At 44.3% G+C, this 72,089-nt stretch overlaps 1 protein-coding gene across 4 annotated transcripts; it reads left to right on the top strand.

Annotated features, from left to right (window-relative positions):
- The first annotated feature begins 15,000 nt into the window (after positions 1-15,000).
- On the top strand, positions 15,001-62,744 carry LOC124880704 (disks large homolog 4-like). Of its 4 annotated transcripts, XM_047385987.1 has the most exons (20): positions 15,001-15,034; positions 18,411-18,530; positions 20,516-20,586; positions 28,479-28,604; positions 42,753-42,803; positions 50,463-50,587; positions 51,516-51,685; positions 52,718-52,854; positions 54,832-54,982; positions 55,066-55,334; positions 58,774-58,876; positions 58,954-59,050; positions 59,150-59,326; positions 59,400-59,437; positions 60,715-60,762; positions 61,050-61,151; positions 61,235-61,407; positions 61,848-61,957; positions 62,055-62,146; positions 62,219-62,744. In XM_047385987.1, exons 1-20 carry the CDS (start codon positions 15,016-15,018, stop codon positions 62,323-62,325), a joined length of 2,286 nt encoding a protein of 761 aa, XP_047241943.1. In that variant the 5' UTR covers positions 15,001-15,015; the 3' UTR covers positions 62,326-62,744. The 4 variants fall into 4 exon arrangements, with proteins under 4 accessions (XP_047241943.1, XP_047241944.1, XP_047241945.1 ...); XM_047385988.1 differs by lacking the exons at positions 15,001-15,034; positions 18,411-18,530; positions 20,516-20,586 and adding an exon at positions 20,881-21,054; XM_047385989.1 differs by lacking the exons at positions 15,001-15,034; positions 18,411-18,530; positions 20,516-20,586; positions 28,479-28,604 and adding an exon at positions 31,107-31,481.
- The last annotated feature ends 9,345 nt before the right edge of the window (positions 62,745-72,089 follow it).

Below are 72,089 nucleotides of genomic sequence, written 5' to 3'. Positions count from 1 at the left end.
TGTGATTAATAAACGCATCACTGAGGTCAGTGAACACATCACTGTGATTAATAAACGCATCGCTGAGGTCAGTGAACACATCACTGTGATTAATAAACGCATCACTGAGGTCAGTGAACACATCACTGTGATTAATAAACGCATCGCTGAGGTCAGTGAACACATCACTGTGATTAATAAACGCATCGCTGAGGTCAGTGAACACATCACTGTGATTAGTTAACGCATCGCTGAGGTCAGTGAACACATCACTGTGATTAGTTAACGCATCGCTGAGGTCAGTGAACACATCACTGTGATTAATAAACGCATCGCTGAGGTCAGTGAACACATCACTGTGATTAATAAACGCATCACTGAGGTCAGTGAACACATCACTGTGATTAGTTAACGCATCGCTGAGGTCAGTGAACACATCACTTATCAATAAACGCATCACTGAGGTCAGTAAACACATCACTGTGATTAATAAACGCATCACTGAGGTCAGTGAACACATCACTGTGATTAATAAACGCATCGCTGAGGTCAGTGAACACATCACTGTGATTAATAAACGCATCACTGAGGTCAGTGAACACATCACTGTGATTAATAAACGCATCGCTGAGGTCAGTGAACACATCACTGTGATTAATAAACGCATCACTGAGGTCAGTGAACACATCACTGTGATTAATAAACGCATCGCTGAGGTCAGTGAACACATCACTGTGATTAATAAACGCATCACTGAGGTCAGTGAACACATCACTGTGATTAATAAACGCATCGCTGAGGTCAGTGAACACATCACTGTGATTAATAAACGCATCACTGAGGTCAGTGAACACATCACTGTGATTAGTTAACGCATCGCTGAGGTCAGTGAACACATCACTTATCAATAAACGCATCACTGAGGTCAGTAAACACATCACTGTGATTAATAAACGCATCACTGAGGTCAGTAAACACATCACTGTGATTAGTTAACGCATCGCTGAGGTCAGTGAACACATCACTGTGATTAATAAACGCATCACTGAGGTCAGTGAACACATCACTGTGATTAGTTAACGCATCGCTGAGGTCAGTGAACACATCACTGTGATTAATAAACGCATCACTGAGGTCAGTGAACACATCACTGTGATTAATAAACGCATCGCTGAGGTCAGTGAACACATCACTGTGATTAATAAACGCATCACTGAGGTCAGTGAACACATCACTGTGATTAATAAACGCATCGCTGAGGTCAGTGAACACATCACTGTGATTAATAAACGCATCACTGAGGTCAGTGAACACATCACTGTGATTAATAAACGCATCGCTGAGGTCAGTGAACACATCACTGTGATTAATAAACGCATCACTGAGGTCAGTGAACACATCACTGTGATTAATAAACGCATCGCTGAGGTCAGTGAACACATCACTGTGATTAATAAACGCATCGCTGAGGTCAGTGAACACATCACTGTGATTAGTTAACGCATCGCTGAGGTCAGTGAACACATCACTGTGATTAGTTAACGCATCGCTGAGGTCAGTGAACACATCACTGTGATTAATAAACGCATCGCTGAGGTCAGTGAACACATCACTGTGATTAATAAACGCATCACTGAGGTCAGTGAACACATCACTGTGATTAGTTAACGCATCGCTGAGGTCAGTGAACACATCACTTATCAATAAACGCATCACTGAGGTCAGTAAACACATCACTGTGATTAATAAACGCATCACTGAGGTCAGTAAACACATCACTGTGATTAATAAACGCATCACTGAGGTCAGTAAACACATCACTGTGATTAGTTAACGCATCGCTGAGGTCAGTGAACGCACCACATAATACTCTGCTGGTATGATCCATGTTCTGCTCTGTTCTATCAGTCTACCAGGTGATAAAGGTCTCTGTAGAGGAGGGGAAAAGGTCGGTTGTTCTTCCCTTCAAGGTAACACGTCGCCTGCTGAGGACATTACTGTGGAGTGGAGACTCTCAGACTTAGAAGATAGGCTGCTCTACATTTATCACAGAGGCCATCAAGGACCGACTCTGGACCAGGTTTATGGAGGCCACACAGAGATGACTGAAGATCCATTAACAACTGGAGACTTCAGTCTGGCAATCAGTGACCTCCGTCTGACTGACAGCGTTTATACGTGCACCATCTATGATGAGCATGGAGAGATCTTGCATCAGAAGGTGGTGGTGCTTATAGTCAGAGGTCAGTGAAAACAGCTGCTCCATAGTCAACCTTTGGTTTCTCTGGACTAATATGTTCTGGTCTGATCCTCAGGTTTACAGATGGAGATGATGGAGGTCACAAAGGGGGAACCATCTGTGTCACTTCCTTTCAAGATCCCAGGTCCTGTGGATGAGGACATCAGGGTAGAGTGGACACACCCTGACTCCAAACACACCGAGGTCATGACCTTTGAGAATGGAGAAATTCAGCTGTCCAAACAGAACAAGGTGTATCGCCGTCGCACAGAGATGGATAAAGACCTGCTGACATCTGGAGACCTCAGTCTGACCCTGAAGAACCCTGGTGTTCATGACAACGGCCTGTATAAATGCACCATCTACAGCGGTGAGGAGGTCCAGCAGTGGAAGACAGTGACGCTCAGCGTTAGAGGTCAGTGAACGATGAAAAGCAATGGTTGACAACATGAACCAGAACCTGTTCTAGAACCTGTTCTGGAACTTGTTCTGGAACTGTCTGCTTTGGATGGAGAACCTATTTAACTGAAGCAACCTCAACACACCCAGACTTGATTCTGTCTGCTGATAGGCCTCCATGAAGGAGGTTCTGTAGCTGTAGCTCCACTCTGAGGCGTGAGGAGCAGAGGTCTAATGGTCGGAGTAATTCTGAACAGAACCAGAACCTGATAAATGATTTTCAGTTATTCGGCTGCAGTGGATTCCAGAAAGCGGTCATTGAGACACATCTACTGAGATCCCAAATAAGGAGCGCTACACTGCGTGTGCAAACAAATCGCTGCAGGGGATCCACTAGGACTGGTTAAAGCGGGTTGGACCGGCCTGGTTAAATGAGGTGCCGCTGGCTGCTTCATGGACAGTTAGGGAGAGCAGAGCAGAGCTCCAAGCCATGGAGTTGGAGCTAATAATAATAATACATTTTATCTATAAAATACTTTATATAAGTATCTGTCAGGTTTAAACAACCTAAAATACTTATAATCATCACAGAAAGAAGAGAAAGACAAAGAATTAGTTATTTTACTCGCTGCGAAGAGAACGGACAGAGATGTGCTTCAGTTACAAATCTCCTACCGCTCTGAAAACCATCTGTCCGACCCTCTCTTTTTATTATCTTTAGGGGTCCCTAATTATAAAGAACGTTGCTCTCTGAAGGATGGAATAAACAGCTGCATCGTAACCAGGTCATAAACACCATTATCTTGTAACAACACACTTCCACAGTCTCCACCATCTTAAGATCAGTGTGTCTTCTGTTCAACACAATCAGCCTTCATCTTTATGACCTCCTCAACTGGGACTGCTTCCTTCTCAGCTCCACCTCTGATCCTTGCCTGCAGACAAACTCACACATACATCATGAAAGGTTATAAAGATCAAATAGTCAAGTTAATGAAAAAGGAAAAAATATAAGATAAAACTATATACAATTATTCCAACAGTATCTCAAAGTGCTACAAAAAAACACCGAAAACATTTAAAAACATGAAAATAATAAAAGCTACAGTTAAAGGATAAAATATCAGTTGTAAAACCTGGAAAACAGAAATGTTTTCAGACCTTTTTCAAAACCAATAACCTGTGGCTCCCTGAAATGATCAAGAAGCTCTTTCCACAAACAAGAGGAAAACTGAGGAGACCCTCCTGTCCCCCATCGAGGCCGGTTTAGTTCTGGGAGTGTGGAGACGAACGGAGCCAGTGGACCGAAGGGAGCGTCCTGTGGTGTTCATGGGCAGCAGGTAACCAGGAGAACTCCCATGGACGTAGTGATGAGTAAGGAGGCAGATCCTGGACTGAATTTGGGCAGAGATAGGAAGCTAGTGGAGAGAGTGTAGACCTGGAGTCATGAAGTCATGAAAAGAAGATGGCAAAATATCTACAACAACGGATAAAATTCCAGACGCATATGTTCTGCCGGTCCCCCGGCTCCAATCACAGCAGGACCAGGTAAGGTTCTGCGATGAGCAGATTGCTGGAATAGAGAAATATGAGTGGCTTGACCCAAACACTGCAAACCAAGGTGGCCCATAATAACACAACGATTTAATACGACATGAATGTGTTTGTACGTAAAGAGACGCTGAAGGAGAAGATATTAAACTGTCTCTAACGCATCAGATACCTGCAGGATCTCCCAGGACAGTTTTTATTAGTTTCTCCTTCAGTGTTCCTGGACCGGTTCCATGATGGTGTCCTGATCTCTGGTGGCTGTAGATGTTCAGATGTGTTTCTTTAGAAACATGCTACCACAGGTTCAGTCATGATGTTTTCCCTGCTGTTTTAGTTGCATAAAGATTGTCTGCAGTCCCGCAGCAAACATGCAGCCAGAATCTGCTCCACCTTTTCTGGGCTGTAGAAGCGCTCCTCAGTTCATCCAGACGTATCGGTGTCGTCCCATAAAGCGCTGGGATTATGATCCTGCAGCTCCAACATGGCACTGCTGGATAGATGATATTTCTTCTATTTATAAAACTTTTAAAACTGAATTGAACTGAATTGAATTGAATTTAATTTCTGACTGTCCAAATATGAAGACATGCGTACGGTAGATTCTCCGTCCGTCGTCTGTCACTGTACCCAAGCCTCCTTTTCACCACAGCGTCCGCAGATGTGTTCGTAACGCAATTCAATTCAATTCAATTCAATTCAGTTTATTTCTATAACTTCAATTCACAACACATGTCGTCTCAAGGTTCTTCACAACAGTCAGGTTCATACATTCCAATTAATCGTAACCATTGAACAGTTCAGTCAGATTCAGTTATTTATTCAAATTGGATAAAAAGTTTTTCTATCTAAGGAAACCCAGCAGATTGCATCCAGTCAGTGACTTGCAGCATTCACTCCTCCTGGATGAGCATGTAGAGACAGTGGACAGTCACTGGTGTTGACTTTGCAGCAATCCCTCATACTGAGCATGCATGTAGCGACAGTGGAGAGGAAAAACTCCCTTTTAACAGGAAGAAACCTCCAGCAGAACCAGAACCAGGCTCAGTGTGAGCGGCCATCTGCCACGACCCACTGGGGGTTTGAGAGAACAGAGCAGAGACACAAAGAGAACAAAGAAGCACTGATCCAGGAGTACTTTCTATGGGAAGGAAAAGTAAATGTTAATGGATGTAGCTCCTTTAGTCATTTCATCTAGAAAGAAAGAACAGATAAACTCTGAGCCAGTTTTCAAGGTTAGAGTCTGAAAGAGAGAACATAGAGTTAGTTACAGTAGAAGCTCAGTCAGTAGCCATGTCTAGGAGAGAGAAAGGGTTAAACACTAAAAGACAGGGCCATGTGGATCATCGGTAGAGGGTGAACATTAAGTTGTTGCCAGCAGAAGCTCGGACGATTCCCCTCTCCAGAAAGGTGTCACAGGTAGACACAGAGTCAGGCCAGGTGTAGCTTCTAGGAAGAGAAAAGAGAGAACAAAGTTAAAAGCTGAAATAACAGCAAATAATGCAAAATTGGAGAGTAGTGTGAGAATGTAGCGAAGACGGTGAAAGTGGTCATTATGTCCTCCAGCAGCCTAAGCCTATAGCAGCATAACTACAGAGATAGCTCAGGATAACCTAAGCCACTCTAACTATAAGCTTTATCAAAAAGGAAAGTTTTAAGCCTAGCCTTAAAAGTAGACAGGGTGTCTGCCTCACGGACTAAAACTGGGAGCTGGTTCCACAGGAGAGGAGCCTGATAACTAAAGGATCTGCCTCCCATTCTACTTCTAGAGACTCTAGGAACCACCAGTAAACCTGCAGTCTGAGAACAAAGTGCTCTGTTAGGAACATATGGACCAATCAGATCTCTGATGTATGATGGAGCTAGATCATTAAGGGCTTTATATGTGAGGAGGAGAATTTTAAATTCTATTCTGGATTTAACAGGGAGCCAATGAAGGGAAGCTAAAATAGGAGAAATATGATCTCTCTTTTTAATTTTCATCAGAACTCTTGCTGCAGCATTTTGAATCAGCTGAAGGCTTTTAACTGCATTTTGTGGACATCCTGATAGTAAAGAATTACAATAGTCCAGCCTTGAAGTAACAAATGCATGGACTAGTTTTTCAGCGTCACTCCTGGACAGGATATTTCTAATTTTGGCAATGTTCCGGAGAAGGTTTTTTACTTTATTACTGGAGGTCAATTTAATGCCATCCAGGTTAAGTGATTGACTAAGCAGTTTCTTTTTTAAAGACTCCGGTCCAAAGATGACAACTTCTGTCTTGTCTGAATTTAGAAGCAAAACATTTAAAATCATCCAAGTTTTTATATCTTCAAGACATGCTTGTAGTCTATCTAACTGGTTGGGCTCATCAGGATTTATGGATAAGTAAAGCTGAGTATCATCAGCGTAACAGTTAAAATTTATCCTACGCTGCCTGATAATTTGACCTATTGGAAGCATATATATAGTAAAGAGAATTGCTCCAAGTACTGAACCCTGTGGTACTCCACAATTAACCCTGGAGTTTAAAGATGATTTATCATTTACATGAACAAACTGGAATCTGTCAGACAGATAAGATTTAAACCAGCCTAGTGCTGTTCCCCTGATCCCTACAGCATATTCCAGCCTTTCTAAGAGAATATTATGGTCGACTGGATCAAATGCAGCACTGAGATCTAACAGAACCAGCACAGAAACAAGTCCATTATCTGAGGCCATAAGAATATCATCAGTAACTTTCAGCAGAGCTGTTTCAGTGCTATGATGAGCTCTGAAACCTGACTGAAACTCTTCAAACAGGTCATTGCTGTATAAATGTTCACACATTTGATTAGCAACTATTTTCTCAAGAATTTTAGATAAGAATGGAAGATTGGATATAGGTCTGTAATTTTTTTAATCATCTCGATCAAGCAAAGGTTTCTTAAGTAAAGGTTTAATTACAGCTAACTTAAAAGCCTGTGGTTCTGATCCATTTACTAAAGATAGGTTAATCATATCTAAAATGGGGCTGGTAATCAGAGGGAACACTTCCTTAAATAATTTGGTTGGGATTGGGTCTAACATACAAGTTGAAGGTTTAGATGAAGCTAATATTTCTGATAACTCAGGAAGCTTCACAGGATCAGAACAGTCCAAACACAAATCAGGTTCTGCAGTTACCTTGCTTCCTTGTTCCTGACCTTCACAGTTCACCAGCCTGTCTTTCCTTATTCATGTCCCAAGGACCTGTCCCCAGGAGACAGGTCCTTGGGACATGAATCCTGTCTGGATCTGGATCCATTTGGATCTGTTACCCTGCTGGAACCAGACATGGACAGATGAGAGGTTGTTGGACTCACCGAGCAGCAGACCGAGATAAGAAGACTTCATGTTGTCTGGATGAAGACAGAATGTCCCTCAGAGAGCAGAGAGTCTCACCACTTCCTGTCAGAGCTTGAACACACCTCAGATCTACGAAGCTTTCACTTCCTGTCGTCTCAGGACTTTATTTAAACCCTGACGGTGTCAAGGCTTTGCAGCAGAAATCATCTCTGCAGACGAGGGAGGGAGGGATGGATGGATGGGTGAATGGATGGATGGATGGATATATTAAACATATATGATGTAAAGGGCGTAAATGTCAGTCAGTCATTTTCTACTGATTATTCCATAGTGGGTCACGGGGGAGCTGGTGCCTATCTCCAGCAGTCTATGGGCAAGAGGCAGGTACACCCTGGACAGGTCACCAGTCCATCACAGGGCAACACACAAACAACCACACACACACTCATTCATACACCTAAGGGCAATTTAGAGTTACCAATTAACCTAACAGGCATGTCTTTGGACTGTGGGAGGAAGCCGGAGTACCCGGTGAGAACCCACGCAAGCACAGGGAGAACATGCAAACTCCATGCAGAAAGACCCCAGGTTGGGAATCGAACCCAGGACCTTCTTGCTGCAAGGCAACAGTGCTACCAACTGCGCCACCGTGCAGCCCTGGGTGTAAATGTATATATTAATATATTTTAAGGAGTCCTGTTCAGCAGAGTAGCTCTGAATTGTTGTCTGAGGTGCCGAGAAGAAGCCCAATAGATTTACTTTCACTAGTGGAGCATTACAGCGTTAGCCTAACGCTGTAATGCTCCACTTGATGTATTTATAGAAAATTTAATCAGGAAGTGCTTTGGGATGATTTGAAATGCAACGGACACTGAGACGGAAACGAAAGGGAAAAAAGGAAGGCAGAAAGAAAGGGAGAGAGGTGGAGCAGAAAGTTGAAAGGGATGTATTTAGTGGCAACCGCAGCTCAATATAGACAATATCTGGAAACACTTGAATCCAAAACCTGAGGGTGTCAGTGTGAGCTTGCTGGTGTTTAGAAGGTTTCTCCATAAGAATATTCAATTCAACAGAACAATCTTCACCCCTCTCTAATCTCAAACGAGAACATCACAGTTCCAGAGCCTGTAGAGCCCAGAGAACTTTAGGGTGGAAGTTGGACTCAAGTTTACAGATGAACTTCTACTCACATCCAAGTTATCGTCAGGCTTCACTGTCATAATCAGAACATCTCAGAGGGGCTGACAAACAGGAGAAACCCATCAGAACCATCTACTCACTGGTTGTTCTGGACCTTTCATTTTATACAGAAGTTACTTTAGAAGATACATTAAGGTCCTACTGGAAGTATTCACAGCTCTCCCAGAAAGCTCCAAGTTGAGCTCAGGTGTCTCCTGTTTCCACAGAGCGTCCTTCAGACGTTTCTGCAGCTTTACTGGAGTCCACCTACAGTAACTTCAGCTGATTGGACAGGAGTTGGAAAGGAACCCAGCTGTCTCCATAAGGTAGGAACATTTCTGCTGCTTTGAAGGTCCTGGTGAGGACAGTGGCCTCCATCATCTCTCAGTGGAAGAAGTTTGGAACCATCACAATGTTTCTCTATTGCTTGGTTTAGAGGACCTGGTCGCCCTTCTAAACAGAGCTATAAGGAGAGAAAGACCAAGAACCAAAGCTTTGCTCTGCGGACAGAGGAGAACCTTCTAGAAGGTCAACCATCTCTGCATCAATACCACCAGTCAGGCCGGCATGGTGGTGTGGGCCGACAGAATCTGGTCCTTAGTAGAAGGCTACTGGCAGAGGTTGCCTGAAGGCTCCTGAAGGACTCTCAGAGCATGAGAAATAAAATGAGACAAAGATTGAACTCTTTGGTATTAATGCCCAACGTCATGTTGGTAGGAAACCATCACATGGCTGACACCTAGAGTGAAGCATGGTGGTGGCGGCATCATGCTGTGGAGAACTGGGAGTCCAGTCAGGACAGATGGAAAGATAAAGCAGAGATGTGGAGACCTCCTGGATGGAAACCTACTCCAGGGTGATGGTTCATCTTTCAGCAGGACGACTCCAAGCCTCCAGCAAACAAATCAAAGGGGAACCTTCAGGAGAACCCTGTGAAGGTCCTTCAGTGGTCCAGTGAGAGACGGAACATCTCTGCAAAGATCTGAAAATGGCTGTAGACAGACATGTCCCGTCCAACCTGAAGGTGCTGGAGGGGTTCTGATTAAAGGGATGACCCTTGATGCCGTTTCAGTCGCTAACCTCTGCTCTCCACTTACAATGTTTCCTGTTTGCTCCTGCAGAGATCTCCTGACTCCCACCAGCTTATTTAGCAAAATAAATCTTTTAAAAGCTCTGTGTTTGGCTGGAACATTCTGGTACATTACATGTTCTTCATCTTCCTCTGCATCAGTCCCTCTTTTATCAACGCCATCGTCTTTATTGAGCTTTTTGAAGAAACTCTGGACGCTCTGCTGCTGTGACATTTTTTGGAGTGAACAAGCCCAACAAGCTCCACACAGCAATACTGCAGAACACTGATCACACTGATCCAGTGCTCGGATACGATGATGATCGCTGACAAAGACTATAAAGCAACTATCTATAACAGATAGAAAAAGATCGTTTGTCGATTGTTTTTGCAACGCAGCAGTTTGAACACTAGATCGTGGGAAAGGATAAAGTGAGGATTGAAAATGATCACAAGCTGCTGATGATCATCTTTAAGAACAATCCTCGGCAGTCCCAAACACTTACAAAGGAAGGATTGAAACTGCAAAGTCAACACCAGTGACTGTCCACTGTCTCTACATGCTCATCCAGGAGGAGTGAATGCTGCAAGTCACTGACTGAATGCAATCTGCTGGGTTTCCTTAGATAGAAAAACTTTTTATTCAATTTGAATAAAAATCTAACTCCGAATGAACTGTTCAATAGTTAGGATTAATTGGAATGTATGAACCTGACTGTTGTGAAGAACCTTGAGACGACATGTCTCAGAAGGTCTCTGCCAACCCCAAAGGCAGAATCAAACAAGTCCCAGCATGCATCAGGGACTACTGGCCATACTGGGATGAAAACGGAGTTTATGGTGGACTAGTAATTCATAGGACAGGAATAATAATACCAGTGACCATGAGAAAAGAAATGATTACCAGGGCACACGCTACACCCAGCCAGAGACATCATGTTCTGGCCTAAAATGCATCACGACCAGCTGGCAGCTGCAGAAGTGTGCAATAATTTTAAAAGAGAACCAGCCGGCTCAAGTCAAGGAGCCACTGATGACTTATCCAGTGCCACAGTTCCCCTGGCAGATCATTTCAACAGATGTTTGTGGTGAATTGCAAGCAGTATGTGGTGTTTGTGGACATATGTTCTGATTTTATTGAAGTGTGCCCCTTGGAAGATCAAACATCCCTATCTTGATCAACCACATAACAAGTCTTTGCAGCTCATGGAGTTCCTGTCATACCAACATCACATAACGGAACAAATGATGGATCTGGATAATTCAAGCAGTTTGGTGATGAGGGGAGTTTTCAGCATGTTACCTCCAGTCCACATCATCACAAATCCAGAGGCAAAGCTGAATCTGCAGTGAAGATAATCAAGAAGATCTTCCAGAGAGCCTGGTGCAGTAATGCAGATCAATGGGCTGCTTGAATGGAGAAATACCATCACTCCAACATGACTAGGTCCCCAGCCCAGAGACTGATGTCAAGGAGAACAAGATCACTGCTGCCTTGTGAACCTACAAAGTACTTTCCAGACGTGCAGCAGGATGTACAGCAACAAGTAACAGTAAAACAGACAAGGAGTAAGCAATATTATGATCTATCTGCAAAAGAGCTACCAAACCTTGTGATTGGCCATCTGGTGAGAGTCAAATCACAACCAGAGAATGGACAACAACTGGATACCTGGTCGAGTTGTTGATGTAGCGGCACCTAGAAGCTACATTGTGGATGAAAATGGGAAATATTAATACAGAAACAGAATGCATCTTCATGACAGCTGAGCAACTAAAACTGAGACTGAAACAAGCACTTAGAAAATAAATAAATTGTGTTAAATAAGCTATGATAATACGAGATATAAGGATATAAGCTTTCAACCGATTACTTGTTTTCTATGCCTGATAATAAGTTGTGTTTCAATTCATATGAGGCAGTTATCTCTGTTGCATAAGAGCTAAAACTTTTCAACTTACCACAAGAAGATAGAAGTGTTAGGTGGAACTGTGCTCCCCCTGGTGGAGAGTGGAGGCAGTTGAAATAAAGATGGCTGAGCTGCAGCATTCTCCTTCACAAACAGAGCCTAAAACAACCGTCTGAAAATATTCGGTTAATGCGACCTCTGTTCTACGGCACTTTAAAAGACATAGATCCTAAACTGCTGGACAGAAAAACACCAAGAACATCAGAACATCCAAATAGTTCCTCCAAAGCAACTATAAAAAGATGAATTTCTAGTTGCTTTTGAAAAAACTCAACAGTCTGCAGAACTCAAACTAAAGGGGGGAGGTCCAAAGTCCTGGTGCTGCTGCTGAGAAGGTTCTGTCATATTTTCAGCCTCTATGTGGCAAAACCAGCTGGCTTCTTCTTAAAAGTTCTGAGATGTATTTGTGGTGTTCTCTGGACTGGATGGAGAGCCAACAGAACCAGATGAGGTGCAGAACAACCTGAGAAAACTTTGGTCAGAAGTTTGGAGGCAGCGTCCTGTAGAACCTGCAGACGGGTCCAATGATGCTTTGTTCAGGCAACTAAATAATAAGAGTAAGAGTTTCCAATTCTGTTGGTGAGATGATATGACTTAGCTGCGCTAGATCTCATACTGTAAGCGGTAAAAACTTGAGCGGACCAGAGACAACATGACCATCTACAGTAAAACCAGAGTCAGGATTTACACCAAGGTTCTGATGGAAGACTTGGCATAAGACTCTAGAGCACCAAGAGTTTCTATCTCTAGAGCTGTTTGTTTTCTGGAGCACAAACAAGGATCTTATTTTTTCTTCATTAAGTTGGAGAACTCCAGATGTGCTGAAGATGGAGGCGTGAAAGCAGAACTACTAAGGGCCCCAACACAGAACCCTGAGGAACAATATGGTTGTGAAAAATAAAGAATCTCTTCCACCAATGTGTCATTATGGGGTGTTGTGTGGTCAGTGTTTATGGAGGAAATGGATTTGATCTATTTTGGAATAAGGCTATAAAAAAGTGAAGCGCTGTGAAAACGTTCTGGATGCACCGTAAAGTTAGTGAACCCTTGTTTGAACCTGTAAATCCCAGAAAAACACTCACTGGTTAGACTGGGTCAGAAGGTGGTAAAGGTACAGGGGTTTGAATACTTCTGGAAGCTTTATCAGACCTCAGCTGGTTCATCCTCTAACTAGTAACCAACATACCTGCTGTCAACTTCTTTTTACATCTGTGGTACCAAACAGCAGCTGCAACGACCAGAAGAGCCACCAGAACCAACAGAGCCAACAGAACCCAGGGCCAGACTGGAGGAGGAGCTTTTGCAAACATCATAATCACAGACAGGAGCTGAACATCTCCCAACATGTTTAAATAGCTTCAGAACATACAGAGAACCAGCAGCACTGACCTCTGACCTGCAGCTCCACAGGTGCTTGGTGTAGATCTTCTCCAAACCTGCGGACGGTGCAGGTGAAGGTTCCGGTGTCAGTGAAGGTAGGTTTCCTCAGGGTCAGACTGAGTTCTCCAGTCTGCAGAGCGTCCTCCATCATTGAGGTCCAACCTTGAACCTTCTGGTCCTTCAGATAATCACCATCTGGCTGATAAACATGGTTAAAAGGTTTTCTATCTAAGGAAACCCAGCAGATTGCATCCAGTCAGTGACTTGCAGCATTCACTCCTCCTGGATGAGCATGTAGAGACAGTGGACAGTCACTGGCGTTGACTTTGCAGCAATCCCTCATACTGAGCATGCATGTAGCGACAGTGGAGAGGAAAAACTCCCTTTTAACAGGAAGAAACCTCCAGCAGAACCAGAACCAGGCTCAGTGTGAGCGGCCATCTGCCACGACCCACTGGGGGTTTGAGAGAACAGAACAGAGACACAAAGAGAACAAAGAAGCACTGATCCAGGAGTACTTTCTATGGGAAGGAAAAGTAAATGTTAATGGTTGTAGCTCCTTTAGTCGTTTCATCTAGAAAGAAAGAACAGATAAACTCTGATCCAGTTTTCAAGGTTAGAGTCTGAAAGAGAGCACATACATTGGGGAGAACAAATATTTGATACGCTGCTGATTCTGCAGGTTTTCATGCCTCCAAAGTTTGTAGAAGTCTTTAATTTGTATCAGAGCTTCTCTTCAACTGTGACTGATGGAATCTAAAACAAAAATCCAGAAAATCACATTGAGTGATTTTTAAGTAATTAATCAGCATTTTATTTCATGACATCATTATTTGATCCCCTACCAACCAGTAAGAATCCCGGCTTTCTCAGACCTGTTGGTTCTTCTTTAAGAAGTCCTCCTGGTCTCCACTCATTACCTGGATTAACTGCACCTGTTTGAACTCACCTGTCCACACACTCAATCAGACAATCTCCAACCTCTCCACCATGACCAAGACCAGAGAGCTGTGTGAGGACATCAGGGATAAAATAGTAGATCTGCACCAGGCTGGGATGGACTACAGGAAAACAGCCCAGCAGCTTGGTGAGAAGGTAACAACTGTTGGAGCAATGATAAGAAAATGGAAGAAGTTCAAGATGACGGTCAATCTTCCTCTGGGGCTCCATGCAAGATCTCACCTCGTGGGGCACCAATGATCATGAGGAAGGTGAGGGATCAGCCCAGAACTACACGGCAGGACCTAGTCCATGACCTGAAAAGAGCTGGAACCACAGTCTCAAAGAAGACCATCATTATCACACTACGCCGCCATGGATTAAAATCCTGCAGTGCTGCAAGGTCTCCCTGCTCAAGGCAGCGCATGTCCAGGCCTGTCTGAAGTTAGCCAAGGACCATCTGGATAATCCAGAGGAGGAATGGGAGAAGGTCATGTGGTCTGATGAGACAAAAATAGAGCTTTTTGGTCTAAACTCCACTCGCCATGTTTGGGACAAGAAGAAGGATGAGGACAACCCCAAGAACACCAGTTCAGCTCTTACACCTTTAATCTTTGTTTAGCCTGGTGTTGGCCACTAGAGGGCGGTGTTGGCAGTGCTTCAGCAGGAGGAGGAAGATGATGGTCCACAGTGACTGTAACCAGGTAAACTGACAGCTGCTCAGGTGGAAACAGAAGCAGAGCTCTTTAGATGTTCCTTCTCATCAGTTTATCTTCATGCTGGGTGATGATTCTGGGTTTATGTTCACAATTCTAGGATCTGGTTCTGATTCAATGTTGATGAAGATGATACAGTAACTGACGGGACTTTCAGAGCTCTGTGGGTGGGTGGGGCGTCTGCGTGGGCTGACAGGGGCTCAGGATTAGGACTTCATTACCCAGCATGCAGCGCAGGAGTCGGTAAAATCCCTAAAGAGGATTTGTGTGGATCAGAGAGACAACATGCCGCTGAAGAAGGAAGGTGAGACGCTGCTCCGTGTTTCTGTCTGTTTGTCTCTTCCATGTCTCTGTCTGTCAATGACCTCATTCAATCGGTTGGTTCTCTACATCTTCTTCTTTAGCTAGATTTCCTGCTATCATCATATTGTGACCTCTGACCTCTGACAGTCTCCATGATGAAACTGGGAGGTCTGGGTGTTACTGGATAAAACCGTTAAACTGGGCCAAGCAGGGAAACTCTGCTGGCTGTACTGGTGTGACCTCTCAGAAGGTTTGTAGGAGACTGCATGACTCGAGTCTCATGACCCGAGTCACATGACCTGAGCACAGAGTGCTGATAGCTCACAGGAACAGAGTCTAAGTCTGAGGTTTCAGTCATCCAACTCATTCAGTTTATTTATGTAGCGCCAATACACCCACGTCGTCTCAAGGCTCTTTACAAAGTCAGTTCAGTCCAATCATCCAGGTTCCCAGTCAGGTTCATACATTCCAGTTAATCCTAACCATTGAACAATCAGATTTAGTTATTTATTCAAATTAGATAAAACGTTTTTCTATCTAAGGAAACCCAGCAGATTGCATCCAGTCAGTGACTTGCAGCATTCACTCCTCCTGGATGAGCTTGTAGAGACAGTGGACAGTCACTGGGGTTGACTTTGCAGCAATCCCTCATACTGAGCATGCATGTAGCGACAGTGGAGAGGAAAAACTCCCTTTTAACAGGAAGAAACCTCCAGCAGAACCAGAACCAGGCTCAGTGTGAGCGGCCATCTGCCACGACCGACTGGAGGTTAGAGAGAACAGAGCAGAGACACAAAGAGAACAAAGAAGCACTGATCCAGGAGTACTTTCTATGGGAAGGAAAAGTAAATGTTAATGGATGTAGCTCCTTTAGTCGTTTCATCTAGAAAGAAAGAACAGATAAACTCTGATCCAGTTTTCAAGGTTAGAGTCTGAAAGAGAGAACATAGTTAGTTACAGTAGAAGCTCAGTCAGTAGCCATGTCTAGGAGAGAGAAAGGGTTAAACACTGAAAGACAGGGCCATGTGGATCATCTGTAGAAGGTGAGCATTAAGTTGTTGCCAGCAGAAGATCAGACGATGCCCCTCTCCAGAAAGGTGTCACAGGTAGACAGAGTCAGGCCAGGTGTAGCTTCTAGGAAGAGAAAAGAGAGAACAAAGTTAAAAGCTGAAATAACAGCAAATAATGCAAAATTGGAGAGTAGTATGAGAATGTAGCAAAGAGGGTGAAAGAGGTCATTATGTCCTCCAGCAGTCTAAGCCTATAGCAGCATAACTACAGAGAAAGTTTCAGTTCAGATTATTTAGTTAAACGGCGCTTATTTACAACAATGTCGTCTCAAGGAACCTCATAAAGGGTCCCACTGATGGTCATTGTTATACTAAAAACCACAAGGATTGGGATACCTCTCTCTGTCAGACTGATTATAACCATTGGAAAAGAGAAGGGGTCATACAGGTAGCAGAAATGGAGGGTGTGTTTGGACCTCAACCATAACTGAGCCGGTTTAGGCTAAACCTGACTCCCCCTTACTCCATACAACAGGGAGGGAGGAAGACGGAGGTAAAAATAAGGAAGATAGCTCAGGATAACCTAAGCCACTCTAACTATAAGCTTTATCAAAAAGGAAAGTTTTAAACCTAGTCTTAAAAGTAGACAGGGTGTCTGCCTCACGGACTAAAACTGGGAGCTGGTTCCACAGGAGAGGAGCCTGATAACTAAAGGATCTGCCTTTCACTGGACTGTTCAATAGCAAAGACAAATAAAGATCATTATTCATATTAAAAAGAGGAAAATAGATATTTCTCCTATTTTAGCTTCACTTCAGTGTCAGACTGAGCCTGGTTCTGGTTCTGCAGGAGGTTTCTTCCTGTTAAAAGGGAGTTTTTCCTCTCCACTGTCGCTACATGCATGCTCAGTATGAGGGATTGCTGCAAAGTCAACACCAGTGACTGTCCACTGTCTCTACATGCTCATCCAGGAGGAGTGAATGCTGCAAGTCACTGACTGGATGCAATCTGCTGGGTTTCCTTAGATAGAAAAACTTTTTATCCAATTTGAATAAATAACTGAATCTGACTGAACTGTTCAATGATTAGGATTAATTGGAATGTATGAACCTGACTGTTGTGAAGAGCCTTGAGACGACATGTTTTGTGAATTGGCGCTATATAAATAAAACTGAATTGAATTGAATTGAAATGTGTCCTCCAAATTGAAGCCATCCCATAGGGAGCAGTGGATTGCTGTGCAGCGCTCAGGGAGCCAGAGTGGCACTCTGTGTGATTCAAATCAAGCAAACCTCTCTAACCGCTGGGTCGCCACTCACCCTAACCCAAATTTTCATCAGAACTCTTGCTGCAGCATTTTGAATCAGCTGAAGGCTTTTAACTGCATTTTATGGACATCCTGATAGTAAAGAATTACAATAGTCCAGCCTTGAAGTAACAAATGCATGGACTAGTTTTTCAGCATCACTCCTGGACAGGATATTTCTAATGTTGGCAATGTTCTGAGCAGGAAAGATTGCAGCTGACCCCTCCCACCCTGGACACAAACTGTTTCAGACTCTCCTCTCTGGCAGGATGCTGCGGTCCATCAGGACCAGAACCTCTCGCCACAAAAACAGCTTCTTCCCATTTGCAGCTAGCCTCATTATCAAGGCCCTGGTCCACTGGCACTTTCTCCTTGCAAATAGTACAAATATCTCAGGGCATGTAAATACTATTTCAGTTAATTCCATATTGTTGTTATTGTATTTTTTAATATTTGCCGCTGTGCTCTATTTTTCTCATAACATTCCTACACTACTTGTTTTTGTTTTTAACGGCATATTTTCAAATTTAATTTAGTTGGCTGTATGTTTGTCTCTGTGTAGCACCGTACTTCCAAACCAAATTCCTCATACGTATGATTTCACACGTACGAGGAATTTGTTTTGGCATTGAAGGTTTTTCTGATTCCTATTCTGATTCCGATTCCAGAAATGAAAGAAGGAAATCCTAGAAACCTGTTTAATATGGGATTTAAATGACATGTCCTAGTCAAAAATAACACCAAGGTTTTTTACTTTATTATCAGAGATCAATTTAATGCCATCCAGGTTAAGTGATTGACTAAGCAGTTTCTTTTTTAAAGACTCCGGTCCAAAGACGACAACTTCTGTCTTGTCTAAATTTAGAAGCAGAAAATTTAAAGTCATCCAAGTTTTTATATCTTCAAGACATCCATGAAAACCATAAACTTTGCAACAAATGTTTCTCACTCTGCTGGACTCGTAATGTCTTGAGGTCTGAGAGACTGAACCAACCTTTACAGACAGTCTGGGTATGAACTCACCATTAGAACCAATAGAACTGATGGCTGTGTCCCCTCAGATACTGAGCGAGCTCTGCAGGCGATGGAGGCTTGCCAGGCCGACACTGCTGATGGGGTCAAAGGTCGAGCTGAGAAGCTGCTAAACATCTTCCAGAGCGACCTGTTCCAGGCTCTACTGGGTAACACCACACTCAGACACACCCCAGTTTACCTAGTTCAACTCAGTTATCACATTTGAGGGTGGTTGTTGAATACTGGAAACAGGAAAAAGGTCAATTCATAGTGGATGATGAGGATGAAGAACCAGGAACAAACTGATACAGGAGGACCAATAGAGCCCAGGAACCAGGGAGGCAGAACAGCAGAATCCAGCAAAGAATGTGAAATAACTAAGGGATAAAATCGAGAACAACAAGGCGGCCAGGTTAATTAGAAGAATATTAAACATCTCTGCAGAAAACATCACCAAGGAAACGAGGAATGTGGACTAATGAGATACGGGGTAGCTAGAATAACAACCAGAACTATGGCTGGAACTATAACTAGACCCATAACTAAAAGAATAACTAGATCTAGAACTAGAAAAACTAGAACTACAACTTGAATTACAGCTAGAACTAGAACAACTAGAACTACAACCAAAGCTAGAACTAAAACTAGAACAACTTGAACTACAACTAGAGCTAGAAGAACAAATAGAACTAGAACAACTAGAACTAGGACAACAACTTGAACTACAACTCGAACTACAACAACTAGAACTAGAACAACAACCAGAAATAGAACTACAACTAGAACTAGAACCATGACTAGAACTACAACTAGAACTAGAACAAGAACAACTAGAACTATGAGTAGAACTACAAATACAACTAGAACAACTTGAACTCCAGCTAGAGCCAGAATAACAAATAGAACTAGAACAACTAGAACAACAACTTGAACTTCAACTCAAACTACAACAACTAGAACTAGAACAACAACCAGAAATAGAACTACAACTAGAACCATGACTAGAACTACAACTAGAAACATAACTACAACTAGAACTAGAACTAGAACAAGAACAACTAGAACTATGAGTAGAACTACAACTACAACTAGAACAACTAGAACTAAAACTAGAATCATAACTAGAACTAGAACTAGAACCATAATTAGAACTACAGCTAGAAACATAACTAGAACTACAACTATTAGTAGAACTACAACTAGAACAACTAGAACTAGAACAACTGGAACTAGAGCTAACTAGAACGACTAGAACTAAAAATAGATCCATAACTAGAACTACAACTACTGTTAGTATAAATCACTGAACAGACCACAATGCAGATCTTAAACAGATAAAGAACAGCAGGGAGATCCCTAAAACAGGATTTAGATGAGATGTTCTAAGTTTCTCTGTGTTTCTTTGAATTTCCATCAGATGTGGAGACAGAATCTTCTCAGACTCAGCAGACACGCTACAGCTAACTGGCTGAGAGTCGTTATGGTTCATTCCATAACTGGGTGAGATTGAATTACAGAACAAATGAGAGACCCTGTACTGGATCCAGAACCATCATCCATCAGCGGTTGGTAGAACCACAGTGGGCAGGGAATACTTTAGAGAACTTTTTTCCAGCTCTACCATCAGAGTTAAATGTATGGATCTTACTGAGCAGTCAGAGGAAAATAAACCTGGCAGTCATCTGCGTAATAATGAAAGCAAATATGTGTTTAGGAGACAGAATCAAGTGGACGCAGGAACAAGAAGAAAAAGGACCAAGGTTAGAACCTTGTGGTACTCCCCAAGGGGAGGTCAGCAGAGGTGGAGATCCAATCCCTGACGCTGATAGAAAAAACTTTCATCACTGGGGAGCTGAAAGACCTTACTAGAAGAAAAGGACAAAATAACCCCTGAAGCTCCTCATGGACTGAGATCCTCAAAGCATCTTTAGATGTTTGAATGTTCTTCTTCAATGATGTTTTAGGAAATGGAGCCTTTAAATGGTGCCAGAAATCCTTCTAAACTGGTCCTGTACTCATTCTCACCTGCTGAAGTGGGTTCACCAGGTATCTCACCAGGTGCTCCAGTCAGGACATTTTTCCCTACCTGAAGCAACATGTGACAGAGGAGCAGCCGCGTGATTGGTCCAAACCGAATGTGTGTGTGTTACAGACATCCAGGAGTTTTACGAGCTGACGGTGTGTGAGAGCCAGACGTCAAGCCGTCCACACACACCTGGACAGGTAAGAACACCCACTCACTCTGTAATCCACATGGCAACACCTCTCTCTGTTACCTAGCAACAGCTGCAACAGCATCAGCAGCCGAACAGCTGCATAACACCATGGCAACAGGAGCCCAGCCCCCACCTTCCCCTCTCTCTTTCTCATTCTGAGTGGATGTCTCTCAACCTTCCTCCACCTCGGCTCAATGAGGTGCTCCCCCCCAACACACTGGTTCTCCTCTTCATCACTCCCTCCTCCTCCTCCTTTGCTTACAGCTGACAGACAGAGGGACAGAAGGGGCGAGAGAGCGGGCGAGCAAGCATTTACTCACAGAGAGAGAGAGCCTGAGTGTGTGTGTGTGTGTGTGTGTGTGTGGAGATGAGTGTGTGTGTGTGTGTGTTTGTGTGGAAATGAGTGTGTGTGAGAGTGTGTGAGTGTGTGTGTGTGGGGGGGGGTATGGACTGCCTCTGCATTTTCACCACCAAGGTAAGAGCTGAGCACCGCATGCAGCCGACACACACACACACACACACACACACACACACACACACACACACACACACAAACACACACACGGAGAACACACGCGTGTCCTGGTCCAACATGTGTCTCAGTCCTCTTAAAGAGACAAAGCCTGGTTTAATGTCTGGCGTGTGTGTGTGTGTGTGTGTGTGTGTGTGCTGCCTCCGTAATTCAGCATCCCGCCTCCCGCCTCCTGCTGCCTTCACTTGTGTGTGTGTGTGTGTGTGTGTGTGTGTGTGTGTGTGTGTGTGTTGTAGCTTGTCACGTTCACATGTGTTAGCTGAAGCTAGCTGTTAGCAGGGCTGGAACCAGATGTTATAAAAGGTCCAATGAACCGTTACTGCAGATTGTGGTTCTCATCTTAAAGGCAGCGTGTTCTGATAAAGCTTGGTGTCGAAACCTACCAGAACCTACCAGGATCACAAAACGTTCACTGTGTCTGACCTGGACCCAACTGGTCCTTGTCTTTTTTGCTCTGAATCCTGCATCTTTCAAGCAGGACCCAGTCTGATGTGGTCCTGGTGCCAAACCGTGTGTCCTGCTGGTGTTTTACCAAGTCCAGTTTCCAGGTCCAGTTTTCGCTGCTCTGCTTTGGCTGCCGGTTTGTTTTCATATGGATTTTTCATTATTTCATTCAATTCAATCCTAAACAGTTTATTTAACTAAAGTAGTTGAGTCGTGGTTTCAAGCAGAGCACTGAGATCATTCAGCCAGATGCTTTTAGTCCAGCCTTGGTCCGAACTGAAGTACAGGGTAGGCCGGGCTTTTGCAGTGGTAGCCTCTAGACTCAGGACCAACCTGTAGGGTCCAGCAGTCTTTTAATTCCAACCTGAAACTTTTCTTTACTGTGGCTTTAAATTCAAGTTCAGTTTCAGACCCATTAGGGTTAGACCCTCTTCTACTCTGGAGTGGCTCGCGGGTAGAGGCGACGGGCTGGGGTGAGTTTGCTTGTCGCCTCACAGCTCAGTCATCTTGTGTTGGGGTTTATCCCAGTGAATTACTGTTGTTTCAGCCTACGGGGCAAGCAGTAGTGTGGGTTACCAGGTCTTCTTGGTGTCCTTGTCGGGGGTGCTGGACAGTGCCCGTCTCGGGGACTCCGTCATTCTGCTGGGGGACTTCAATAACACCCTTCAATGGAGGGTTGTTATTGGGAGGAATGGCTTCCTCACAATCACAGGAGGAAATCCAGACTGGAGTAATGGATACCCCTCCTTGAACCGCCATCTTAACGTTGTGGAGGGGATTGAGTGCTCGAATTATCCTAGAGGTTATGTTGTCTGGGGCTTAAATGCCCCTGGTAGGGTCTCCCATGGTAAACAGGCCCTGGGTGACAGGTCAGACAAAGAGCGGTTCAAAATACCTTCATGAGGACCACACAAACGGGGCACATGACGTTGCCCGGTAAGGCGGAGCCGGGGTCCCACCCTGGAGCCAGGCCTGGGGTCGGGAATTGTCGGAGAGCACCTGGTGGCCAGGTTGCTCTTCGCGGGACCCAGCTGGGTCAAGCACAAACGAGAGACGCAAGGCCATCCCCCAGTGGGCCCACCACCTGCAGGGGGAACCATGAGGGACTGGTGCAAAGAAGATCGGGCAGAGACGAAGGTGGAGACCTCGGCGGCCCAATCTCCAGATGCTTAGGCTGGCTCTAGGGACGTGGAATGTCACTTTGCTGGGGGGGAAGGAGCCTGACCTTGTGCAGGAGGTCCAGAGATATCGAATAGAAATATGTGTGGGCTCACCTCCATGCACAGCATTGGCTCTGCAACCCATCTCCTTGAGAGAGGCTAGACTCTCTTGTACTCTGGAGTGGCCTATGCAGAGAAGCGGCGAGCTAGGGTGGGTTTGTTTGTTGCCCTCCAGCTCAGCTGTCTCGTGTTGGGGTTTACCCCAGTGGATGAGAGGGTCGCATCCCCGCGCCTTTGGGTTGGGGACAGGTCTGTGACTGTTGTTTCGGCCTATGGGCCAAGCGGTAGTAAGGAGTACCCAGCCTTCTTGGTGTCCCTGTCTGGGGTGCTGCATAGTGCCCCTCCCGGGGCATATATATATATATAAGTATATATATATATATATATATATATATATATATATATATCAGAGTAATTGCTCAATTATTGAATTAATCTCTTTTTATTATTTACTGTTATTTTATGGCACACTAATTTATATTTCTAGCCACTTTTTGTGCCAGTATTTATTTTATTGAGTCATTAATTTATTTCTGTATTTATTCTTACTTATGGCAGGATTGGTCGTCCATAGTAGGGAGTTTTTCCTCTCCACTGTCGCTACATGCATGCTCAGTATGAGGGATTGCTGCAAAGTCAACACCAGTGACTGTCCACTGTCTCTACATGCTCATCCAGGAGGAGTGAATGCTGCAAGTCACTGACTGGATGCAATCTGCTGGGTTTCCTTAGATAGAAAAACATTTTATCCAATTTGAATAAATAACTGAATCTGACTGAACTGTTCAATGGTTACGATTAATTGGAATGTATGAACCTAACTGTTGTGAAGAACCTTGAGACGACATGTGTTGTGAATTGGCGCTATATAAATAAACTGAATTGAATAGTATAGCCTGGTTAAGGACTGGTTCTGTATATCCTGACTATGAGTCCAAACCACTATGTGACATTTTAGACGTTAAGATCAGTTTATCCGGTGATTTATTCATTATGCTGTTAGCAGGAAAAGAACCAGATCAGCTGCTCCACGATCCTGGTGATGGAGAGACCAGATCAGAACTCCGACCTGAACCCCAACCGGGTTTCTCTGATACTGCTGTTCAGGCAGAGGAACTGATGTCCTCCTTGCTGCTGCTGGTCTCAGGTCAGAACTTGGGTCTCCTCATCATTCTCCTTAATCAAGTTCTGATCTCAGACCAAAGCTCTGGCCAAATCTCAGTTCAGGATCTAAAAAGTGAGCAGGCAGATCGTTACAAACTCAGAACCGGGTCAGAACGTGACACACAGGGGAAGTGAGCCTGACTGGGCATAAACTTAAACGTCTCTTTGTCTTTATGAATTGACTCTGGCTCCGCCACCTCTCAGCGATGTCAGTTACCAAGCAACCAAGCCTCTCAGGCTGGGATGGGGGGGGCTGTAACCATGGCAACTACTTCACCATTCTTATCTCTTTTAACCTCCTTCACTCCTCTCCACCTCCTCTAACCTCCTTCCTTCTTCTCCTCCTCTCCTCTCCATCTCTCCCTTCATCAGATGCCTGAGCAGTGGAGGAAGTGTTGGGTGGGAATGAATGTGTGGGTGTCTGTGCCCAGTTAAAGTTCTGACAGAACAGAACCAACTCTGAGGTTCAGTTTAACTCTGGGTTTTTAGTTCAGAGAAGTTGGGAACATTTCCAGGCTGAATCAGTGACCTTCTCAGGAGGTCCTGATGTTCACTATGATCCTTCAACTGAACCTGTTCCTCAGGCCTCCAGCTGGATCAGCCCTGGATGACATACAGGTCCTTCTCAAAATATTAGCATATTGTGATAAAGTTAATTATTTTCCATAATGTCATGATGAAAATTTAACATTCATATATTTTAGATTCATTGCCCACTAATTGAAATATTTCAGGTCTTTTATTGTCTTAATACAGATGATTTTGGCATACAGCTCATGAAAACCCAAAATTCCTATCTCACAAAATTAGCATATTTCATCCGACCAATAAAAGAAAAGTGTTTTTAATACAAAAAACGTCAACCTTCAAATAATCATGTACAGTTATGCACTCAATACTTGGTCGGGAATCCTTTTGCAGAAATGACTGCTTCAATGCGGCGTGGCATGGAGGCAATCAGCCTGTGGCACTGCTGAGGTCTTATGGAGGCCCAGGATGCTTCGATAGCGGCCTTTAGCTCATCCAGAGTGTTGGGTCTTGAGTCTCTCAACGTTCTCTTCACAATATCCCACAGATTCTCTATGGGGTTCAGGTCAGGAGAGTTGGCAGGCCAATTGAGCACAGTGATACCATGGTCAGTAAACCATTTACCAGTGGTTTTGGCACTGTGAGCAGGTGCCAGGTCGTGCTGAAAAATGAAATCTTCATCTCCATAAAGCTTTTCAGCAGATGGAAGAATGAAGTGCTCCAAAATCTCCTGATAGCTAGCTGCATTGACCCTGCCCTTGATAAAACACAGTGGACCAACACCAGCAGCTGACACGGCACCCCAGACCATCACTGACTGTGGGTACTTGATACTGGACTTCTGGCATTTTGGCATTTCCTTCTCCCCAGTCTTCCTCCAGACTCTGGCACCTTGATTTCCGAATGACATGCAGAATTTGCTTTCATCCGAAAAAAGTACTTTGGACCACTGAGCAACAGTCCAGTGCTGCTTCTCTGTAGCCCAGGTCAGGCGCTTCGGCCGCTGTTTCTGGTTCAAAAGTGGCACCTGTAGCCCATTTCCTGCACACGCCTGTGCACGGTGGCTCTGGATGTTTCTACTCCAGACTCAGTCCACTGCTTCCGCAGGTCCCCAAAGGTCTGGAATCGGCCCTTCTCCACAATCTTCCTCAGGGTCCGGTCACCTCTTCTCGTTGTGCACCGTTTTCTGCCACACTTTTTCCTTCCCACAGACTTCCCACTGAGGTGCCTTGATACAGCACTGTGGGAACAGCCTATTCGTTCAGAAATTTCTTTCTGTGTCTTACCCTCTTGCTTGAGGGTGTCAATAGTGGCCTTCTGGACAGCAGTCAGGTCGGCAGTCTTACCCATGATTGGGGTTTTGAGTGATGAACCAGGCTGGGAGTTTTAAAGGCCTCAGGAATCTTTTTCAGGTGTTTAGAGTTAACTCGTTGATTCAGATGATTAGGTTCATAGCTCGTTTAGAGACCCTTTTAATGATATGCTAATTTTGTGAGATAGGAATTTTGGGTTTTCATGAGCTGTATGCCACAATCAGCCGTATTAAGACAATAAAAGACCTGAAATATTTCAGTTAGTGTGCAATGAATCTAAAATATATGAATGTTAAATTTTCATCATGACATTATGGAAAATAATTAACTTTATCACAATATGCTAATATTTTGAGAAGGACCTGTATTACTCTAATAGATGACCTGAAGAATTCAGTTCAGCTTCAGTTGAATTCAGTTTATTTCTATAGCGCCGTTTCACTTTACATTTCAGTCAAGTCACACATTCCAGTTGAACCCAGTCAGTCAGATTCAGTGTAATATTAAAATTGGTTAAAAAGAACTTGTGGAGTTTCTGAATCAGTCCCCAGACAGAACACAAAGTTCTGGCTTTGTGTTAATGGGATCTTTGTGGACCTGAAGGTTGTTCAAGAAGCTTTCTGAAAGTCCTTGAAGCAGATGTTCTACAACACCAAAAGACCACCAGGTACCACTTCTGTCATCTAAGAACAGGAAACTGAGCCTAGAATCCCCAGAGACTAATCAGAACTGGACCGGGAAATGGTTGGACAATGTTTCTTCGTCCAACGAGTCTGGATTTAAGCTACAAAATTCAGATGGTCGGTTCAGAGCTTGGTGGAAACATCATGAAAATATGGATCTATTCTGCCTTAGATCAACAGTTCAGACTGGTGGTGGACCCCTCAGAACCAAGTCAGCATCATTTAACCAACCTATCTGAGTATTGTTGCTGACTGTATCCACAGTGGACCCATGTTCTGATGGTTCCTTCCAGCAGGATGATGGGCCGTGTCACAAAGCTGAGATCATATCTAGGGGATGATACTGGGTTCAGCAGACTGAGATGATAGGAGTTCAGACATTTTATTAGGAGTATATAATGTTCAACATGATTGTATCCATATACTGGTTTATTTATGTTTGTCTATTTCTTCTGGGCTCTTCAATACCAAACTGTTTTCTACAGAATCTCTGGTCAGTCCAGTTTTATCCAGTTCACTTTGGATCAGAACGTAACCACCAGGTTAACTACAAGGATAACTACCAGGTTAACCAGGATCAGATCCTGCTTAAAATCTGTGAAATGTTCCTTTAGTTCAGCTCCAGCAGGAAGCTCTGAAGCTCCTGCTAACAGTAGCATTGTTAGCTGCTACAACTTAGCATTGTTAGCTGCTAACGGAAGCATTGTTAGCTGCTAACAGTAGCTTTGTTAGCTGCTAACGGAAGCATTGCTAGCGGCTAACAGTAGCATTGTTAGCTGCTAACAGAAGCATTGCTAGCTGCTAACAGTAGCATTGTTAGCTACTACAACTTAGCATTGTTAGCTGCTAACGGAAGCATTGTTAGCTGCTACAAGTTAGCATAACAACTAATATGATGGTACAAATAAAAATAAATAATACATTTATTGAAAGAGTACAGCAATTTGTGTTTTTGGATGTAAAATAGAGTTTAAAAAACGTAATAAATAAGTACTTGAAGGAAAGTGGTTAAAGTCCTTATAGACATTAAATGCATCACTAAACAGGTGCATGCACATCGTGTGTGAGAGTGCTTGGGTATGGGTGATGCACAGCTTCATAATTCATAATTTATAAAACATATTAGCATATAAATATCTCTGGAAATACAGGTTTCTGGTCATTTGTATGGGAAGTGCATATTGTGGTGTATTTCATATATAAATTGTCAATGCATAGTATGTAAATGAGGGGAGAGATGTAGGATTAGAGTGTGTCTAGGCCTGTTTTTGTTTGTGATAGTGTTGATTGTCAGTGTGAATACCTGTATTGGTGTTGTGTTTTGTTTATTTGGTGATTTGTGTGGAGTTGGGGGTTGGAACCGTTTAAGCATAGCTTCTTCTCCATCCCCTTTTCAAATCAGATAAATGTATAATTACAGAGAACTACTGCAAAAATGGTTCGAAATAAAGAATGTGAATGAACCGTTAGCTGCTAACGGTAGCACTGAATTGTGAAATTATGAACTGTGCTACACTGATGATCTAACACTGTAATGAGATCCGATTACAGATTAGAACCTGGGGGTTAGAACCAGGTGTGTTGGAACAGGAACCTCTGTGGAGGTGTGAGAGACACCATGCCCCTGACAACCAAGGTCAGGAGCCACTGCTGGTTCGGAAGTTTTATTTGAGAAGACCCAGACTTTGTTAGGAACAAAGAGTGACCCCTGACCAATCAGACATGTCATGCTGAAAACTATGTACACCCTGGTTAAGGTTTACCATGTTCTGCAGGTATCTGTGGGTTTGGGCTGTGGATGTACAGAATCAGACTTTCTGTTGATGACTAAAAGACTAGAGGTTCTGGATAAGACTTGGTTCTGCATAGAGTAACACATGATCTGATACCATCTTAGTAATATGAGCTGTTAGGGTGTTTCTTCCATGTGTCATCAGAACACCCTTCAGCTCTGACCCAGGACAACACAGAACCTGACCTACGTCTAACAGCTGGACTGACCTCTGTCTCTGCAGAAGTACCGTTACCAAGACGATGAGACTCCACCTGTGGACCCCAGCCCAGGTCACATTACCCACGGACACAGTGCTGATCTGAGCCACACACACCTGGATGGATATACACACCCTGCAGCACTCACCGTAGGTACCAACACACACCGGATCTCAGTAGAGGTCTCTGCACTACACTTTCCACAATTCAGCTGTCTGGACCAAGAGTTAGGAGCTGAGAGAAGGTTCTGATTCCAGAGGGAAAGCCTGACTGATGCTGTGAATCAAGGTACAGTTCTCTGTGTAACCAACAGAGGGCAGCAGCACCGTAAAGCTCTCTGCATGTTTGAGCCTCCATCTGCCTGCTGTCCTTCAGATACCCAGTCATTTAATTAGGGACATAACAGAACCAGAAAGCAATCCAAAGCCGACAATGGGTCAGGCTCCGTACCAGACTAGAATATGTTGGTATCTTCCCTTTCCATCAGCAGTACCAGGTTCTGCAGAACTCTGTCCACCAGGTGAGCATAAAGGAGGTGACCCAAATATTTAATCATTAAAAACAAGAACAAATTTTAAAGTTCGGTCGAGTCATGCCTGGAGTCCCTTCAAGGATCTTTGGAAACTCTGTTTTGGAAAACAGCTGACTTATTTGGTTCCAGACCATCCTGTCAAGGTTCAGTTCAATTGTTCAGTTTAACAGTGGACAGTCGCTGTCGTTGACTTTGCAGCAATCCCTCATACTGAGCATGCATGTAGTGACAGTGGAGAGGAAAAACTCCCTTTTAACAGGAAGAAACCTCCAGCAGAACCAGAACCAGGCTCAGTGTGAGCGGCCATCTGCCACGACCGACTGGGGGTTTGAGAGAACAGAGCAGAGACACAAAGAGAACAAAGAAGCACTGATCCAGGAGTCCTTTCTATGGCTTTCATTGTCAAAGCTTCTGCTGGCAACAACTTAATGCTCACCTTCTACAGATGATCCACATGGTCCTGTCTTTCAGTGTTTAACCCTTTCTCTCTCCTAGACATGGCTACTGACTGAGCTTCTACTGTGACTAACTCTATGTTCTCTCTTTCAGACTCTAACCTTGAAAACTGGATCAGAGTTTATCTGTTCTTTCTTTCTAGATGAAACGACTAAAGGAGCTACATCCATTAACATTTACTTTTCCTTCCCATAGAAAGTACTCCTGGATCAGTGCTTCTTTGTTCTTTTTGTGTCTCTGCTCTGTTCTCTCAAACCCCCAGTCGGTCGTGGCAGATGGCCGCTCACACTGAGCCTGGTTCTGGTTCTGCTGGAGGTTTCTTCCTGTTAAAAGGGAGTTTTTCCTCTCCACTGTCGCTACATGCATGCTCAGTATGAGGGATTGCTGCAAAGTCAACACCAGTGACTGTCCACTGTCTCTACATGCTCATCCAGGAGGAGTGAATGCTGCAAGTCACTGACTGGATGCAATCTGCTGGGTTTCCTTAGATAGAAAAACTTTTTATCCAATTTGAATAAATAACTGAATCTGACTGAACTGTTCAATGGTTACGATTAATTGGAATGTATGAACCTGACTTTGTGAAGAACCTTGAGACAACATGTGTTGTGAATTGAAGCTATATAAATAAAACTGAACTGAACTGAATAACAGTGGAAATGTATGCCATGCTGTCTGATAATATCCCCATTAAAAGCAGATTTATAGTGAAGAGGACTGGCCCAAGTACTGAACCCTGTGGTACTCCACAAGTTATTCTCTCTCAAAGTGACCATGTCACTTTCCTGAAGGAAGTCCCTCAGAGAGGACTGAAAGATCTCAATGAGAGTCCTGGTGTGGTTTGACATCTAATTCTTTAATTCAATTCAATTCAATTTATTTATAAAGCGCCAATTCACAACACATGTCGTCTCAAGGTTCTTCACAAAAGTCAGGTTCATACATTCTAATTAATCCTAACCATTGAACTTTAGTGAATGTGAACATCAGAACATGTGGTGGACTGTGTTTGGTTCTGTTCAGATCATTGAAGTGTTTTGATATGGATGTAATAAATAAAATAGTAAAAATGTTGTTGGAGAACTGATCTGATGTCAGATTTCTGCTGAGCTTCAGCAGGAGAGTTAACTGTGATCTCAGCAGCAGCAGGTTTGAGGTCAGCTCTTCTGCTGTTATTAATATTCACACTGCTGAGATCAGAGCTACAGCCACAAGGGCTTCTTCAACCATAATTACTCACTCACTCACACACAGACACACACACACACACACACGTTGTCTCTCTCGGTGGCGTGGGTCGGCCATGCCCACTCTGAATGCGATGCATCGCTTTTTGCTCAGCCGTCTCCATGGTAATGCACAGAATGACAGAGGGGGGGGCATTTAAAAGAAAAGACAATGGAGGGGAGGGGGTGTTACCATGGCAACAGTATTACCCTGGACGAGTGTGTTTCTACATTTTTTTGTAAAAATTCAACCTCTCTCTCTCTGTGTCTGCCTCGCTCATCCGGGCTTAGTGACATCACAGAGGGGAGGGGATTCCTCCAATTGGGGGGGGGGGGGGGGGGGGGGGTAGAGAGACATCAGCATACAGAAGGAGAGAGAGAGAGAGACAGAGAGAGGGACGGATGAACTGTCTCTCTCTCTCTCTTCTTCCAGAGGAAGCGTTCCCTGGTTTCACTCGTCTCTCTGCAGGACGCCTGCTGTTGCTCCTCTTCCTCCTGCAGGAGTCTTCACCTCCTCCTCTCTTTCTGCTGAATGAGGGATGACAGAATGATGTTCTCAGCTGTCCATCATGTCTCTGCTCTTCGTTAACGCATCCAGGAAACCGTCCATAACGAGCTGATTGTCTCTCTCCTTGCCTGCTGGTTAATTATTCATCCGTCCCTCCATCATCGTCTTTATGTAAGCGGCGTCCTCCTGGAGACACGCTGAGAGACAGGAAGTGATGTTTGTGTCGGTGTGGTATGCCAAGAAGATGGGAAGAAGATTCATTAACAACGTTAGAAGAGCAAAGAGGCACAGGCAGAGGATGATGGTAGGACACCTTTTATTTGGTCCAGCAGCTTAAATGGCTCTCCTGAGCCTGTGATTGGTCTTTCAGAGGAGTGGGAAGGGCCTTTAGCGGGACCAATCAGGTCCTGAGAAGGACCAAGTTTCTGTGACCTCCCTCTGGGTGTGGAAGCTGGAAGGTATACTTGGTCCTCTAAAGGTCTGTGAGCTTCTGATTTCATCTGTAGATTAAAAGATGGAAATGTTCCTAATGAGATGTTCAGGGAACCATAGAGTAGTGGACCTGGTCCATGGATGGATGGATGTATGGATGGATGGGACAATGGATGGGAGAATGGATGGACGGATGGATGGATGATGGAAGGATGGATGGATGAATGTATGGATGGATGGATGATGGATGGATGGATGATGGATGGATGGGAGAATGGATGGATGTATGGATGGATCTCAGCAGTATGTCCAGTTTGTATCTTCAGTACAGTTTGAGTTGGAATCAGGAGAAGAAAGCTCTGATGTTGGTCCTCATGTTGTCTACTTCAGGTTTAATAATAGAGATCTGTCATTAAATGCAAATCTCTAAACCGGTACCATTAGGTTCTAAGGTCTGAAACAGAAACAGAACCTCAACCTTCAAACAACAAAATATAGTCCTCCATTCATCAAGATAGATTAACTGAGCCTGACCAGAAGGATCAACCTGAGCCAGAACCGTCTCCTCAGACTGGATCTTACCATCTTCCGTACCTTTAGGTCCACTTCATGCCGGATGAAGACTGATTGGGTAAAACCAGCCAGAACCTGGGGATCCTTGCACGGTATTGGTGGTGTGCAGTAGGTTGATCAGTCTGAAGACTGGACTCTGAAAGGTGGAAGAAGGTTTTATTCTTCTTGTCGCTGGATGGATGAGGAGACCCAGCTGGGGGTTAGAACCAGGAGATGTTTTCTACGCAGCCTTTGGAGGATCTTCATCATGATCTGGGTTTCTTCCAGTGGACCAATGAAGCTTCAGATTGTCCAGATGGACCAGGGACCAGCTATGTGGAGATATTTCTGCAGGTGTTCCTCAGACTGAGGACCTTCATCTCTGTGGTGATGACTGAGTTGTTTGTTCTAGAACCGACTACAATGCAGGGAAAAAGTATTTACCCCCTTACAGATTTCTACTGTATGTACTTATTGGCCTCATGATCCTACAGGTCCAGTTGTCATCAGGTCTGGGTCCAGTCAGAGGGTTTAATCCCGGTTAGTTCTTGATCAGAATCAGAATCAGAAAAGCTTTATTGCCAAGTACGTTTTTGGACATACAAGGAATTTGTTTTGGCGTAGTCGGTGCAATACAATAAAAATTAAACAGTATAAACATATCTACAATATAATATAAATATATGTGCACAGTTTTAAGTGAGTGAGAGTAAATATAGAGCAGTATAAGATGCAAGAGCAATACAACAGTGCAGGTGATCATTGTACAAGTAAAGCAGGAGTCCAAGCTGAGCGTTAATGTAACGCATAGAGTTACAGGTTACAGGTTACAGGTTACAGGTGTCCTGTCAGCAAAAAAAAGGGGGTGGGGGGTGTGGGGGGAAAGGGAGAATGTCAGGGTGGTTTCTGGGCTTTGTCAACAAGGCTGGTGGCAGATGGGAAAAAACTGTTCTTGTGGCGTGAGGTTTTGGTCCGAATGGACCGCAGCCTCCTGCCAGAGGGGAGAGTTTCAAAGAGTCTGTGACCAGGGTGGGAGGGATCAGCCAGAATCTTCCTGCCCGCTTCAGGGTCCTGGAGGTGTACAGTTCCTGGAGTGACAGTAGACTGCAGCCAATCACCTTCTCAGCAGACCGAATGCCCTTATCCTTGGCTGTAGCAGCGGCGTACCAGATGGTGATGGAGGAGGTGAGGATGGACTCAATGATGGCTGTGTAGAAGTGCACCATCATAGTCTTTGGCAGGTTGAATTTCTTCAGCTGCCGCAGGAAGAACATCCTCTGCTGGGCTTTCTTGATGAGGGAGCTGATGTTTGGCTCCCACTTGAGATCCTGGGAGATGATGGTTCCCAGGAAGCGGAAAGATTCCACAGTGTCAATTGTGGAGTCACAGAGGGTGATAGGGGCAGGTGGGGCTGGGTTCTGCCTGAAGTTCACAACCATCTCCACTGTCTTCAGAGCGTTGAGCTCAAGGTTGTTCTGGCTGCACCAGTCCAACAGATGGTCCACCTCCCATCTGTACGCAGACTCGTCACCATCAGAGATGAGTCCGATCAGGGTGGTGTCGTCCGCAAACTTCAGAAGCTTGACAGACTGGTGACTGGAGGTGCAGCTGTTGGTGTACAGGGAGAAGAGCAGAGGAGAGAGAACACAGCCTTGGGGGGAACCGGTGCTGATGGTCAGGGAGTCAGAGACGTGCTTCCCCAGCCTCACGCGCTGCTTCCTGTCAGACAGGAAGTCAGTGATCCACCTGCAGGTGGAGTCGGGCACACTCAGCTGGGAGAGCTTCTCCTTTAGCAGAACTGGGACGATGGTGTTGAAGGCAGAGCTGAAATCCACAAACAGGATCCTGGCATAGGTTCCTGTGGAGTCCAGGTGCCGGAGGATGAAGTGAAGGGCTAGGTTGACTGCATCATCTACAGACCTGTTGGCTCTGTAGGCAAACTGCAGGGGGTCCAGGAGGGGGTCGGTGATGTCTTTTAGGTGTGAGAGCACAAGGCGCTCAAAGGACTTCATCACCACAGAGGTCAGGGCAACGGATCTGAAGTCATTAAGCCCTGTGGTCCTTGGCTTCTTGGGAACAGGGATGATGGTGGAGGACTTGAAGCAGGCTGGCACATGACATGTCTCCAGTGAGGTGTTAAAAATGTCTGTGAAGACTGGAGACAGCTGATCAGCGCAGTGCTTCAGGCTGGCTGGTGAGACAGAATCCGGACCAGCAGCTTTCCGGGGGTTCTGTCTCCTGAAGAGTTTGTTGACGTCCCTCTCCTGGATGGAAAGAGCCGTCCTCGGCGTGGGTAGGGGGCTGGTGGGGGGGAACTTCAGGGTGGGGGTTGGAGGTGCCAAGGCCCCTCTTGAAGTTGGGGAGGTGGGGGTGGTGGATTGTGGCTGCAGCTGTTGGGGGGCGTCGTGGGGGATGGTTGCAGGACTGTCCCTTTGTCTTTCAAAGCGGCAGTAGAACTCGTTCAGGTCGTTGGCGAGGCGTCGGTTGTTGATGGAGTGGGGGGCTTCGGCTTGTAGTTGGTGATTTGCTTGAGCCCTTTCCAGACAGACGCAGAGTCGTTGGCTGAGAACTGGTTTTGGAGCTTCTCAGAGTACAGTCGTTTGGCCTCTTTCACTGCCTTGCCAAACTTGTACTTAGCCTCTCTGTATATGTCTTTGTCCCCACTCCTGAAGGCCTCTTCCTTATCCAGTCTTAACCTTCTGAGTTTAGCTGTGAACCAGGGTTTGTCGTTGTTGTAACTCACCCTGGTGCATGATGGTACACAGCTGTCCTCACAGAAGCTGATGTAGGAAGTCACAGCCTCTGTGTACTCGTCCAGACTGTTGGTAGTAGTCCTGAACACATCCCAGTCTGTACAGCCTAAACACGCCTGGAGATTCTCCACAGCCTCACTGCTCCACTTCCTTGTCGTCCTCACAACAGGTTTGCAGAGCTTTAGTTTCTGCCTGTATGCAGGAATCAGGTGGACCATGATGTGGTCAGATTGGCCCAGTGCAGCACGTGGGACGGCGTGATAAGCGTCTCTGATGGTGGTGTAACAGTGATCCAGAATGTTGTCCTCTCTGGTCGGACATTTTATAAACTGTCTATATTTGGGGAGTTTGTGGGTCAGATTACCTTTGTTAAAGTCACCAACGACGATTACTAAGGAGTCCGGGTTGGTCCGCTCCACACTCAGTATCTGGTCGGCGAGCATGCGCTGTGCGACCTGCACGTTAGCTTGCGGCGGGATGTAAACACCGACCAGGATGAACGAAGCGAACTCACGGGGGGAATAGAAAGGCTTACAGTTTATGATGAAGGCTTCCAGGTCTGGAGAACAGTGCTGCTGAATCACTGTCACGTCGTTGCACCAACCACTGTTGAGGTAAAAACAGATTCCTCCACCTTTCGCTTTGCCGGAGAGTTCCGTGTCTCTGTCCGCTCTGTAGAGCTGGAATCCTGCCAGCTGCAGCGCAGAGTCCGGTATTAATCCACACAGCCACGTCTCCGTGAAGCACAAAACTGCCAATGAATAAAAGTCCCTGTTTTTCCCCAACAACAGTTGTAGTTCCTCAACTTTGTTGGGAAGTGAGCGCACGTTAGAGAGAAATATTCCAGGTAACGGTGTTCGTAGTCCACGCTGGCGAAGACGTACCAACACCCCAGCCCGTTTCCCTCTCTTCCGGCGTTTCACCGCGTGAACAAAGGTGAGCGCACCTTTGACCAGAATGTCCAAAAATTCCAGAGCAATAGGTAGAAAAGTTGGAAATAACTCCTCTGGTGTAGTAGCCCTGATGTTCATGAGTTCTTCTCTGGTGAGAGAGCTCCGGGTACCATCACAGAAGACCTTTTTAAAGCAAAAAACAGAACAAAACAATGCGCACCAACACGCCGAGGCGACCATCTGCGGCGCCATCTTGGAATCGATTTAACCAGGTGGGGTGTAAATACTTTCCCCACAGGTTCTGACATGTTTTCTTTAATTGATGACATCATCAGATTACCTTCGTCTGATATTAAAGTTGGTTTGATCTCAGATGATCAGCAGAAATATGTACAGGGGTGTAAATACTTTTCACAGCCCAGTATCATACAGAATGAAGGAGAATGGAAATTTGGATCCCAGTCAGAACCAGCTGCTGTCTGCTTGTTCTCAAGCTGACAGAACTCCACACCTCTAATGCGGTTCTGGATGTGAGCGTGTTTCATCCGTTGGTCCGTATGAGGCTCTGATCCCATGTGTCTGATGGATCTGAACCAGTCTAACTGGACCTCTGTGGTGGTTCTGATGGGACACCCGTGTGTCTGTGGCTTCACTGGATGAAGCTTCATGTAGAACTTCCCATCCACTCTGAGCAGCCTCCACGTCCCACAGCATGATGCTGCCACCACCATGTTTTACTGCTGATTGGATCTGATGAGATCAGCTTCTTCCTGCAACATGATGGACTGAACAGAACTCTGAGATGTTCAAAGCTTGGGATATCGTTTTAGAACTTAACCCTGCTTCTCCAGAACCTTTTCCCTGACCATTCTCTAATGTTCTCTGAAGAACCTCTGAGGCCAGAAACAGAACATCTGCAGTTAGACTGAGGTTCTGGACACACAGCTGGGTTTAGGGGTGTCAGCATAAAGAGGGCTGATTATAGATCAGATTTTATTAGTAAAATAAGTTAGAACCCGTGTTCTGTTCTCCTTCCATGCTGCAGTTCTGTTCCACTTGGTGGAGTTCTGTTACATTAAACTAAAGCTTATGTTTGGACCCAGACTTTATGTGGTTAAGGTGTATGAATACGTTTGGACAGATCTGTAACTGGACTCCGTGGGTCAGCAACTGTAACTGATGGTATGCATAGAATAAGAGGTGTTCTGGTTCTGTGTCTCTGCTCTGCTAACAGAACCAGATTCTTAGAGCAGATCCTGGCTGCAGAGGAGCAGCTACTGGCGATGATGGAGATGCATGTTGTCAGGTTTACAGCTCCTGGAGAACTGTTAACCCGGTGGTCCAGGTCGGCTGCAGCAGGACCGCTGGTGCTGATGGATGGTTCTGACCTTCTGGGACCCACAGTGAGCTGTCAGGATGGATGAGGAGCAGCTGGAGTTAATTCAACCTGAGTCCGTTACATAACCCAGAACCTCCAACACAGAGAGAGCTGACAGCTGCACGGGACTGCAGGCTTCAGAACCAGCACTGTTTCAAAACCAGTATGCTATCAGAACCAGCAGTGCATCCAGAACAATTTCTAAACCTGTTATATAACCCAGATCCAGTCGTTAACCAACAGAACTAAAGACAGAGGGGTCCATATTACAGTATTTATTACTAAAATATTCAGGTTGATGCATCATTCTCAGAACTGGACCTGGTTTGGATCATTCCTGCTTTAATGAGGGTTCTGGAGCAGACCTGCAGAAAATGTTCTCTGCTGGACCACAGCTTTCTGGTTCTCACTGAGGTTCTGTTTCAGCAGGAGAGGACAGATTATTTCAGAAGAAAATCATCATGAGTTTTAAAGCTGAATATTAAACCCAGAACTGATTGGACTCCTGAGGTTCTGGTGTCCCTCTGTGGGATTTAAGTATGATTATTAGTGGTCATAATAATCTGCAGTGAATACAGTCTGTTTGATGGAGGATCAAACCAATCAAGATGTAACCAGAACCAGTTTTAATGTTTGTAATGTTGGTTACCATGGTAACCATTAGAACCAGTCGGATTACTGTTGGGTCATTCATCATGGTACCAGTAAAACTAACCGGTCTCAGAACCATCTGAACCCAGCTCAGGTTCTGTGGGTGAATAATCCAACATTCTGCTTCACAATGATGGGAAGAGCCGGCATAATTGGATCAGAACCATTACAACCAGTAACCATGCTGGACCTGATACAACAGTTACCATGGCAGAGGAGGGAAACATAGAAACAGGAACATAGAACTGCAACTCATAGAAGGTGACCTACTGACCATCAGCACCTTCTAACCCTTCTAATGATGATCAGCAGGACTTTCTGTTTGGACTCCAGGATGTTCCTGAGATCTGCTTGAGGTTAGCGTGATCTCTGAGAGCTGCAGCTCCTGCAGGTCCTCCTCCTGCAGCTCTTCCTCCTGCATCTCCTGCAGGTCCTCCTCCTGCAGGTCCTCCTCCTGCAGCTCCTCCTCCTGCAGGTCCTCCTCCTGCAGCTCCTCCTCCTGCAGGTCCTCCTCCTGCAGCTCTTCCTCCTGCAGCTCTTCCTCCTGCAGCTCTTCCTCCTGCAGGTCCTCCTCCTGCAGCTCTTCCTCCTGCAGGTCCTCCTCCTGCAGGTCCTCCTCCTGCAGCTCCTCCTCCTGCAGCTCCTCCTCCTGCAGCTCCTGTAGGACCTCCTCCTGCAGCTCCTCCTCCTGCAGGTCCTCCTCCTGCAGCTACTCCTCCTGCAGCTCCTCCTCCTGCAGGTCCTCCTCCTGCAGCTCTTCCTCCTGCAGGTCCTCCTCCTGCAGGTCCTCCTCCTGCAGGTCCTCCTCCTGCAGCTCCTCCTCCTGCAGGTCCTCCTCCTGCAGCTCCTCCTCCTGCAGCTCCTCCTCCTGCAGGTCCTCCTCCTGCAGCTCCTCCTCCTGCAGCTCTTCCTCCTGCAGCTCTTCCTCCTGCAGGTCCTCCTCCTGCAGCTCTTCCTCCTGCAGGTCCTCCTCCTGCAGGTCCTCCTCCTGCAGCTCCTCCTCCTGCAGCTCCTCCTGCAGCTCCTGTAGGACCTCCTCCTGCAGCTCCTCCTCCTGCAGGTCCTCCTCCTGCAGCTCCTCCTCCTGCAGCTCCTCCTCCTGCATCTCCTGTAGGACCTCCTCCTGCAGCTCCTCCTCCTGCAGCTCCTCCTCCTGCAAGTCCTCCTTCTGCAGGTCCTCCTGCATCTCCTGTAGGACCTCCTCCTGCAGCTCCTCCTCCTGCAGGTCCTCCTCCTGCAAGTCCTCCTCCTGCAGCTCCTCCTCATGCAGGTCCTTCTCCTGCATCTCCTGTAGGACCTCCTCCTGCAGCTCCTCCTCCTGCCGGTCCTCCTCCTGCATCTCCTCCTCCTGCAGGTCCTCCTCCTGCATCTCCTGTAGGACCTCCTCCTGCAGCTCCTCCTCCTGCAGCTCCTCCTCCTGTAGGACCTCCTCCTGCAGCTCCTCCTCCTGCAGCTCCTCCTCCTGCAGGTCCTCCTCCTGCATCTCCTGTAGGACCTCCTCCTGCAGCTCCTCCTCCTGCATCTCCTGCAGGTCCTCCTCCTGCATCTCCTGTAGGACCTCCTCCTGCATCTCCTGTAGGTCCTCCTCCTGCATCTCCTGCAGGTCCTCCTCCTGCATCTCCTGTAGGACCTCCTCCTGCATCTCCTGCAGGTCCTCCTCCTGCATCTCCTGTAGGACCTCCTCCTGCATCTCCTGTAGGTCCTCCTCCTGCATCTCCTGCAGGTCCTCCTCCTGCATCTCCTGTAGGTCCTCCTCCTGCATCTCCTGCAGGTCCTCCTCCTGCATCTCCTGTAGGACCTCCTCCTGCATCTCCTGCAGGTCCTCCTCCTGCATCTCCTGTAGGACCTCCTCCTGCATCTCCTGTAGGTCCTCCTCCTGCATCTCCTGCAGGTCCTCCTCCTGCAGCTCCTGTAGGACCTCCTCCTGCAGCTCCTCCTCCTGCAGGTCCTCCTCCTGCAGCTCCTCCTCCTGCAGCTCCTCCTCCTGCATCTCCTGTAGGACCTCCTCCTGCAGCTCCTCCTCCTGCAGCTCCTCCTCCTGCAGGTCCTCCTCCTGCAGGTCCTCCTCCTGCAGCTCCTCCTCCTGCAGCTCCTCCTCCTGCAGGTCCTCCTCCTGCAGCTCCTCCTCCTGCAGCTCCTCCTCCTGCAGCTCCTCCTCCTGCAGCTCCTCCTCCTGCAAGTCCTCCTTCTGCAGGTCCTCCTGCATCTCCTGTAGGACCTCCTCCTGCAGCTCCTCCTCCTGCAGGTCCTCCTCCTGCAAGTCCTCCTCCTGCAGCTCCTCCTCATGCAGGTCCTTCTCCTGCATCTCCTGTAGGACCTCCTCCTGCAGCTCCTCCTCCTGCCGGTCCTCCTCCTGCATCTCCTCCTCCTGCAGGTCCTCCTCCTGCATCTCCTGTAGGACCTCCTCCTGCAGCTCCTCCTCCTGCAGCTCCTCCTCCTGTAGGACCTCCTCCTGCAGCTCCTCCTCCTGCAGCTCCTCCTCCTGCAGGTCCTCCTCCTGCATCTCCTGTAGGACCTCCTCCTGCATCTCCTGCAGGTCCTCCTCCTGCATCTCCTGTAGGACCTCCTCCTGCATCTCCTGTAGGACCTCCTCCTGCAGCTCCTCCTCCTGCAGCTCCTCCTCCTGCAGGTCCTCCTCCTGCATCCCCTTTAGGACATCCTCCTGCAGCTCCTCCTCCTGCATCTCCTGCAGGTCCTCCTCCTGCATCTCCTGTAGGACCTCCTCCTGCATCTCCTGCAGGTCCTCCTCCTGCATCTCCTGTAGGACCTGCATTTACAGTAACTAACTGCAATAATCAACAAATATTATCATTTAAACTGCAGGGTGTATCTGATGAGGTTTGCTTCATTTGTCAGGATGAGATCTTCTCCTGCAGTTTCAGGATGATGACATCATCGCTGGTGTTGCTAACAACTAAAATGTCTTCGCCATCAGAATCAGATCAGAATCAGATCAGAATCAGAATCAGCTTATTGCCAAGTCTTTGCTCACAAACAAGGAGTTTGACTCCAGTACACTTTGTTCTCAGATCAGCCATCAGCACCATGGCCCGGTTCTGCTGCTCCTGTGTTCCAATCTAGATGTTGGAGATTAAAGGGCAGAGAGACTGTAGAACTTTTTCAGTCCATTTCTTGAGCAGATCCAGGCTACTTTTACTTTGCTTCAGCAGTTGTTCTAAAGAAGCTCCAGAACCACTGGTCTAACCAGTTTAAAGGACAGAGTGTCCAAGCAGAACCGGTCTTGGTGGGAGTTGGTGCTGTTAGGTGGTCTGCTCTGAGGCTGCCTGCAGAGGTGGCAGAAACCGAGAGGAAGGTCCAAAAGGGTCTTCATCCTGAGGGTCTGAGGTTAGCAGCTGCTGCAGACCCAGTAGTTGCTCTGAAGGCAGCCATGGGGAACCAGAGGAGGAACATGAGGAATGTTCTGGATTCTTAGAGTTTGGGGACATGGGGATATAAGGTGATGGACTGAGGGACAGGTAGAGGATAGACAGATGTATCTGGTCATCAATCAGCTGGACAGAGATGGTTCCACTTTAATGAAGATGTGTTTTGGACTCTGTGATGGTCAGCACCTCCATCTGGAGACCTGCCCACCACCATAACCACAACCATCAAATAAATGAGGTAAAGACTCCTCCTCTTCCTGTAGGTGACTCATTTATGGTGACGCAAATGGACCACCTTCATCCCCCAGAAGATCAACTCACCAACCACTCCTTATCTCCATAGGGATGGACATGGTGGTTCTAGTTCTGGGTTTAGCTGTGGCTCTGTGGGTCTTCTAACTATCAGAAGGTTGTGAGTTGACTTCCATCTTCTCTCAACCAAATGTTGAAGAGTCCTTGGACAACCTGGAGAAGCCCAGGTTCTGTCTGAGGTCAGTGGATGAATGTGGAGGCTGTGATTCTGGGTCAGTGGGTGGTTGCGTCTTCAGTGGATCTGATAGGTGACCGGGTCTGGAGAAGATCAGTCCATCTATCCTTTAAATGATCCAAATACCAGGATGTGAATATTATCTAAAGAATAAAGTTACATTACGTATTATTCTGACCCATTAGGTCTTTTTTTCTGTTTTACCTCTCCAGAGGTTCTGGTACTGAAACACTTTCTGACCCAAGTCTTACAGAGAACTCAGCAGGATTCAGCCTCACGAATGATGCTGTTCTGCTGTGATGTTTCTCAGATAGATGGATGAAGTTCAGTTGATTCTGCAGAACTATGATGGACCTCATAGCTTCTCCTTGTATTTCCACTCTGCTTTGTTTTCCTGGAGATGAATCGGTCCTGGTCTTCTTTCAGTGTGGTACCATTGAACTGATTTAGACTGAAACCACTATGACCTCAGCAGAAGATCCATCTCATTAGATCATGGCAGATTCTCCATTAATTCTACTACTCCGTTGCTCTGTGGAGATACAGGAGAACCTACCTCCACCTGCTCTGCTTCAGGTGATTCTTCATGTCTAACACATCAGGGTCCAGGTGGGTCAATGGAGACAGCTGCTGGTCGACCATCAGAGGTCTTCAGCTTGGATCTTCTCTGTGTTTGAGTCTTACTGGTGGGTGAACATGTTAGTTGAAGGTGGAGTCTTCCTGGAACAAGGAAGAAGATTCATGTGGAGCTCAGACTTTAATCAGCTGATGATTGTGGACACCAATCGTCTATCAGCAAAGGGGGAGACGGCCTCTGATTAGACAGACCATGACCAGAAGTGATGTAACAATCCTGCCCTGTTCTGGAGACCTGGTATGACAGAAACATAGAGCTGATTACCCTGACTACAGTCACAGTTGCCTAGGTAACCAGCCCCCTGAGGTAGCAACAGCTGTTACCACAGAGTTGCCATGGCAATGAGCAACAGAGATGCTGGAATGTGATTCATCTCTTTTTATCTTTGTGCTGCATGTTGTTACAGATGAACGGATCTGAGGGGGAGCTGGAGTACGAAGAGATAACGTTGGAGAGGGTGAGGACACACCTGCACGCTGTAGTTGAGGCACCCAGATCTATACCATAATAACCCACTGTTACACCGTAACACCCAGATCTGTACTATCCACTATAACACCCACAGTAACACCCAAATCTATACCATAATAACCCACTGTTACAATGTAACACCCAGATCTAGACCATACAGCCCACAGTAACACTGTTAGACCCAGAATTATGCAAAGCCACACAGTCACTGATCAGATGGTGAGCTGGTCCATGAGGACATCCTGCTGGAGAAGATATTCACAGAGGCTCATCTGAACAGATGTTCTTTCTTCTAATTCAGTCAGTCAGTCAGTTATTTTCTATACCGCTTCTTCCAGAGTGAGTCGCGGGGAGCTGGTATCTATCTCCAGCAGTCTATGGGCAGGAGGCGGGTAAACCCTGGACAGGTCGCCAGTTCATCGCAGGGCTCTTCTAATTATTTTAAAGTTAATTAAATGTTTATAAATTACAAATTCAATTCAATTCAGTGTATTTATATAGCGCCAATTCACAACACATGTCGTCTCAAGGTTCTTCACAACAGTCAGGTTCATACATTCCAATTAATCCTAATCATTGAACAGTTCAGTCAGATTCAGTTATTTATTCAAATTGGATAAAAAGTTTTTCTATCTAAGGAAACCCAGCAGATTGCATCCAGTCAGTGACTTGCAGCATTCCCTCCTCCTGGATGAGCATGTAGAGACAGTGGACAGTCACTGGCGTTGACTTTGCAGCAATCCCTCATACTGAGCATGCATGTAGCGACAGTGGAGAGGAAAAACTCCCTTTTAACAGGAAGAAACCTCCAGCAGAACCAGAACCAGGTTCAGTGTGAGCGGCCATCTGCCACGACCGACTGGGGTAATGACAGTAATACAATAAATGATAGACGTTCATTGGAGTGGGTAAGAAGTATTAAGTTATTAAAACCCAGTCCTTCTCTAACATGACAATTATAACCTCTTCCTATTTATAAGCATTGTAGAAATATACCTTCATTCTACTCTCAGATTCTTGGTTAATGCAGTTCATTCTATAATCTGCTTACAATATTCCCATAGATGAAAGTATTACTATAGTATCTCTAGTAATGTTAACGATAATAATAATATTGATGCTAATAATGCTATAATAACAATAACATAATAACAACATAATATATCAAGATAGTTTCTCATATTTATTGTAGACCATTTGCTTCTACAGAAGTTTAAATTGTTAAATATTTGAATGTTGGCTCAATAACTCCCAGAAATCTGTGTTCCTGAACCCTTTCAATGTTTACTCCATCTATCTGTATTTCTATTTTTGTACTTGCTCTGCAATTTCCAAACAACATTATTTTAATTTTAAGCAAGTTTAATGACATCTTATAACCATCAAAACACACATTCTGTTTGTTGATTTTTTGTTTACATCGTTTAGGAATTCCTCCATATCATTTCAAACAAAAAATATATTTATGTCATCTGCAAATAATACACTTCTCATATTTTCACAAGGTTTACACAAATCATTTATGTACATAATAAAAAACATTGGGCTGAGCAACAATCCTTGGGGTACACCACCAGCAATGTCCAAGATTTAGAGTCGATATTTCCCAACAGTACGTATTGTTTCCTGTCTCTGAAATAGCTTTTTACCCAATTCAACATATTTCCCTGATCCCATTCTTTTCTCATTTATTTATTAGTAAATCATGGGTCTTTGTGTCAAATACTTTTTGTAAATCAAGAAACAATCCTGCAACAATCTTTTTATTATCAACTGCATATGTTATTTCTTCTACAGACTCTAAGATTGCCAATGTTGTAGATCAGTTAGACCTGATCCCATACTGACTTTAACTAATCAGTTTGTACTTTTCTATAAATGATTCGAATCTTTTGTTAAATAATTTTCTAATATTTCTGAAAATTGTGGCAAGAAAGAAGCAGGTCTGTAATTGGTGAAATGATGTTTGTTCCTGGATTTGTACACTAGAATTATTTACTTACTGCGGTACCAATCTCATGCCAATCACCTGCATATCTGTGGATATTTTATTTGAACATTTTTTCACAATATGAATCATTTCATTTTCTGCTCGGGTTCCTGAGTGATGTTTCTATTCAGCGTTTGGTGGATCTTGGATTCTATTTGATAAATCTGGTCCAAGATTAACAAAAAATTATTGAAACAATTTGCAGTTTCCTTCCAGTTCTAATTTCTAACTTCACTATCAATAAAATAGATATTCCTCAGTGACCCAGCCTGTGTTCTCAAGAACATTGTGGCCCGGTGGGATCCATAAATAGCTGCTGTTGGTTCTGTTTTTAGAACCTGTGACTCTACCCCCCCCCCTCCCTGAATAAACTGACATCAGCAGGTTATTTTTAGCTCGGTGTTGGCTAATTTTAGAAATCAAACCAACCTGAGTAGAACCAACAAGATTCGGACCGGCGCCGGCTGTGTTCTCAGACTCCCAGCTGTCAGGTTGATGGGGACAGGATGAGTCACTGCCGCACTAATCAGTTTCACATGCCATCATCACAGAGATGCTGCTGCTGCAGTTTCATCATCATCTTTTCTGAGGTCTTATCTATGTTGGACCATCAGCAGGAGGTCCATCAATGATCTCTGATTGGTTCATGATCCATCACATGTTTATGTCCTCGCTCTTTCAACATGGTTCTGAACGGATCAGCTGCTCAGATCCAACTGACGGTCAATCAGAAATCTGATCTGTACCTCATGTTGGGACCACAGCCATGAAGTGAAGCATGGATGAACATGGACTCTGAACTGTACATAAACAAAGGCCTGCATGAACCTCTGCATCTTTCAACACCACACTAACCTATTCCTAACACAACCCAGGAAGAGGAGGAGTCAGAGTTGAAATCTCTGATCCAAGAGCACGTTCTCCCCTCCGCTCACTCTCATTCCAGCTGCTGTCTGCAACTGGAATGACCAGAACACGCGTCAGCTGAAAGCCTTGAAACTCACGGTCATGCAAGGCTTCTTCTTTGACAAATCCTAGGATCCAAAAGTAACTACAATCACGGCGATCGTATGCAACAAAATTAAGTAATGATTTGCTGTTCATGTATCCAGTATTCATTCATAAAAAAGGGTGTAGTAATAAGACAAGCGTGGCTAGACTTTTCTCCTGAGGCCGCCAGGATTAACTTGTGCCCCGGAGAACTCCCCGTTGTCAGGTTCAAACAACCTAAAATACTTATAACATCACAAAAAGAAGAGAAAGACAAATAATTAGTTATTTTACTCGCTGTGAGGAGAACGGACAGATATGTGCTTCAGTTACAAATCTCCTACCGCTCTGAAAACACATCTGTCTGATCTTCTCTTTTTATTATCTTTGGGGGTCCCTAGTTACAAAGAACGTTGCTGCTGTAAAGGGTGGAATAAACAGCTGCATCGTAAACAGGTCATAAACACCATTATCTTGTAACAACACACTTCCACAGTCTCCTCCAATCTTAGGATCAGTGTCTTCTGTTCAGCACAATCAGCCTTCATCTTTATGACCTCCTCATCTATGACTGCTTCCTTCTCAGCTTCACTTTTGATGTTTGCCTGCAGACAAACTCATCACATCCTTTATTCACACAAACATCATGAAAGGTTATAAAGATCAAATAGTCAAGTTAATGAAAAAGGAAAAAATATAAGATAAATCTATATACAATTATTCCAACACCCATAGCAGCTCTAATTGAAGATGTTCTCCCCAACAACCTGAAGGGTCTCTAACTCTTTCTTCTGCATCTTTTCTCACACCAACTACCTTTTGCTTTTTCACTCCATCCTGTGCAATTATGATTGTTTGGCTATTAGCAAATCAATGCACCACCTGATCAGGAATCATTAACCAAACAACGATTCGGTCTGTCAAGTATTTTCTTGTGAATATCGGTCCAATATGGTGCTGGTGTTAGAACAATACATGACAGAGTGAATCGAGCACTCACATTATTGAACAGCAAACTCTGCATACATATGGAATAAACAACTTCTCTTCAAATTATAAGAATTTATTAACAATTTATCTCCAAGTTAAAATATTTCAATTAACAAACTCTTTAACTAGGCCAGAAACAGTTCAACTAAAAACTACCAAGCAAACCTGAAAGAATAATGGAAACTAATGAACTACAGGTCCTTCTCAAAATATTAGCATATTGTGATAAAGTTCATTATTTTCCATAATGTCATGATGAAAATTTAACATTCATATATTTTAGATTCATTGCACACTAACTGAAATATTTCAGGTCTTTTATTATCTTAATACGGATGATTGTGGCACACAGCTCATGAAAACCCAAAATTCCTATCTCACAAAATTAGCATATTTCATCCGACCAATAAAAGAAAAGTGTTTTTAATACAAAAAACGTCAACCTTCAAATAATCATGTACAGTTATGCACTCAATACTTGGTCAGGAATCCTTTTGCAGAAATGACTGCTTCAATGCGGCGTGGCATGGAGGCAATCAGCCTGTGGCACTGCTGAGGTCTTATGGAGGCCCAGGATGCTTCGATAGCGTCCTTTAGCTCATCCAAAGTGTTGGGTCTTGAGTCTCTCAACGTTCTCTTCACAATATCCCACAGATTCTCTATGGGGTTCAGGTCAGGAGAGTTGGCAGGCCAATTGAGCACAGTGATACCATGGTCAGTAAACCATTTACCAGTGGTTTTGGCACTGTGAGCAGGTGCCAGGTCGTGCTGAAAAATGAAATCTTCATCTCCATAAAGCTTTTCAGCAGATGGAAGCATGAAGTGCTCCAAAATCTCCTGATAGCTAGCTGCATTGACCCTGCCCTTGATAAAACACAGTGGACCAACACCAGCAGCTGACACGGCACCCCAGACCATCACTGACTGTGGGTACTTGACACTGGACTTCTGGCATTTTGGCATTTCCTTCTCCCCAGTCTTCCTCCAGACTCTGGCACCTTGATTTCTGAATTACATGCAGAATTTGCTTTCATCCGAAAAAAGTACTTTGGACCACTGAGCAACAGTCCAGTGCTGCTTCTCTGTAGCCCAGGTCAGGCGCTTCTGCTGCTGTTTCTGGTTCAAAAGTGGCTTGACCTGGGGAATGCGGCACCTGTAGCCCATTTCCTGCTCACGCCTGTGCACGGTGGCTCTGGATGTTTCTACTCCAGACTCAGTCCACTGCTTCCGCAGGTCCCCCAAGGTCTGGAATCGGCCCTTCTCCACAATCTTCCTCAGGGTCCGGTCACCTCTTCTCGTTGTGCAGCGTTTTCTGCCACACCTTTTCCTTCCCACAGACTTCCCACTGAGGTGCCTTGATACAGCACTCTGGGAACAGCCTATTCGTTCAGAAATGTCTTTCTGTGTCTTACCCTCTTGCTTGAGGGTGTCAATAGTGGCCTTCTGGACAGCAGTCAGGTCGGCAGTCTTACCCATGATTGGGGTTTTGAGTGATGAACCAGGCTGGGAGTTTTAAAGGCCTCAGGAATCTTTTGCAGGTGTTTAGAGTTAACTCGTTGATTCAGATGATTAGGTTCATAGCTCGTTTAGAGACCCTTTTAATGATATGCTAATTTTGTGAGATAGGAATTTTGGGTTTTCATGAGCTGTATGCCAAAATCATCCGTATTAAGACAATAAAAGACCTGAAATATTTCAGTTAGTGTGCAATGAATCTAAAATATATGAATATTAAATTTTCATCATGACATTATAGAAAATAATGAACTTTATCACAATATGCTAATATTTTGAGAAGGACCTGTATATACAAAAGAAGAAAACACGAACCAATAATAAAATGATGCAATGATATCACAGTTCTGTGTGGATATTTATGTTTGAGAACCAAGGTTTATTTTGAGGAATTTGGAAATTAGGTCAAATTAGTTTTAAAACTTATTAACAATGATCGATAGGTCTTCAAACAACCAGTCATAATGCAAACCAGAAGGGCCGATGAAGCATAAATTTAATAAAATTATATTTTAAAGAATGATTTAGAAATCATAACCTTTTTGACAATTGATTTTCAATGTTTTATAATTATTCTTTATGGAATGGCTGAACTGAGTTAACTCTTAAAATGGCAAATGTGGTGGTACCACATCTGGGTCACCAGCTGCTAACAAATAAAATAGCTCATTTAACAACCCTATAAGTTTAACCACTCTTTAAATATTATTAATACAAATATTAAGGTGTATATAAACGCTGACGGAGCAAAACTAACAACCACTGAGTAAATGAAATGAGTTAAATAAAGCTGTCTGGTATAAGCAGAGCTATTAGCTTGTTAGCCGCTAGCCAAGACAACATTTGGCATCTTTAAATAAATATTCAAACCTATTTTTAGCAGGGTAGTTTGAGGACATTAAGGAAAAACAGATAAAATGGAACAAACTCACATTACTGGACCATTAGACCATTATTCAAATAAAGTTTTTCTCAACTTTAAAACCCAGCCACTCTAGCTTGTAACCTCAGGCCTTTTGGCCTGTGGCCTGCCAAACACACTGAAATGACAAATCTTTAATTTGTCTCATCCTAAGCTAATTTTCTTTACCCAGACACCACCTCTTACGGGATCCGTTCTGATAAACAAGAATGAAGAAGGTCCAAAGGGCATCTTGTTGGGTAGGGAAGGGGGCATCCCAGTCTGGGTGCTTTGTTGTGTGGTAGACGGCAAATAAAGAAGCCATGGTGGCTGCTCTCAGTAGCAGCTTGGAGGGTGTAGAAGACATTCAGGTGGTAACATGCTGCCTCCCCGATGCGACCAGATGAGCTGCCACAGGTAAAGAGAAAGAGGCGTGGCTGGGAGACATTTTTGTTAGTGGCTCCATGACATCAGAGGGGTTCCAGCTGTGACTCCTTCCTGGTACTAGAGTAAAGTGGTGTATTTAGCAGGGGTGGGCAAGTCCTCGAGGGCTGGTGTCCTGCAACCTTTACCAGGCCTGTGCAGAACCTCACTGATTACTGAGGAGGTAATTTAGCTATTTTATTCAAGTGTGTTGAAGCAGAGACACGGGTTGCAGGACACCGGTCCTGGAGGACTGGAGTGGATCCCTCCTGGTATTTAGGGATTCAGAGTTTCAGTCCATGTTTTATCCCTTGTCTCAGGCACAACAATCCTTAAATTCAAATCCTTAACTCCCTTTCACCAAATAATCTTCTAAATATTCTTGACGGACCACAGGTCTAGCTCCAGCCACCCTTGTATTCTGGATCCTGTTTCAAAACTCAGAACTTTATAAACATTACTCTAGCAGACCCGACTGCTCGGCTCTGTGACATTTGGACCTCCCCATTGACCGATGCTGATGTTCATCTTGATGATAATGACAACGCACGGCTCCCTGATGGGATCTGAACTGAGCAGAGACAGGAAGAAGAGTTCTGATAGGGTTGGTTTGGGTTCTGACAGTCAGAACAGGTAGATGATCGGTACATTTACACAGTTTGATAACCGGACCCTGACAGAACATTAGATCTACAGACCTTCAGTACACCAGTAATATCTTCTATGTGCATGCAAACAGAGGAACCAATTAAACACTGATCCTGACAGACATGCAGAACCTGGCCAGGTCCAGATAATAGGTTCTATCAGTAAATGTGGACCACTGTGTCTCTCAGGGGAACTCTGGACTGGGCTTCAGCATCGCAGGAGGAACCGATAATCCCCACATTGGAGATGATCCATCTATCTTCATCACCAAGATTATCCCTGGAGGAGCTGCTGCCCAGGATGGACGGCTCAGGTACCAGAGGTTCTGACCCGTGTGGGGACGTGATTAATGAATTAACCTAATTAATCAGAGGATTGTAGATAATTAATCTTTGTTTTCCTGCAGGAATATTTGACACAATAAGCAAAATGTTTTAGTTCAGATGAATTTAGATTGATGCCAGGATCAGTGAAGAAGACAACCATGAACAGAACCAGTAACATCAGATGCAGAACTACTAATTCTAGCTCAGAACCTCACCTCTGGGTCTGCTTAGGGCTGGATGGACCATTAATCTGTACCAGGACTGTTGCAGCTAATTTCACCTGTGGGACCCATGCTCCCTCCAACATGTTTTACATCGAGGTCCGAGAGTAGGTGGGAGGTTCTGAGGTCAGGAGAAAATTGTCTGATACACAGTTCAGACAGAACCATGCTGGCGTTCTAGTGGCTATCAGGAAGGTTCAAATAAATCTTTTGACCTTACAAACCAAGAACTGTGGCCTCATCCTCCATCACCTGCATCTTCTTTGGGCTGCAAAAGAACTTTAGGAGGATTACTGCCACCTACTGGACTCTGTCCATCAGGGTTCTGGTGTGGTGGAAAAACAGAACTGATCTTAAATTTGTTTTATATAGAAATACACTAGAAATTAATGGGTCAAAGTCCCAGACCAGAACCATCCTGACCTTCAGCCCAGAATACACCTGGTTTTGATCTGGACCGTTGCAACCCTCATTCCAGTGTAGATCTGGTTCTGGTAGGACTGGACCAACCCTCAGCCTGGTTAAGATCTGCATATGACCTGAACCATCGGAGCCCTCAGCCCTGAATAGACTTGATTGTGACCAGAACCGACCCAACCTTCAGCTCAGTGTAGGCCTGGTTCTGACTCAGTCCCTCAAAGCTCTATTTGCAGTCCAAAGCAGTACCAGAACCTGATCATGTGTCTGTTTTCAGGGTTAATGACAGCATTGTGTTTGTGAACGACGTGGACGTCCGTGAAGTCTCTCACTCACTGGCTGTGGAGGCTCTGAAGGAGGCGGGGCCTGTGGTCCGGCTGTACGTCCTGAGGCGACGCCCACCCAGTGAACGCATCACGCAGGTCAAACTCATGAAGGGACCCAAAGGTGAGACGTCAGAAGGTCCTCAGGTATTATGTTACAGGCTGCTCTGCTGCCCTCTGGTGGACAGTGAGCAGACTGTTGGTCTGTTCTGATCATCAGAACCTTAATCATCTGAGGAACCATGTTTAGAATTTTCTCTGATCATCAAACACCGATCCAATTTAACACTGCCTCCAGCAGAACTGCTTATCTCCAAACCGGGCCTATTCAGGCAGCTACACCACTCTGTTGAATTTGTCCTGTCTGCAATTTTACCAGAACCACCAGGAGGAGGGGGTTAGGGTGAGGGTTAGACATTTCTGGGATTTTCTATTAATTTTACTCACAGACTGGGTCAAAATACAGAACAGAACCCTCGCTGACCCAGTATTATTTTCCAGTTCAACTGCACATGAATTGGATGTGACTGTCTGTAAAGTGACTGGAGACGATAATTTGGGTCTGAACATTTAAACTGAACTTAACTGAGGCAATTTATGACCCATAAAGGGTCCTACTGGTATCAGAACCACAGCAGAAACATGTGTCTCATGTTTGTCCCCCATTTGGATCTGTTGGACAGAAACAGATCCAGTCTATTTGACTTTACATTAATGTGAGAGGTGATGGTTTTGGACCAGCCTCCTCATACTCAGGTGTTAGAACCTAAACAAGGCCTCAGCTGGTTCTTCTGAAGGAACCTGAATCAGTTCTGCAGGAAGCTGTCAGAACCTTCAACCAGAAAAACCTTCTACATTCTTCTGGACTCTAGTGTTCTGTTTTAGACTGCTTAATGTACTGCTGACATCTCAACCGTAACATGTTTAACTAGATCCTGATCCAGATTAAAGCTGCTGAAATGGTTCTCTGGCTGACTGTCCAGTTGCTCTGTACCAAACAGAACTTTCTTCAGATTTTAAAGTAAAGGTATTTTAGCTCCTGGGGTTCTGATTCTCTGAGGTTTCAGGATTTATTGCCTTTGGTTCTAGAACCAGCTGATATTTATATAAACCAGTGTTATATCTCCCTAACTGGTCCTGTCCTGTTCTGGTCCAGGTCTGGGCTTCAGTATAGCAGGTGGTGTGGGGAACCAACATGTTCCTGGAGACAACAGCATCTATGTCACCAAGATCATTGAAGGAGGAGCGGCACATCGAGATGGACGGCTGCAGATCGGAGACAAAATTCTGGCCGTAAGTGGACTCAGAGTGTGTTTAGAACTTTCACTGTCTGGGTTCTGGTCTGGCCAGAGTCTGGATATGCAGCTCCCTGAGGCCTCTGCACTGTGGATGCTGGGTGGTTCCCCCAGGGCTCTCCTCTACTCTTCCCTGGTGGGGGTGTGGTGGTCCTGACAGTGGTCCTCCTGGGGCTCCCGTGCCTTGGGGTCTACCGCGGGTCCTGGGGGGCAGGTCTGTGGCTCCTCAAGCCCATTATTGAATAGTCTTATGGAGAAACCTCATAAACACAAGAGCTTGCACTCACACCCTCAGGTGTTTGGATTCAGGTGTTCAGAGATGATCTAAATACATCTTGTATTAATTAGAACATATTGGTATTGATATTGGTTGTAGTTATATCTGTTTGTTTTTTTTTTCATGGTTTTCTCTCTCTGCAGGTTTAGCAGCAGTCTGCTATGGTGTTACCTTCTCTTCATCCTTCTTCCTCTCTATTCTTATCTCCTCTCCCTCTTAACTTTCTGCTCCACCTCTCTCCCTTTCTTTCTTCTTTTCTGTCCATCTGAAATAAACCCAAAGCAGTTTCTAATGAAGTTTCTATATATATATATCAATGTATTTTTATACATACAGTGCTGTGCAAAAGTTTCAGGCAGGTATGAAAAAAATGCTGTAAACAAAGAATGCTTCCAGAAATATAAATGATGAATGTTTATTTTTATCAATTACTAAAATGCTAAGTGAATGAACCCAAACATAAAGCCAGAGTCGTGAAGAACTATCTTCAGCATAAAGAAGAACAAGACTTACTGGAAGTGATGGTCTGGCCCCACAGAGTCCTGATCTCAGCATCATGGAGTGTCTGGGATGACATGAAGAGACAGAAGGATGTGAGGAAGCCTCCATCCACAGAAGATTTGTGGTCAGTTCTCCAAGATGTTTGAACCAACCTACCAGCCGAGCTCCTTCAAAAACTGTGTGTAAGTGCTATGAATCAGAAAAAGGTGGACCCAAGATTCAGCCAGACACAGTACTGAAAGTTTAAAAGGTTTATTCAGCCACAGGAAAACGTCACACAGGTAACACTCCTCACAGCTTCCAGGAATCACTGCTTTTGTCTTGAGTGGAACTTGAAACCCAGAGGGGAAACCTCAGTGGGTGGCAGGCAGTGATCTCCACAGTGCAGGTAAGAAGTGACTCCAGACTAAATAATCTGAGGGCTAGGCTGGCTCAATAATCCAAGGACAGAAACAGGGTCAACGATCGAAACAAGAGGCGTCAGGCAAGGGGCAGCCAGAGGCATAAACCAGATGCAGGAAACAAGGTCGACAACCAAAATCCAAATAGTCCGACAGGGAGCAGGCAGAGGCATAAATCCAAGAGGCAAGGCAAGGTCAAGAACAATGATCAGACAGGAAGGAACGCTGGATATCTACTCACACAATGGCTTTCAAAAATCTGGCACCGTCTGCTTGTCAGAGTCAGTATATATCAGGGAAGACACAGGTGCTTGGCATGACACAGATTGCACTACACTGCAGCAGCCACCAGGTGCATCTAATCTGCTGATTGCAGCCAGGGAGACAGGGTAGAGCAGATGTACCAGAATCATAACAGTAAGTCTACCTAGAAGAACTGATGCTGTTCTGAAGGCAAAATAATATTGATTTGATTTATATTTGTCTTTTGTTCATTCATTGCATTTTGTTGATTGATGAAAATAAATGATTAAAACTTCCATGTTTAAAAGCTTTCTTTGTTTAGAGCATTTTTTCACACCTGCCTAAAACTTTTGCACAGAACTGTATGTCACTTGTGAAATTAAATCTGTTGGGCTTCTTCTCAGCACTCAGACAACAATTCAGAGCTACTCTGCTAGACACAACCCATAACTAAAAGAGAAGAGTCTGGTTATGAACCGGGCCTTCCTGTTCTATAGAAGTTCTGAGATGCTGTAAATTGTCACAATGAGCTGAACTGATGTGATCCCTGCAGGTGAACCACATGACTCTAGAGGACGTCCTGCATGAAGACGCTGTGGCAGCTCTGAAGAACACAGGAGACGTGGTTTACCTGAAGGTGGCCACCCCAACTTCCCAGTACATCCACCAAGTGGACCGGTACAGCCCCCCTGACCTGACCAGCTGTACGTACACCTGATTCTGGGCTGGTTTCAGAGCCTAAAGTTCAGCAGTTCGTTCTCAGAGTGTCTGTTTGTCCTCCCTGCAGCCTACATGGAGCCAGACTACATGTGTGATTACCCACAAGCCCTGCCACCCCCCTCACCACGGCGCTACTCCCCCATCCCCCGCGGCATCATGGGAGAGGATGACTATTCCAGGGAGCCCCGCAGAGTCTGCATCCAAAGGGGGTCCACGGGTCTGGGCTTCAACATCGTGGGTGGGGAGGATGGAGAGGGGATCTTCATCTCCTTCATCCTGGCAGGAGGTCCAGCAGATCTGAGCGGGGAGCTCCGCAAAGGAGACCAGATCCTCAGTGTGAGTCCACTGAACCGGACCTTAGGGCCGAGGGGAAGGTTTAACTATTGGTTTATTTTTCACAACAGAACCACACAACACTGTCACATTTGCTCCAACTCAGGTCTTAATTGGTTGGAAGTTCCTCCTGTAGCTTTCCTGGTTCCTGTGAATCAGTTTCTCTGGTTCCCCTCAGTTAGGATGAGGTTGATTGGTCCACATACCCCACAGGTTTGGAGAACATGGGAACATTCATGTTCTGCTGCTTCTACAACACAACTCATTTTGATGCTTGATTTTTGTTAATTCTCTCTTGGATCAGACAAGTACTGTATTGGTTCTGGGTCCAAACATGAAACACAGACAGTTGTACTTCTGGTTGGTCACCCTGAACCTTACCTGTAGCCAGGGACGAAGAAGGTTCTGTTTCTTACCGCCAAACGATTCCTGTCGATCTGCCAACATAAGTTCTGCAGAGGAGGTTCTGAAACAGTTTAGAGGGAAACACACAGGAGGAGGTTTGTAGAGCACCACCTTTGAAACTGTGGGTCATTTTACATCTTTTATACACTTTGGAGCTTTATGCTGCAGTAGACCAAGACAGAACAGACAAATGGACCCCAGGTTTTATCAGAACCTTTGATGCACCTGAATAAACCAGGTTGGAAAAGGATGGCTGGTCCCTGCTTCTTGGAGCACCAGCCTCTGTCCAGACACCACCACCCATACATCACCCAGACGCCACCAAGACACCGCCTAAACATTCCCAGATGCCCCCAGTATGTAAACTAGATCCCCCCCAGATGTCTCCCAGCCTCCACCCAGACCCTGCTGGTGTGGCTGTTTCATAGAAAATAATGGGGGCGTGTTTTTGACGTGTCTGTCTCTAATGATGTACTGTGTGTTGTCCTTAAGAGTAAGGAGCTGGTTCCAGGGGACCAGTTCCAGTTTGGGTTCAAGAATGGACCAGAACTACATCTAGAACTTGTTGTAGAAAAATTAGTTTTTACCAAGACAGAGACCGATGATTGTCCCTCAGAATCAGCTTTATTAGAATCTTGCAAGAGAGAAGGATTTTACAGCATTGGAGAAGTTCTCAGTAGTGCTGCTAAATCATTGTGACCAGACAAAGTAAAAGTTCTCCTAGAAGCTACAACAGTTTTCAAAGTGACTCTCATGAGACCCAGAGAGACGAGGTGAAACCCGCTGTTCTAGACATGTTGACAATGGAAATGGAACCTTATCTCATAAAGAGAAAATAGGAGAAGGTTGAAAAACCATCTCTGTAAGACTAAACAGAACCATCTGTCCGAACCCTGGAGGCAGAAGAGAATAACACAGAAGGGTTTGAATACTTTTATCAGATCCTGCAGAGTATCCTATAGAAAAGAAAGCAAGGCACTAACATTTTCCATAACAAACTACGTCCACATAGTTGTTAAAGTGTTAGACCAGAACCTCTGAGTTTACATAGAGACCCGATCCTTTGCAGTGCAGATCGTAGCAGAAACTGTCCTCAGCCTGAGATTAGTGTATTTTAGATCAGGGGTTCTCCAACCTTTCATGACCAGGGACCTCTTAGCAGCAGTAAAATCTGTCCAAGGGTCCCATTAGATTCCTCATGGTGATAGTGTTTTCTAGCCTTTTGTACTTTTAAGTACTTTAGGAATTATGTACATAAAAAAAAAACATAAATACACCAAATATGTTAAAGATATAAAATGAATAAACATTTGAACACTTTAAACAGAGAAATTATTTATTTAAGTTATATTTTAACTCACAGGATGTTTTCTTTAAATATCAAATTTTAAAGCTTTAAAAAAAAATAAAGTGAGAAAACTGAAAAACTTCCAGTGAACCCTCTGTGGTCTGTTGGTTCAATTTTAACACAATGAACGTCTTTTTCAAACTATTGGCAGGAAACTGGAAAACGTTCCTCTAAATATCTGCTTTAGGTTTTGTTGCACACAGAGTCCGTCGTCATTAACATCAAGAACCCCTGGAAATGTAATGAGAAGGATGAACCTGTTTCTCACCACACAGTTTCTCTATTCCTGGAGGAATGGATGACAAACAAACTCTAAGGTCATCTTCCACTTGGAAACGAGCCTTGTGGTTGTTCTCCTGTTTTACTTGTTGAGCCTCCTTCCGTTGCAGCAGGTGAAATGGATCATGGACCCAGTCCCAGGGTTCTGAGTTCACATCAGATGAGCTGAAGGGTTACAGTGATGTTAGGTGTGAAGTTACAACATCCCTCACAATAGCAACAGACGAGTTCTCTTTGTTTAAAAACTCAGTCAGTTGGGAGAACACATCTGTTATTCCATCTTGTGTTCTTCTTCTTCTCCAGAGGTCGGTTCTTTTCATAAAGGCAGTGATTTTGTGACTAACTTCAAGGATAGATGTGTGGCCTCCTTGGATGGAGAGGTTGAGGCTGTTCAATATGTCGATTATGTCTCCAGGATAGGCTAACCTGTAATGCAGTCTGGATCAAGAATAAAATGTACAATATCTGGGTTTTCCTCTGTCATGAATTCTGACATTTCTCTGCGTAGCTCCAAAACTCTCTGCAACACTTTCCCATCGGACCTCTGAGTGACAAAGCAACACGTCACGTTCAGCATCCAGATTTTGGCAAAGTTGACCAAACAACCGTGGTTGCCAAGCTCTGGGTTTCACAAAGTTAACTGCAGTGATAGATGTCTTCAGATCAGGGTGAAGATCTGGTCTAATGTCTTTGGAAGCTGGTGCCTGCTGATGAGGAACACAGTGGGTAGCTATAACGCTTGGATTGATGGATTTTATCATCGCTGCAACTCCACTCTTTCGCCCGGTCATTGCTGCTTTTCCAGCTCAGTCTCATAAAAACATCAACAAGTTTAAATATTTCCTCACCAGTTGTCCTCCCCAAGACCTCGTTGCAGAATAGAAAAGGCCTCCCTCCCAGGGATAGTGCACCAGAGCTACCAGTTGAGCAGCACTGGAAATGCAGATTCGTCCAGCTGTTTGGAAAACTGTTCAAACCAAAGCAGTCTGTTCAATAACGGTTCCTGAATGTCAGCCGACAGCTCTTTAATTCTTCTCTTCACTGTGTCATCTGAAAGCGGTGGCAGCTTTCAACTTGTCAGCTGCATCTGTGAATAGTAGAACCTCACACAGGTCCACTGCAGCTGGAAGCACAAGGTCCATTCCTTGTGGTGACCACGCCACCAGATACGAAGTCCTCTGAACTTTCTCTGATGTTGACGCCAGGTTCACCAACTGTTTTCTCTGCATGTAATTCTCACCTTTTTGCTGGAAAAAGTATTTAGTTTTATTGCTGAACTCCAGGTGCTTTGTGATGGACCCCAGTTTGAGGGCCTCTGTAACTGGTGTGATGCCTGACCCCTGCTGGTAGGACAGTGGTACTGACCACCAATGATGTGTCTAACACCTGCCCCCATGTGTCTGTGTGCAGGTGAACGGGGTGGACCTCAGGTATGCCACACATGAGCAGGCTGCAGCAGCTCTGAAGAACGCCGGGCAGACTGTGACCATCGTAGCTCAGTACAGACCTGAGGGTGAGGAGACTCTCCGTAACAAACACAGTCAGCATGTTTACTGGTTTAACACGGTCAACTTCCTGTTTCCTGTGCAGAGTACAGTCGCTTTGAAGCAAAGATCCATGACCTGAGGGAGCAGATGATGAACAGCTCATCAGGCAGTCTGAGAACCAACCGCACCTTCTACGTCAGGTAAGCTATCTGAGCCTCCACACCTGGCTTCACCCATGTCCTGTTAACTCCACCTGAACAGTTAATGGTACTGATGTTGTTCACCTATTCTGGTTTCAGAGCCCTGTTTGACTACGATAAGCAGTGGGACTGTGGCGTCCTATCACAGGCTCTGGACTTTAACTTTGGGGAGGTCCTTCATGTGATTGACAGCGCTGATGATGAATGGTGGCAGGCCAGAAGACTCAACCAGCAGGGGGAGCTGGAGGAGCTGGGCTACATCCCCTCCAAACACAGGTGAGCTTCAACCTTTCAACCTGTTGAGTGGTTTACCTGCCGGCTACAGTTAGATTGTGTTTCTGTGTTTCAGGGTGGAGAGAAAGGAGTGGTCCCGCATGAAGACTAAAGGTATAATCCCACAACTTCAACTAAAAAACACTGTTTAACATCTGAGAAGTTTTTTAAGAGACTGAACCAAACTGACATTAATGGTCGTCGTTCTCTGAGCAGTGTGGTCTCCGACATTAAACTACATACTGTGAAAACCATACAGACCATTTCAGTCATGGGACAAAGAATCTTCATTTTACTCTCAACATAATCCAGTCAATTGTCTGTTTGGTGTTCTGGATCATACAGCTGTTTCTAACACAATGCCAAGGTGGACAGACATTAGCAATCTGTGAAGGATTATCAGGCCATCTCCAAACTCCCTGAAGTTCTACAGAGAGAAAGATTATTCCTGAGTGGAGAACAGCTGCTAATCTTCTCAGGAGTGAACATCCCAGCAGATTGAGCCCAAGGTCAGAGCGTGAAGCTCTGAGAAACGACCAAAGACCCAAGTCCTCCACCTCAGACTCTACAGGCCTCAGCTAACAGGTTACAGGTTAAAGGTCATGACACCAAACCAGTATAAATGTTTTGAAGGGTTGAATGAGAAAGCCTCTTCTCTTTAAAAACAAGATGCTGCAGGAGTTAAACTGTAAAGCTACATTTGAATGAAGGAAAAGACTTCTGGGACAATGTCCTCTGGACAGATCAGTCCAAAGTAGAGATGTTTGATCATGGTGGACAGAACCATGTTTGGAGGAAACCAAACACAGCAGATCCTCTGTATACCACAGTACAGTGAGTCAATCTGTCCCACAGCTAAAGCTTCATCTAACCCGGTTCATCGACAGAACAGTGATGCAACCACCGCAGCTAATTCATGACAGAATGGATGACAAACAAAGAATCAAGGTGCTGAAATGGCCTAGTCAAAGTCCAGACCTTAGCTTGATTGAAATGCTGCCATGAGACCTTCACAGAGCTGAGCAGAAACTTGAATGAACTGTAGCAACATTGGAAATAAGAGTCGACCAGAGCTGCTCCACGACGATGTGACAGACTGAAAAAAGTCAGGCAGAACCACTGCTGAGAGTTCTGCTGCTAAAGGAAGTTCTACAAGCCTCTAAACTAGGTTCTTCTGGACTCTAAAAGATGTTCGACAGGCAACTGAAGGAGTTTCTTTAAAATACTGAAGAAGTTTCTATAGGCTTCTAAATGAGATTCTATAAGACTGCTGAAGGAGGTTCTACAACTGATGGACCAGGCGGTGGCCTTAGCTTTAACCATGTACATACTAACCTGCCTGTGTTCACGTCTATCTGTGATGTTTTCAGCTGTCTGTCTTCTTCTTCCAGGCAGAGAAGGTTTCATCCACAGCTATGAACTCGTCTCTCAGATTGAAGGTCAGTGTCGCCCAGAACATTTATCTACTCTCCACACTGAGTTCAGGGTTAGAGGTGGAGTGTTACTGACCACCAACAGTTCATTCTATATCACACAATGAAAACGACCATCTTCACTCAGCTGCTTCCAGCACCTCCTGTAGATGTTTAATAGAAGGACACCTATTAGATATAGTTCTTGGTGCTGGCCTGTGGAACCAGCCCAGTTGACCCATTTCATGTCTGAATGACACTCCAGAGCAAACCTTTTATCGATCAGCTCTGAACTTCTGTCCCTCTCCCCTCAGTGGACTACGCTCGTCCTGTCATCATCCTGGGACCGACCAAAGACCGAGTCAACGATGACTTGCTGTCCGAGTACCCGGACAAGTTCGGCTCCTGTGTACCTCGTAAGTCTTCAATCTCATCGTCATGACAACATCATGTTAACGAAGAAAGGGAGTCTCTGACGTCAGTTTGTCTCCACCCACAGACACAACTCGTCCTCGCAGGGACTACGAGGTGGATGGGCGGGACTACCACTTTGTGTCGTCACGGGAACAGATGGAGCGGGACATCCAGTCACACCGCTTCATTGAGGCAGGGCAGTACAACAACCATCTGTATGGGACGTCAGTGCAGAGCGTCAGACAGGTGGCTGAGCAGGTGAGACCAAGAGGACTGACTGGCTGGACGAGTAGTAGGTCAGTCTAAACCTGGTGTTTGTTCATCTGCTGAAGATGAGCTAAAGTTTTAACAGAAAACAATGGATGCTTTGGTGAAAATCAGTGGTACACCAGGGTATCATCTGCATAGTGTTCACACAGGAAGTCACACAGGCTAATAATCAGGTCCAAGCAGGTTATAAATATAACAGAGTTAAAGAGATCCCAGCACAGAGCCCTGCAACACCCCTGTAGATAAGGACTTTACAGATGGTTCTGCTTCTGGGGTTCTTACATAGTATCCAGCTTTTCTCTAAGTGTTTATCTGTTCATTTTTGCTGACATCTACCTGATGTTTATCATCACTATCTTATGAACACCTGAAACCTGTACGTTTACTTACTTTGCTTTCACTAATGGGCGCCCCCTGCTGTTCTCCAGGGTAAGCACTGCATCCTGGATGTTTCAGCCAATGCAGTGAGGAGGCTGCAAGCTGCTCATCTCCACCCAATTGCCATCTTCATCCGACCGCGGTCCCTGGAGAACATCCTGTAAGTCCACGTCGGATTTTAAGCACAAATAACCGAGTTGTATGTAGATAATCTCCTGGATTATCACAACTGAAATGAGTTCCTAAAATGTCTGCAGGGATCTGAACAAGCGTCTGTCAGAAGATCAGGCAAGGAAAGCTCTGGATCGAGCCATTAAACTGGAGCAGGACTTCCTGGAGTGTTTCACAGGTAAAAACTACACCTGGTGTAATAAACCAATCAGAGTCAGTCTGGTGCTGACGATCATCTCTCTGTTTCCAGCCATCGCTCAGGGCGACAGCTTCGATGAGGTTTACCACCAGGTCAAACTGGTCATCGAGGAGCAGAGCGGACCCTACATCTGGGTTCCTGCACGGGACAGACTCTGATTGGCTGTATCCTGGGTGCTGTCTCCATGGTAACCTCTTTGACCATCAACTCTGCCTCCTCCTGTTGCTGCTGTGGGCGAAGCGACCTGACATGGATTTTTATACACCTTAGTTTCTATGACAAGATGATGAGCGACCCCAGTGGTTGAATGAATGCCGTAACCATGGCGATCACATCCCCGTCTGTCTGTCCAGAGAGAGAGACATGATGGACTGGGAGGATAATCCTGTATGATCAGTAAATAATGGAGCAGAGACTGTAGAGTTCAGCTCGGATCAAAGTATTTATAGTGACATATTTATTGATTGATTTATCTATTTATTTATTGATATTTATGTGATGTGAAAATGGTGTATGTGTGTGTGTGTGTGTGTGTGTGTGTGTGTGTGTGTGTGTGTGTGTGTGTGTGTGTGTGTGTGTGTGTGTGTGTGTGTGTGTGTGTGTGTGTGTGTGTGTGTGTGTGTGTGTGTGTGTGTGTGTGTGTGTGTGTGTGGTGTACAGAAAGACGTGTGTGACTGTAAATAAAACCGTGGGGCTCAAACACACAGTCTATTCAGGGCTTAAACTCACACAACCACTGGACTACAGCACCCACAGTCATCCTTATTTAGGACTACAACACCCACAATCCTTCAAGTCAGCCCAAGGCAGAAGCAAACTAAACGCCCCAAACCATCAGGGGCCTCCCATAAATGCTTGAATTTGTTTATTGAGAAAGAGAAAGATGTTGAAGTTGATTGGATGGTTTCAGCAGAGATAAATAAAAAGATTGTATTATTTATTTTATTTAATATAAGATTAAAAAGGATTTGGCAAGTTTACATTTTAAAATCATAGAGAATAACCTTCACGGTTTGATCGTCGTGTTGCCATAATTACAACCTGATGCTACTAGTTTCACCTTTTCTTTGTGTTTCTATAATACATATAATAATAACCAATGACCCATGAGCGCTTTTAAGCTCAGCCTATTAAACCTCTCCCAGATTCCACCAAATCTGGACTGAAATGCTGTTAATGGTGCTGATGTTCTGAACAGGAAGATCAGCCCCAAATCAAATTCTGCTTAAGGCCTGCTCTGACTTCTCTGTTTGGACTACAACAATCCTCATTTAGGACTACAACCCCCTTAATCATCTCCTCATTGGAATACAACACCTGAAGTCCTCCTCTGCTTGGACTCCAATGCCTACAATCCTTCTCAGTTAGGACTATAACACCTGCAATAGTCCTCTGTTGGGACTACAACACCCACCACCCTCTCCTGCTTGGACTACAACACCTATCACAGTCTTTGCTTGGACCCCTAATTTGTTTTATTTATGGACTACAACACCTACAATCCTCTGCTTGGACTACAACACCACAGTCCTCCTCAGTTTGGACTACAGCTCCTGCCACAGTCTTCTGTTTGGACTCATACATCCACAATCCAGTTCTGTTTGGGCTGAAGGACTCAGGCTCCATCCTATCTTAGTTGTAATGTTGTAATGCAGCATCCACCAACCTTTTTGCCCTGGCCTGCATTAGCTTTCTGTAGGACTACATTACCCACAGTTCCCAGTTAATGTACCAGATCCAGCCATGGACCCTGGATCTTGGATGATTTACCTGCTACAGGAGGTCATGAGGCGGAGCAGAAGACTTGTGGACCATACTGCACTAAATCTATGTGGGTCTGTCCAGTGGGTCTGTCCAGCTGGATCCTGAACACAGAACTCTTTACCTGGTCCTGCTGATGGATCAGCCCAGATTAATGTTTATCTTTTTGTTTGAGAGAAGTACTGTTTATAATATCTACATATCTACTACCACACACACAGCCTCACACACACCTGGACCAGTAGACGCTGCTGGGTTCATGGCTTGTTGTAAAATAAAATAAATTAGTTATTAATTAAATTCAACTATTGAAATAAATTCCTTATAAAAACTGAATGTTACCTCTGACTCAGTTCTGGTTAAACCATCAGAACCATCTGAATCCTTTCAGGTCAAACACTAAACCTGAACTGTTGGAAGTCTGTCTCCCCCTACTGGCACCAAGAGTAATTACACCAACACTCTTCATCTGCATGATGTTCTCCTGTCTTGTTTGGCAGATCTTCTATGGAGGTCCTGATCAGGATCCTTGTCCCCGATACAGATCTGAAACATTTAGGAACACCGAGTCTCTGATGTTTCATTGAAATGTTCCTAATAAGCAGTAAAACACCATCATAGATCCAGTCCATGGTCCACTGCAGAGATGAGATGATGAAGCTCATCAGTGATTTTTTCCTGACAGTTACAGATATTTTATCCCAACAGGAGCTTCTGCAGGTCCGTCTCAACATGCTGATCCATCACCCAGGTTACCTTCAATAAGAAGCTGCTGTGAGGTTCTGATGGTGATCTCCTGACCTGTGCAGAGCTTCATCATCAGCTGACATACAGGTCCTTCTCAAAATATTAGCATATTGTGATAAAGTTAATTATTTTCCATAATGTCATGATGAAAATTTTACATTCATATATTTTAGATTCATTGCACACTAACTGAAATATTTCAGGTCTTTTATTGTCTTAATACGGATGATTTTGGCATACAGCTCATGAAAACCCCAAATTCCTATCTCACAAAATTAGCATATTTCATCCGACCAATAAAAGAAAAGTGTTTTTAATACAAAAAACGTCAACCTTCAAATAATCATGTACAGTTATGCACTCAATACTTGGTGGGGAATCCTTTGGCAGAAATGACTGCTTCAATGCGGCGTGGCATGGAGGCAATCAGCCTGTGGCACTGCTGAGGTCTTATGGAGGCCCAGGATGCTTCGATAGCGGCCTTTAGCTCATCCAGAGTGTTGGGTCTTGAGTCTCTCAACGTTCTCTTCACAATATCCCACAGATTCTCTATGGGGTTCAGGTCAGGAGAGTTGGCAGGCCAATTGAGCACAGTGATACCATGGTCAGTAAACCATTTACCAGTGGTTTTGGCACTGTGAGCAGGTGCCAGGTCGTGCTGAAAAATGAAATCTTCATCTCCATAAAGCTTTTCAGCAGATGGAAGCATGAAGTGCTCCAAAATCTCCTGATAGCTAGCTGCATTGACCCTGCCCTTGATAAAACACAGTGGACCAACACCAGCAGCTGACACGGCACCCCAGACCATCACTGACTGTGGGTACTTGACACTGGACTTCTGGCATTTTGGCATTTCCTTCTCCCCAGTCTTCCTCCAGACTCTGGCACCTTGATTTCTGAATGACATGCAGAATTTGCTTTCATCCGAAAAAAGTACTTTGGACCACTGAGCAACAGTCCAGTGCTGCTTCTCTGTAGCCCAGGTCAGGCGCTTCTGCTGCTGTTTCTGGTTCAAAAGTGGCTTGACCTGGGGAATGCGGCACCTGTAGCCCATTTCCTGCACACGCCTGTGCACGGTGGCTCTGGATGTTTCTACTCCAGACTCAGTCCACTGCTTCCGCAGGTCCCCCAAGGTCTGGAATCGGCCCTTCTCCACAATCTTCCTCAGGGTCCGGTCACCTCTTCTCGTTGTGCAGCGTTTTCTGCCACACTTTTTCCTTCCCACAGACTTCCCACTGAGGTGCCTTGATACAGCACTCTGGGAACAGCCTATTTGTTCAGAAATGTCTTTCTGTGTCTTACCCTCTTGCTTGAGGGTGTCAATAGTGGCCTTCTGGACAGCAGTCAGGTCGGCAGTCTTACCCATGATTGGGGTTTTGAGTGATGAACCAGGCTGGGAGTTTTAAAGGCCTCAGGAATCTTTTGCAGGTGTTTAGAGTTAACTCGTTGATTCAGATGATTAGGTTCATAGCTCGTTTAGAGACCCTTTTAATGATATGCTAATTTTGTGAGATAGGAATTTTGGGTTTTAATGAGCTGTATGACAAAATCATCCGTATTAAGACAATAAAAGACCTGAAATATTTCAGTTAGTGTGCAATGAATCTAAAATATATGAATGTTAAATTTTAATCATTACATTATAGAAAATAATGAACTTTATCACAATATGCTAATATTTTGAGAAGGACCTGTACAGTCTTCAGTAAACTCACTTTCTGCTCATTGTGATTTTATTCAGAACATTTTAAAGGTTTGGGTCATCAAGCTTCATCGTGGCTTTTTTATTTCTGCAGTGTTGGTTCGTTTGAAAGTCATGTATGAAAAGCAGCCGCCTGTTGTTTCATCAGTTCTGACCTCAGAGATGTTTCATGGTTCTGGTTTAGGGATGTAGTGAACGGACCTTAGCGGAGCTGACTGGACCTATCTTCATAACACCACAGATTCCTGTCTTCATGATTTGAGTCTTCATGAAGCTTCAAGCTTGAATTTACTGCATTTTCACAGCAGCTCATAAACGTGTCAGTGTTTACAGTCAGGATGTTTTCTGCTGCCCTGGCAACATCACGTGAGATTTCAATAACAAGCATTTTAAATGCTTTTAAACAAAACAATATCACACCAACATAAAATTAAAATTCCTTTTCACTTACATTTACAAAATTTCAATTTTCAATTCAGTTTTATTTATATAGCGCCAATTCACAACACATGTCGTCTCAACGTTCTTCACAACAGTCAGGTTCATACATTCCAATTAATCGTAATCATTGAACAGTTCAGTCAGATTCAGTTATTTATTCAAATTAGATAAAAAGTTTTTCTATCTAAGGAAACCCAGCAGATTGCATCCAGTCAGTGACTTGCAGAGAGACTAAAGTACAGCCTTAAATCAAACTTTTTGACAGGTGACCTTTGACCTTAAGGGGGGTCATGGCACCATGGGGGCGGGGAAGTCTTGGGGTCAATAGGGGGTGTGTCCGAGGGGCGTAACCGTGGATGCTGATTGGTTGTCGTCATTAGGGGCGAAACCTTAAATGAACCAATTAAAACACAGGGGTGTGTTTAAGGGTGTTATTAATAATCTGTATGTTTTTCAGGCGTTAATACATTTTAAAAAAGACATATTTTAAAGGTATAATCAACTTAATATTAACCTATCACATGAAATCCTAATAAATGAACTGTGTAACCTGACAGAACTGTAAGTTCATTTTGTTTTACAGCAGGACCTATTTGTTGAATATATGAGCCAGTCTAAATCAGTTCAAAATAGAAAAGACCTAAAAGTAAATAAAGATTGTGCTTCACTACATTGATGGAACGAGAAAAACCTTCCAACAGACTGGAAACCAGGAGAAAAACAGGTAAGACAAATATGAGATTAACAGAAAAACCTTACGATTCCTCAGTATACTGTTTCCAAGTTATAAATTGACTCTAATGATGATGTGTTTGTTTTGAATCATGAGAGAATCCATTTTAGGAAAAGAAATGATAATTTTAGTTACCTGTAGCTTTTCTAAAACATTTTCTTCTTTTCATCTTAGAGTAAAATGTTATTGAGAGACTTATTGAAACAGTTATTCTGTAACTGAAGTCCCAGTCAACATCAGCCCTCGGCCTTCTGATTCAGTTTCCTGACCAAGTGTGTGACACAGGGTAATAAAGTAATTATAACTCTCTCAACCCTCCTCCAAAAAGAGTCAATACATAGGTTCATGAACAGGTGAGACCCCCCAGGGCCTGATGAATATCAAAGTTTGCTGGTTTCTCATTGCTAATACGTGCTTCTAAAAGGAAATTCTAGTTTTTGTTTTTGGTAAAGTTTATAGAGACAGCGTCTCCATGTCAGACATCACTGACTTATGTCCACAAGAAACAGTGTAATGAATAACTAATATGGTAATTGGACCTCTTTTTTCATTTCAGTGTGTTGGCAATAAAAACAGGTTTAGTTTCACAGTAGTCAGAGCAGAGACATCAGAGTTGTCTACTTCTTCATCAACGTCAGGTCTGATACAGCTAAAAAAGGTTTAAACTTGTTACATTGAAAATATCACTACTGACAAGAAAAATGTCAGTAAATATTTCAATCATATAAGTAAACATTTTCTTTACCTGATAAACTTCAGGCTAAACTGTGAACTGTGCTATGTCCTCTCTCCTGAGGAGTCGGTTGTTCTTTCACTTAAATTCAACATTCAGATTGATTTATAATTCTGGAGAGAAATGAGTTTACAATGGAGGGACTGTGTACACCCAATGTTTTTCTCCATTTCTTTCATCATTGTAGTTTAATCCATCCTTTTTCTGTTTTGCCACTAAGCAGACATTTTATATATTCCTGCTAAATAATGTACTTTTTTCTCAAGAAAACTGTCCCTTATGTGATTAGAGGAAGTGATTTAAAGAATGTGACCTGACAGATACTATCTATGTATGGTAGCGCCTTCTTGTTTCAGTAAGGGTCTTTTTGTTTAAAAGAAAACACTTAGTGACTATAAACCTAGGTAAAGTTGACAACATATTGATAACTTCTAGCTGTTGAAATCCCCTGATTTCTTTGTTGTTTTCTGGTTCAGCGCCCCGATGCAGGTTGTAGCTCTAGCAAGAGCATGAATCTTGGACTGAGGTGTAATTCACTTCACATAATTTGGTATTAATATGAAAAAGGGATACAAATATCTTAGTTTAATTCATGGCATTCCTGAAAAGAGAAATAATTTGAGTACACTGCAAAAATACAGACTGCCCCCTGCCTCTCAGACGACATTGTACAGCCATCAGTCTGCTCATGACCTTTCCAATCCTCCTATCATACTGTTCCAAATAAGCATAGAGTCAAATGGGATTATGGGGCTGATGCACATATTTTTGAGCTGCTAATGGTCAACAATTTTTGCAAGCATTACGCATTTTTACTCTGACAGTTTTAATGGCAAAAAAAAAACATGAGCTAAATCCAACCAGTCAGTTGTTATGGCAAGATGGAAAACCAATGGTCTGGAGCAGCATGTTGATTCTTAAAGGACACGTTTCAACAGGAAAACTCTGGACTATAATTGAAAAATAGATTAAATGAATGTGAAAGATAAATCATATTCATTGAAAAAAGTCCCTTTCTTGTAAAAGAATATGCCCTTTTCCAGCACTTCCACAATCTTCACCATCTCTGCTGCTTTTTACAAAGCAGGAATATAATGACCCAAGGTATTTGAACAACTTAAATATTTTGTCTCAAATACAAAAATCCTAATGGCATGGTAAATGTGGTTAACTACTTGTTAGTGAAAGAGTTGAGGTGGGTGAAAGCAGAGGCACAGTCAATAGTTTCCTCATCACCCTCTGTTTTCTACTATGTTGTAGTTGTGGTTGGGAATGCCAGCCTGGTATGTGGCGGCGTGCCGTGCCAACGTGAAGACTGGTGCCATCATGTCCGCCCTTTCGGACACCGAGATCCCGAGGGAGATTGGAATCAGCAACTCCCTGCACAGGCTCAAACTTCGTCTGGCCATCCAGGAGATGGTCCCCCTCACCAGCCCCTCGGCCCCACCCACCACCAGAACTGTGAGTTGTGCCTTCAAATGGACTCTAAGTGGACCTAGATTTTTATAAACATTTTTGTAAAGCTGCAACTGAATTAAAGGAAGACATAATTCACAAGTTATTTAGGCAGAATTAGGAAATAATTTAAGATATTTTTAGAAACTTCAGGCAAACAGCAGCCTTCGTGTTATATTTATACTTTTTACTATATACATTTTTATCACTTTAGATTTCACCTTTTTAAATTCTAAGTATGTTTTTATACCTTTTTAAAGTTACAGGATCAAGCTGTTTTGAAGCGTCACAAATTGTACCTCTAAAGCAGGTCTGACTGTAATTAACATAATACACTTTAGAGAAAATCAGACATGTTGCTTTTATAGCTCCCTGATGCAGCCAGCATATGTCATGACAGACTGAGGTTTCAAGCTCAGCGTTTCAGTTAACTGCTGAAAGTCTTGCTCTCTTTCACTGTCTGCAGCCTGAATGAGCTGCAGAAATGTCCTAGGAAAACAGTTTCCTTCTTATATCTCAGGGGTTCTTCTGTCATTGCTAACATGACTGAAAAGTGACCACCTTTGAATTTTGCTGCCTCAGAAACAGCATCCACACTAAAGAGTTTTGCCCACAGAGCCCAATAGAGCTAGGATAATGCATTTAATAATAAAAAAAAAGGACATGCATTTAAGTTGGATGTTTTTGCACGCAAACCCTCATAACTAAAATGCTTGATAACCTTTTTTCTTTTCCAGTTCTTTATTAACTGTGATGGTACTCGTCCCTCATGTTCCTTTTTCTATTCTCATCTCTTTGACCAATTAGCTCCAGATCCCTTGAAACTTCACTAAAGCACACTACCAGTTTGAAATTCATCATAAGTGACATGCTTCCTCAGGCTTTGATTTTATTTTATGAGTCATTTTCAAACAAATATCAAAAGTCAGGTTAAAAGAGTCACCTTAGACTAAACATATTCCTTCACACCAGTTAGACATTAGGGTTATTGATTTGCTTCAGAGGATATAGCTGGGAACTATACATTCACTTAACTGGTTTTTAGTGCAATTATTGTGCAATTTTCCACAGCACAGTTGCATTGCTGGATTTAGCAAAATAGCCTATTTTATACTCAGCAACTTTTATTTTTAGTGAAGTATATCTTTTTGTGGGGCTCTGACTGAAAGCAGATTTAGATTTAAGAGAATAGCGAAAAAACAATATCATGATTAACATTTTTGGTCATTATCACTCCTCTTTGCACATCTGATATTAGTTAAGCCTTTTGATGAATTTTACGGATATATTCCTAATAATTCTGAGATCACTTACCTATGGTTTAATTTCATTGCATTATATTATTCTGAAGATAATATAATGCTCCATAATTCCAGAAAAAACCCTGAGCGACCTACTGTTGCTATTTTTTATTTATTGGGGTCATAACACAATTATCAAGGCAATGAGAAAAATTGCAGTTCTTTAACTAACTTGCTATAAATCATTGTCTATTAAAACACCTTTAGGTGGACTATTAAAAACTTATTGTCAGAATGGACGTCCCATGGCAGACGAAAGGTTGGGTACAAATTGACCAAAAAAACAGAAGTACAAACTGGTGAATAGATTAAATCACCAGCACCCAATATATTTTCTCCAAACATCTGTTGGCCCATTCATTAGGAAAAGTTTGTGCTTTTAGATCCTTCAGTCTACTTTGTGATCTATACATCAAGTGAAATAAAACAGATGGATTTCTTCTTATAACTTTGATTACAGCCAGTTATAATGTGGCACTGGAGTAGTGTGGATAGTGAGGGATGAGTAACATGTCATATTTGTGTCTCTTGGTGTAATGATCTTTGTTTTTCATGGCATTGCATTTGTTGATTGTATGCCAACATTGAGATGTTCTGTGCTGTACTGTGTTTTTTGTCCTTTGCACATTTTCTTTGACCCCTGGTGGGTTTCATCATCTGACTGTGATGCTATAACACTATTGGCTTACAGTGGTGCTGCTCTTCTTCTTTAATACTGCTTGCCCCTCCTAATGGACCTCTACTACCAATCCTGCTGCTACTGCTGTGTCTCTTGGGCTCCGCCTGTTGTAGCCATCAGGCAACGTATGGGTGACCCATGAGGAGATGGAGACCCTGGCAGCTCCTTCCAGAACGGTCAGTCCCAATGGGTCCTTGTCAACCATTTCTTCCTGCATCAGTGTGTTAGTCAAGATCTCGGTGTAGAGCAAGGTGACAAACAGAGAAGTCATGCAATAGTTGAAACCTCTTTTAGACTCTTTGTACTAATATCTGGTTTGAAGACTTGAGCAATATTTTGCCGTAAATTAGTGCATTTTGAAAACTGAAGG

The sequence above is a fragment of the Girardinichthys multiradiatus genome, chromosome 14 (assembly GCF_021462225.1).
Source record: "Girardinichthys multiradiatus isolate DD_20200921_A chromosome 14, DD_fGirMul_XY1, whole genome shotgun sequence".
Lineage (NCBI taxonomy): Eukaryota > Metazoa > Chordata > Actinopteri > Cyprinodontiformes > Goodeidae > Girardinichthys > Girardinichthys multiradiatus.
Note: the sequence above shows the minus strand (reverse complement) of the source record. Positions and strands in the feature narration are given on the sequence as shown.

Bases quoted from the DNA above. Each gene is read 5' to 3' on its own strand.
- LOC124880704 (XM_047385987.1), top strand. The intron at 51,686-52,717 runs GTGAGACGTCAG...GTTCTGGTCCAG, and splicing joins ACTCATGAAGGGACCCAAAG to GTCTGGGCTTCAGTATAGCA. The intron at 61,152-61,234 runs GTAAGTCTTCAA...CTCCACCCACAG, and splicing joins GTTCGGCTCCTGTGTACCTC to ACACAACTCGTCCTCGCAGG.